Source organism: Dromiciops gliroides, chromosome 2 (genome assembly GCF_019393635.1).
Source record: "Dromiciops gliroides isolate mDroGli1 chromosome 2, mDroGli1.pri, whole genome shotgun sequence".
Taxonomy (NCBI): Eukaryota; Metazoa; Chordata; class Mammalia; order Microbiotheria; family Microbiotheriidae; genus Dromiciops; species Dromiciops gliroides.
The window spans coordinates 78,108,752-78,171,611 of NC_057862.1; the positions used below are offsets into that span (position 1 = coordinate 78,108,752).

General features: G+C 38.0%; 1 protein-coding gene across 4 annotated transcripts; it reads right to left on the reverse strand.

The window, feature by feature from the left end:
• Positions 1-34,313: 34,313 nt before the first annotated feature.
• On the reverse strand, positions 34,314-57,203 carry CCNJ (cyclin J). Of its 4 annotated transcripts, none has more exons than XM_043981356.1 (6): positions 57,074-57,203; positions 55,518-55,627; positions 51,990-52,200; positions 45,254-45,553; positions 45,008-45,134; positions 34,314-36,097 (listed from the first exon to the last, which is right to left on the reverse strand). In XM_043981356.1, the coding sequence occupies exons 2-6, from the start codon at positions 55,584-55,586 to the stop codon at positions 35,683-35,685; spliced, it is 1,122 nt and encodes a 373-aa protein (XP_043837291.1). In that variant the 5' UTR covers positions 55,587-55,627; positions 57,074-57,203; the 3' UTR covers positions 34,314-35,682. The 4 variants fall into 4 exon arrangements, with proteins under 4 accessions (XP_043837291.1, XP_043837288.1, XP_043837289.1 ...); XM_043981353.1 differs by having other exon boundaries at positions 45,008-45,167; XM_043981354.1 differs by having other exon boundaries at positions 45,008-45,167; positions 57,065-57,193.
• Between the last annotated feature and the right edge of the window lie 5,657 nt (positions 57,204-62,860).

Sequence of the window (62,860 nt, forward strand, 5' to 3'; positions counted from 1 at the left end):
TATTGTTGTCTTGGTTCTGCTTACTTCACTATGTATCAGTTCATATAGATATTTCCATGTTTTTTATTTGTCACACACATCAGTTTTTATATAGCAGTAATATTGGTTTACCACATTTCTTTAGCCATTTCCCAATTGATGAGCATCGACTTTGTTTTTAATTCCTAGCTATCACAAAAAAGTGATGCTAGAAATATTTTGGTAGATATAGGGACTTTCTTCTTATTGATGTATTTGTGTGTTTGTGTACATATAAGTATATGTATGTGTGTATGTATGGAATGTATATGTGTATGTGTATATGTATGTATATGTGTATATGTGTGTGTTTATGGAACGAAACTAACTCCATGTTGTGAACAGTATCCATTTTGTGATTTAAAGTTTTCTATTCCTGTAAAAGCTTTATTCATGGAATTTCAGTGAAATACAGCAAAATGTTTCTCGGACAACTTGTGGTTAGTAACCTCTGGTTTTGTCATGCTTTGGCCAATCAGAAGAAGAAATGCTCTTGTTGCTCAAGATTGTTTGATTTAGTCCTCATTATACAGTATAAGAAAGCTTGGTTATCTATTATTCCATGTCCTTGTGCCTACTGAGGGGCATTGGATTCAATTTGTTATGCAACTCTATGCCTTGTTAATAAATCCATTTGCTCAGATAATATTTCCTCTTGTTTGTTTTTGTTTGTTTCATCATTTCAGTCATGTCCAATTCCTCATGATGCCATTTGGGGTTATCTTGGCAAATATACTGGGGTGGTTTGCCATTTCCTTCTTCAGCTCATTTTATGGATGAAGAAATTGATGCAAAAAGGCTAAAGTGACTTGCCCAGAGTCACACAGCTAGTAAATGCCTGAGGTCAGATTTGAATTCAAGAAGATTAAGTCTTCCTGACCCAGGTTAAGAACTCTATTCATGGTACCACATAGGTGCTCATCAGATTGGTTAGAATGACAAAAGGAAAATGACAAATGCTGTAGAGGATATGAAAAAATTGGGTGAATTAGTTCAAACATTCTGGAGAATAATTTGGAATTATCCCCCAAGGGCTATAAAACTCTGCATACCCCTTGACCTAGCAATACCACTACATCTATATCCCAAAGAGATGAAAGAAAAGGGGAAAGGACCCATTTGTACAAAAATATTTATATCACCTCTTTTTGTTGCAACAAAGAATTAGAAATCAAGGGGATTCCCATCAACTGGGAAATGGTCGAACAAATTGTAGGATATGATTGTGATGGAATACTATTGTAATATAAGAAAATGACAAACAGTATGATTTCAGAAAAACCTGGGAAGACATATATGAACTCATGCAAAGTGAACTAGGCAGAAACAGGAGAACGTTGAATATAGTAACAGGAATATTGTGATGATGTTCAACTGTGAAAGACTTAACTATTCTGTTTAAGAAAATGATCCAAAACAATTCAAAAGGACCCTTGATGAAAAATGCCAAAAACCTCCAAAGAGAGAACCAATGAACTCTGAATGCAGGTTGAAGTATACTTTAAAAAATTTTTTTCTTGGGGCAGTTAGGTGGCGCTGTGGATAGAGCACTGGCCCTGGATTCAGGAGACCTGAATTCAAATCCAGCCTCAGACATTTGACACTTACTTGACTCCAATTGCCTCACCAAAAAAAAGAAAAGTAATTAGATTACTTTTTTCATTACTTTTTTGTTTTATTTTTTGGCTGTGCTTTCTTTTGCAACATGGCTAATATAGAAATATATTTTGCATGACTTTACATGTATAATTGATATGAAATTGTTTACTTTCTCAAGGAGGGAATAGGGTTGGGAGGGAGAGACATTGGAACTCAAAATTAAAAAAAAATCATTGTTAAAGATTTTTATAGGTAGTTGGGAAATATTTAATGAAATAAATAAAACTAAAGAATAAAAGGATTATATTAAGTTGCTTTCTTTCTCAATTTCGGAGACTAATTTGTGAAGTATGGGTAATAACTGTTCTTTAAATATTTGATAGAATTCTCCTGTGAATTCATAGGGACTAGGAATTTTTTTCTTTGGTAGTTTCTTTATAACTAGATCTATTTCCTCTTCTGAGGTTGGGTTATTTAAGATCTCTATCTGATCTTCTGACAGTGTGGGTATTTTATATTTTTAAGGCATTTCTCTATTTCTTTGTTTTCTCAGTTTTGTTAGCATACAACTGTGTATAATATGTTCTGATTATTCTTTTTATTTCTTCTGGCTTTGTTGTGATTTCACCTTGTTTATTTACTTTTACTGAGCTGAATTTCTGATCTCTTATTTTTCATCAGATGAGCTAAGGGTTTGTTAATTTTATTGGTCATTTCAAAACACCAGCTGTTTTATTTGTCATTTTAATACTTAATAGTATATATTATATTATTATTTTATATTTTATTATATATTATATATTTAATATTATCAAAGCCATTAACCTTTTTCCAATTTATTTCCCCTACAATTTGTAATATTTTCTTTTTTGTTCTATTTTAGGTTTATTTGTAGACTTTCTAATTTTAGAAAATGCATCTTCAGTTCATTAAACCTCTAATTTATTTTATTAATTTATTTTCACAGGGATGTGATTTTCCCCCTGAGAAATGCTTTAGTTAAATACCAGAAATTTTGATATGTTGTTTCATTATTATAATTTTCTTTTACCTATTTATTGTTTTTATGATTTTTTTCCTTTGATCCATTCATAATTTAGGATGTAGTTAAGTCTTCATTTGGGTCTTTATCTTTTGTTTATTATCCCTGAAGCAATTAGTGTTCTTATTGCATTATAGTTTATAAAGGGCTAGGTGGCACAGTAGATAAAGCACTGGCCCTGGATTCAGGAGGACCTGAGTTCAAATCTGGCCTCAGACACTTGACACTAGCTGTTTGACCCTGGACAAGTCACTTAACCCTCATTTCTCTGCAAAAAAAAAGTTCTATTTTCTTTTACATGCTTATTGCTTTTATCAATTTTTGTTTGATCCATTCATTATTTAGGATATTGTTGTTAAGTCTTCAGTTGGGTCTTTATCTTTTGTTTATGATCCCTGAACCAATCACCATTTTTGTTGCATTATATTTTATAAAGGCTATATATAATATAAAGTATGTGGTTTATTATCCATGTATATATGTATATATGCACATATGTGCATATATATATATATACATGTGTGTGTGTATATATAAAAGTATGTGGATTAAAAGTACATGGTCACATTTTGTAAAAGTTCTATGTGGTACTAAGTAATACATATATTCTTTTTGTTATTTTTGTGGGGGGTTTTGGTGAGGCAGTTGGGGTTAAGTGACTTGCTCAGGGTCACATAGCTAGTAAATGTCAAGTGTCTGAGGCCGGATTTGAACTCAGGTCCTCCTGACTCCAGGGCCGGTGCTTTATCCACTGCACCACCCAGCCGCCCCATTCATATATTCTTTTGCACATGTATTCAGAAGACACTGTAAGTCTTTTAACTCTATTTTCTCCAGCAATCTGTTGTTTCCATATTTTTGTTCAGTTCCATATTTATTTATCTTTCTATTAGACTTTTCCAAGACCATGAGAGGGATATTGAAGTCTTCTGTCACTATCATGTTATTGTTTGTCTTCTTGTAGCTCAGTTAATATTCTTTTATAAATTTGAATGGTAAAGCATTTGGTACATATAAGTTTATTGTTAATATTCCTGAATGGATCATATGTTTCCTTTCAGCATTCTTTCTTCAATGTTTGTTTTTGCTTTGTCAGATATCATAATTGCAATTTCTGCTTTTTTTGGTTTGCTTAATGCATAGTAACTTCCCCCCATCCTCAGTTTTATTTTATGTATGCCTTTGTTTCTTAAATGTTTTTGTTGAAAGCATCAGATTGTAGGGTTTTGTTTTCTTATACAATCTGTTACCCTTTTTTGTTTTATTGAATTGTTTAATTCATTCATATTTAAAGTTATGGGTTAGGTTTATAATTTCCTTCATCTGTCTAATATTGTTTACTTTCAAGTCTGCTATAAACCTATATTCCTTCAGTTACTTTATCTTGATCTTTTTTATGATGCCTCTCTTCCTACTGACTCTTTTCTCCTTGCCCCTTAATATCTCCTCTTTTTACCCCATTTCCCTTTGAAGTTTTGCTTATTAGTTCCTATTTCTCTCATCCTTTCAAATAGATAAATACTCCCCACCTTTTATACTCCATTAGTCAAGTTGATTCCCTCTTCCTCTTTTTTCCTTTCAACTGGTTCTGTTCAACTGATATTACATTTGCATCCTTTTCCAAAAAGATTTTTCTCATTCTTCATTATCCATCCTCTCTTTCTTCTGCTCTAGACCCCCCACTCTCTCATTTATGACCCCTATAACTATCTGGTCTCTCTTTTTCTCTGTATTCCTCATACAAACAAAACTTCCAAGATATCCCTTCTAGGTTCTCCCCTCCAGGCAATTTCTGCCACTGCTTTGTAAAGCTTGTACACAGGTTTCCTTTTTTCATTGAGCCTCATTCCCAGAAAAATGCTTATTATTTCAGGTGTTAGAGAGGTCGGGCCCCTCCCATATCACTTTCCTGATTATGGTACCCACCACTGATCTATGCCCTCTCCTACTTGCCTTCCCCCCTCCCCCATACACACACACACACACACACACACACACAAATGCTTAAAAATCTCTTTCCTGAGTCCATGCTCTCCCACTCCCTTGGGTGCTAGTTGGCCCAAGAGTTCCATCCCTCCTCCCCACCTAAGGTTGAATGAGTGGATTTTTCAAATACCAAATCCTTCTGATTACACCCAGTTCAAGGTCCCCATCTCTCTTCACAGACTTTCTCTCTTTTACTCATAGCAGTATGCATCAGTGGAACTCCCTCTCATCACTGAAGCAATACCTCCTTTCTTTGCCTCCTCTTTTCAATCCTTCTCTTCTCTTCCTCACCCCCTTGCACAGAGGCTTTTCTTTCTGAGACCACAGGGGTCCTCTTCATTGCTATCCTGAGATTTGACCTCAGCACATCGCCCATTCCTCTCTATCCCCTTGCTCCCCTTCCCCCTTTCAAAATACCCTTCTGTGTTGTAATATAGTCCAATGACAAAAGTTTTAATTCACTTGCAGTCAGGGTGTCACCAAGTTGTCCCAGGTCTGCCTTCTCACTGTTACCTCCACCAGATGTCACCTTTACCCCTATCTCCTTGTATACATCTAGAAAAAGATCTCTTACAGGTCTCTCTTCTGTCACTGTTGCTCTTGCAGTTTCTGGTTGCTACATTTATTCACTTCTATGTTACTGTTGCTTAGGATGTTAGAGAAGTGAATAATCTCTTTAGTTCTCATTTTCTTTCTAAACATTTCATAAGCTTTTTTATCATTGAAATACATCTTTTTTCATGTATAAGCTCAAACTTGCAGGATAAGTCATCCTGGGCTGCATTTTGAGCTCCATTGCTCTTCTTAATACATTACTCCATCTCTTCCAACATTTTCTGGTGTATATTGAATAGTCTTGCATTCTTCACATTTCTTTTCCTTTGTAGTTGAAGGTCTTTCTCCTGTGGCTTATAGAACTTTTTTCTAATTGAATTGTTAAATTTAACCACTATGTGTCTTAAGGTTTTTAGGCTTTTTTCCCCCTTTGGAAGCAATTTATGAATTCTTTCAATTGGTATTTTATTTTCTATGTTCAGAAGTTTGAGGAAGTTCTCTTCTATTATTTCCTGCATTACAGTGTTAAGGTGTTTTGTCCTTTTGTGTTCTTTGGGGTGATCTATGATCATTAGGTTGTCTCCATATCTTGTATCTTGTTTGCTTGGTCAGCATCATGGTGTGAGGAAGATTTCCCCCATCCCTTAGATATGTGATTTAACAGTAGTACTAATCAGTTTATAGACTACAAATTGTGATTTTAAATATTTAGGTATTCTTTAGTAGTTAAAGCAAATGATAATGAAGTAAGTGATATAAATATTGTAAGAGCAAATGCAAATGTTATATTGTCAACTTGTCTACTCTACTACTTACCTAGAATCCATCTATCTGACTTTCAATTGTGGTTAGGTATAGCTACCAATCAGTTTAAAGGTCAGATACCTAAAATAGTAACTTCTGAACTATAAGGGACCAATGTGGCTGGATAGAAGTTGGAAAGTGACGCTTAAACCAATATGGTGGAAATCCTTGATAGTAGGAAACAACTCAGAGGAATAGAAGTAAGAGAGGTATCACTGGAGATGGCAAAGACACATTCAGATAGATGGCTTCCTATGTTATGAGCCTGTTACTTAGTAACAGGGCTATTTTAAGTAGAGTATATAGAATGGCAAGTGATTATGTTATCTGACTAATGGTTTCTCTCTTTCTATATTATACTTATTGTATTTGTACCACTTGGATTGTGGGAGGAGACATAGTATTTAAATATTCCCAGACCCTGAGGCTCCTGAGGCCTCCTTGAGTCCCAGACCTGAGACCATCTTTATTGTAAGACAGGATCTCTTTTTCAATAAACCTATTTTCTTTTGGCTTGCAGACTTTGTTTTTGTCCTTAGTCTAATGCTGCAACTCAGAAACTCTCACCACAATAGTAAGTATTTGGGGGGGGGGGCAGGGCAATGAGGATTAAATGACTTGCCCAGTGTCACACAGCTAGTAAGTGTCAAGTGTCTGAGATCAAATTTGAACTCAGGTTCTCCTGAATCCAGGGCCGGTGCTTTATTCACTGCGCCACCTAGCTGCCTCAGTGTATTTTTTTAATATGTTTTTTTGCTTCTCTTCTTCTAGATTGTCCTTCACTTCTGTATATTTGCATGCCTAATCTATCATTCTCTCTTTTCTTTCTTTAGTGAAATTTGCCATTGAAGATTCCAGTTTTTCTATTCTGCCCATTATTTTTTTTTACTCTGTAGGCCATAAAATCTGCTCTCATAATTCTCATTTCTCTTTTGACCCACTCAAGAACAGGGTGTTGTGATGCCATGTTCCCCTCACATCCCACAGGATCCTCTGTCTCAACAAGATTGTCTTGTTTTGTTTTGTGCTATTCATAGATGCCTAAATTCATTTACTAGATCTAGACGCCTTATTTTCTTCTGTTGTTTATATTTTCCCTGTTGATTTATCTGCTTAGAGTTCAAGGTCTTTGAGTTTTCTTTCCTGATATCTTTGACAATTTTAGTCATTTTAGTCCTGCCCCCCCCCCTGCCATTTTCCCCTATCATTCATTTTTTGACTTATTTCCTTGGGGGCTAGATCTCAAAACATCTCAGTCTCTTCCCATGATGGGTAATTCTGTTTTCCAGTCTAGGTTTCTGCCCCCAGGGATTTTTGAGTAGACAGAACTGACCCCAGCTGGATGTTGTCAGTTTTCCCTCAGCTTTAGTGGAAAGCCAGACAGCTCTGTCACTCCCTAACACAGTATGTCTTGTTCTACTCTCTCTATCCTTCAGTTCTCTGGCTGGAGACTGATCCTTCAGAGCTTAGCAGGGCTGGTGCTATAACTTTGTTTCCTACAGCAATGATTCTTGCAACCCCCAGCAGGCTTTTGCTCCTGAATGGCTCCCACTGAGTTAGCTGTCTGTTGGGGGCCTGAACAAAGTATTGAAGTCTGGAGCTGGGGTCTCCATAGCACTGGAACTAGAGAGGGAGTTCTGAGGTTGGATTTTGTTGCAAGCCCTTGTGTGTGGAGGTTCCTTGTGTCTGCTGGTTTATGGGAGGTGAGGGTGAGGGTGTTGAGTAAACTCAGGGTCAGTGAATGTCATGTTTTATTGAGATTTTTTTAAACCTTCTTTTGAATTCTAGGTGTTTGAAACCATGGAGACTGCTGAAGTTACTTTATCTTTGATACATAATTTCTTCTTTGGAGAGGTTTAAGAGTTATGGTGATCAGAGAAAATGACTGTAAGAGATTTCTTTCTAAAAAATCACAAGGGAGTAAAGATGAAAACGTAAAAGAGTAATGATAGAGCAATAAGCTTAAAACCACATGAACTAAATCCTGCAACACCCTTTATAGATAAATCAATATATTTTGTGGGATTACATTACAGAAGGGGAGGGTGAGCAAAAGGGGTGAGAGGAGATGAAGTAATAGATGGGATCCTGTCATGTGCCCCAATGAAGTCAACTAAACAAACAATGAAGGGAGAAGAATTCATATTGTTTCTCTGCAAAAAGAGAGACCACCAAAGAATAGGTGAGTTGGCAAAGGGAAGGATTTAAATGGGGAAATTTCCTTGTCAACATCAGCAATATATTTAAGCAATTCCAAACTCATTTCATATATATAAAGTAAGGTAGTTTTTGTCACTTAGTCCTCCAAAGCCAAAACCTTTAAGAGACTGCATAGGTATTTTCTTTGGATATTCTTCATAGATGAAGAGAACATAATGGTCATTAAGAATTCAAAGACTATGTGTTTCTTCCTTCACAACATCTCTTATATATATGTCCCCTTCTTTCCATTCACAAAGCCACCAGCCAGGCAGGCCTTCATCATGTAAACTACTACTAGCCTACTAGCCTTCTGGGTGGTCATTGCCTGAAGGCTCTCCTCACTTTATTTTTTTTGTTTGTTTGTTTTGGTTTTCTAGTTTTTTGCAGGGCAATGGGGGTTAAGTGACTTGCCCAGGGTCACACAGCTAGTAAGTGTCAAGTGTCTGAGGCCAGATTTGAACTCAGGTCCTCCTAAACCCAGGGCTGGTGCTTTATCCACTGCGCCATCTAGCTGCCCCCCCCTCCCCCGGCTCTCCTCACTTTAATCCATCCTCCACTCAGTTATTTAATAAAGTCCAGTTGCTCCCTATTACCTCTAGGATCAAATATAAAATGCGGATTGGCATTTCAAGTCTAGCCCCTTCCTGTTTTTTCTAGTCCCCTTCAGATTCTCCATGATCCAGTAATGCTGGCCTTCCCCTTTCTTGCACACAGCATTTGATCTTTGGAATCCACGCCATTTCACTGGCTGTCTCCCAATGCTTGGAATGCTCTCCCTCCTCACCTTTGATTCCTGTCTTTTCTGATATACTTCAAGTCAGCCCAAATGCCACGTTCTGCAGGAGGCTTTCCCTGCTCCTACCACCCCCATTCTCTACTACTGGTGCCTTCCTTTTGAGATTACCTTTCATTTATTTAACCTGTATATATCTTGTATACAAATATATCTGATATGTCTCCCCCTGCCTTGAGGGCAGGGACTGTCTTTTGACTCTTTTGTATCTACAGTGCTTAGCACAGTGGCTGGCTGGCTGAAAATAGGCACTTAATAATTTTTTTTTTTTTGGTGAGGCAATTGGGGTTAAGTGACTTGCCCAGGGTCAATATAAATGTTTATTTTGATTGATTGCACCTGGGATGCTAGGTTATCATCCTTTCTATTAAGTGTTAATGCTATGCTCTATAATTCCAGATTTCAAGTGTAGAATAGCCAGTTTTTCAAGGGACTACAAAATTCTAGATGCTGGGGAAGGAATGTCATATAGCTTTGAAAACTCACTGGGATCATGAGATTTATAGTTCAGAGGGATGTGTTTCCTCTTAACCTCCTAAGACTCATTTGGATCTACTGTGATCCTTCAGTCAGAAGTCAGACTTGAGCTATGCATAGGAGTTTTTAAAGAGACACATGAAATCTGTGAGAGAGCTAATTATTAATGGAGGAAGAAGTAGGGAATATATGAGATGAGGAGCTGCAGCATGGGCATCTAGCATGCTCAGAACTGAAAAGAATCAGCAGCATAGGGGAAACATGTAAAAGGAGAAACAGAAGAGAGATGAGCAGTGGAAGAGAAGGAAGAGTGAACCATTGAGTCTTTGCAGGCATCTTGGAACACAAAACTTGGACTGAAATTTCTGGCTTTTCAAGGCCTGCGGGGAAATTCCAAAATGTCTATTCTTTTCTGAATTTCCCTTCCATGTGCTTGCTCAGTATCAGACACTGTAATATACTCTTCTCACTTTTACCCAAGTACTTCTTGTATCCTGATTTTGCCTTGAAAATAAAAAACCATGGGTTGCTAGAAATACACAAAATTTACATTTAGAGTAGAGAACCAAATTTCTACCTGAAAGTTAGGAATTTTCCTAACTATAGGCTCTGGGCTATTGTGATTCTAGTAATCATTTTTCATCTGATATTAACTTAATAAATAGTAGAGAAAGTGACCTCATGGACCTGAGGGCCCATTATATTGCTCCTGGGCTAAAAGTGAATTTACTATTTTATTAGGGTGAGACTGTTTAAATTTCCAACCTCCAAAGTGAGAAAAAAAGGAATGGGGAGGGTGGAAATAGGTAAGGCATGGATGAGGTTCACCTCCACCCCCTCCAGAAAGAAGAGAGCACCTTCCCTTGGACCACCAATCAGGCATTATTAATGTAGGCTGTTATTTCTGATTTAACATCTACATGGAAAATGTTACTCTTCTGAATGGAAATGTTACCTCAAGAAAGCAAACTCAAAAGATTTTTTTGGAAATGTTAAAAGGACAAAACATAGCATATAATTTCAAGGACCCTCAGATATTGCAAATTTCTAAACAAATGGCCTTAGTTTACTGTAGTTGCATTTTCAGAACAAACAGCTTTTAGTTCCTGTTTAACAATTCTATTTTTTCCTTTTTACTAGCACAAGTCAACTGATGACAAATTGAAAGTTGAACTAATCAACTCCCTACTTTACTCCTGTTTATCCAAGAAGGACATTGATCTTCCAGATGGAAAGTTAGGACAACCACTAAAAGAAACTGAAGCCCAAGAAAGGAAAGCTGAGAAGGGAAGAGCATTTTTATGAGTTTTAGTCTCTCAGTCTAGACAAATTCTACCCTAGGATAGTGAAAGAACTTTAATCTTAAGGGGGCAGCTAGGTGGCACAGTGGATAAAGCACCAGCCCTGGATTCAGGAGGACCTGAGTTCAAATCTGGCCTCAGACACTTGACACTTACTAGCTGTGTGACCCTGGGCAAGTCACTTAACCCCAATTGCCCTGCAAAAACAAATAAAACAAGACAAAATATAATCTTAAGATCAATATCTGTAAAATTTGAAAAATCAAAGAATGAGAAAAGTACTAGAAGATAGAAGGTAGGCAAAGATTCTATTTTTTTAAAAGTATGTTCATGTACTTAATCCTTTTCCATTTTATTCATGTATGTTTTTAGGGATGTATTTCTTCTCCTAAGGACTTTTTTGGCTGCATGACAGAGATTATGGCCAAGTTGTTTCATTATTATAACTGAATTTCACATAATTGTTGTTTCAATGATGTTATTTATTCTTTTTTTTTTTTTTTTTTTAGTGAGGCAATTGGGGTTAAGTGACTTGCCCAGGGTCACACAGCTAGTAAGTGTTGAGTGTCTGAGGCCGGATTTGAACTCAGGTACTCCTGACTCCAGGGCCGGTGCTCTATCCACTGCGCCACCTAGCTGCCCCGTGTTATTTATTCTTGTTTGTAATGTCTTTGTGCCCTAATATATGATCATTTTTTTATAAAAGTTCCATGTGGTAGCAAGAAATACATATATTCAGGGGTGGCTAGGTGGCACAGTGGTTAAAGTGCTGGCCCTGGATTCAGGAGTACCTGAGTTCAAATCCAGCCTCAGACACTTGACACTTAGCAGCTGTGTGACCCTGGGCAAGTCACTTAACCCCCATTGCCCCGCAAAACAAAAAAAAGAAAGAAAGAAAGAAAGAAATACATATATTCTTTAGCAGCCTCTGTTTAGAAGATATTATGAGTCTTTGGACTCTAATTTCTCTAGTAATTTGTTCAGTTTTATATTTTCACCTTTAAAAAAACCTTTTCTGTTAGATTACTTCAAAACTGAAAGAGGGACAGAGAAATCTCCTACCACTATTGTATTATGGCCTATATCATTTATGAATTTGATGCTAAGCCATTTGGAACACATAGGTTTAATTTTAATATAGTTTTGTTGTCTATAGTTCTTTTTTCCTAGCATAATGCAGTTTCTTTGTTCATGATTTTTTCTGTTGTGTGTTTTTTGATTTTGCTTTGTCAGATGGCATGACTGCAACTCTTGCTTTTTTTGGATTCACCAGTAAAATTTTCTCCAGCCCCTAATTTTTATTCTGTGGATATCTTTGCTTTAAAAATTTTTTTTGTAAGCAAAATTATGGAGTTTTGTTTTCTTATTCAACGTCACCCTTTTTCATTTTATAGGATTATTTAATCCATTTGCATTTAAAGATATGAGTTGGGTTTATATTTTCCTCTATCAATTTTTTTTTCTGAATTAGGATCTTTTATTTTTGTTCTCCTTCCTCTGTAAAAGACAGTACTTTGTCTCTTCAGTTATTTTTGCTTAATTTAATTTAAGACAATCTTATTTTCATAGTCTTGTTTTTATCACCCTCAATTACCCCCCCCCATCCCATTTGTCACCCTTTTCCCTAATTTTGGTGCTTAACTTCTTAATTCATTTTTCTTTATCCCCTTTTAGGTGGTTATCTAATTTCCCTTTTATTTTTCTAATTTAGATAGTCAACCTGTTTTGTTATTAGTTTTTATTTAATTTTTGGTCTTTCTAAAAAGGATTTCTTTCCCCCATTATAATCTCTCTTCCCTTTTTGTCTAGTACAGATTTATGTTCTTTGATCAATGGCTCTTTTACTAACTTATTCCTTCTTCAGCTTTGTATTTCTCATGAAATTTAATCTTCTAAATTACCTATTCTTGGTTCCTTCTAAACAGTTTCTGTGTTATTGCTTTGTAGATCTTGCTGACTGACTTTTTTTTCTATTGTGTTTCACCCTTATAAATATCTATTCCTTCCAGAGATAAAGAGTACCAAAGGTAGCAATTTTCTGCATACCTGATTGTGCAGTTCATTACTAATCTTTGCCTTTTCCATGATAATTTTTTCCTATTTGCTATGAAATCTCCTCTGTGACATCATACCTTCCCATTCTCCTGGGTGTCAGTTGCTCTGATTCCTTTTTTCTTGAGGCAGAATGTTGTCCACTCTTTCAAAGGTAGTGGTTTCTCTGTGGACCAAATTCCTACAGATTATACCCATGATAAAATCCCAATCTCCCATTACAAAATATTCCTCTCCATGGGAGCATCCTTTAGTAAGGCCTGTTTCCATTGCTAATAGATATTTTGCCTTCTTTCTTCCTGTTTTAATCCTTCCTTTTTTTTTTTTTTACCCTATTTAACTGTAAGAAGGTTGTTGTAAGGCTTACTCCATGGTGTCTAAGGTCTGTTCCTCTGCTATCAATTCTTCCATTTAACTTCAATTTTGTTTCTTTTCTCCTTGGGTACCTTTAGGAATATATCTCTTAGTGGTCCCTCTGTTGTTAATTCATTGCTGTTCTTGTGCTTGTTGTTGTTGAAAAGTGATGAACTGCAGGTCATAAATTAAAAAATAGGAAGGGTATGACATTAAGGAAGGAAAAGTAATGGGGGAAAGGCTATGAATAGGATTGGGTCTCAAGATTTTGGTAAGAAAACAATCCCCACTGTATGGTTTCTATTGCACCTCCTCCCCTCTTTCTAGGCTACATTTCCAATCTATACTCAAAGGATAGGGCCCCAGGAGATTGATATGCCCTGCTCAAGTTATTCTGTGGTTATGCACTTTGAAAACTAGCTCAAAAGTACCCAACAGTGTATTTACCTTTAATAGTTAGCTAGTTGACGCAATTAGCTCAAAGCAAAAGCATTTATTAACATGGCTTAGCACAAACAATAGTAACAAAATGTATCCTCCTCCCCGATGAAACTGGAGCATATTTTCACACACAGTGTCAGTGAGAAGAGTGGGCACACAGTATTAGGGAGGCACACCCATTATTAGTCTATGTCAGACAGCTAAATGTTGGGGATACAAATTGAAGCCAAAAGAGAGTCCTTGTTCTCTAGGGGTTTTCATTGTAATGGGGGACAACAACATATAATGTAGAGCCGAAAAGCCAGGGTATGAGGTGAGAAAGCACCCACATGGGGTAAAGTGAGGAAGTCCACAGAATAAAAAGTAGAGATAGGAAGGAGAAGACAGAAGGATGCCCTGCCTGGGCACCTCTCCAAAATGGAAACCTAAGAAAAATTCACCAATGGGAGAAGTATCCAAGGCAACACACCTCCAGAACAAGACCACTCCAGTATTTTTTCTCTTCTCTTAGCATCTCCATGCTTCTCTCCCTAAGTGGAGCACATCTACTAGGCATGTTATTTCATTAAAATTCATAGTTTTGTTCCTCCTTATTGATCAAATTGTCTCTGTAGCTGGACAGCATCTCAATTGCTAGAACTCATCCAATTGACTCCTTAGAGAATGAGAGCTGCATTTGCAGAGCAGGCTTCTGCCTCAGCTGACCAAAGGCTAGGAATCCCATCCTATATTTCATCAAATTGATGAAGGAACTGAATATCTCCTAAGGGAGAAACAACATGTCAACATTTATCTATGCTTCCTTTATCAGTTGTGAATTACCACTCTGTTTTGCACCCATTGTGATCCTTAGGTAGGTATAAGGGTGTTCTGGAGCCAGTTTGAACTGAGAGCTGATTGTTGAAATTTTCATTGTGAACATTTAGACCTCAGAAATCAGCAAATGCTTCACATTAGGAGTTGATTTATTGTTGATTTCTACACCAGAATTCAAAAAACTACATTCTGATCTGAAAAAAAAAACCCACCATATTTTCTACTGTAAACATTCTTTTTCAAAATAATAAAAATTTTTATTTATAATTTTGAGTTCCAATTTTTATCCCTCCTTCCCTTCCCCCATCCCTGAGAGGGTAAGCAATCAGATATGGGTTATACATGTGCAATTTTGTAAAACATTACCATATTAGTCATTTTGTAGAAAAACTTCAATAAAAGAAAAAAAAATGAAAGAAAATGAAAATAGCATGCTTCAGTCTTTGTTCCATCAATATCAGTTCTTTCTTTGGAGTTGGATAGTATGTTTTGTCAATAGTCCATTGGGATTGTCTAGGATCATTGTATTGCTGAGAATAGTTAAGTCATTCACAGGTCTTCATCAAACAATATTGCTGTCCCTGTGCACAATGTTCTCCTGGTTCTGCTCACTTCACTATACATCATTTCATACAAGTCTTTCCGGGCCTTTCTGAAGTCATCCTGCTTGTCATTTCTTATGGCACAATAATATTCTATCACCATCACATAGCAGTTTGTTTAGCCATTCCATAATTGATGGGCATTCCTTTGATTTCCAAGTCTTAGCCACCACAAAAATTGCTGCTATAAAATTTTTTTGTAGAAATGGATCTTTTTCTCTTTTTGGGGATGTCTTTGAGATGGGCCACACCTGGCCCACCCCGAGGTTACGAAGGCAGCTTTTTGAAAGACCTCCCCTTTTGGGAGAGGGGAGATTAAATGCTCCCAGAAGGGAGGTGGGCTACTTCCAGTATAAGAGCTCGCTCTCTTTCTTTCTGCTTGGCCTTGTGTGGTGGTGATGCTCGGCACCTGTTTGTGCTCTGTTTTAGGCGACTGCTGTCTCTGGTTAGAAACTGTAAACTTTCAGGTTTGGTGAGTTATTTACGGAAAACCCTAAATTCCTTTGAATTAGCTAAATTGGAAAGGGTCTAGGTTAAGCTTAGAGTTTAGAATATCTATCTGTATTTCTATTTTCCTATTTCCTTATCTTTGATTTTTATTAGTATCACCTTTGCCGTTTAATTAATTCTCAAGTACTAAAATCTGATCCTTTTGTGAACTAAAGTTTAGAGGCTCCTTGCTTATTGGTCTGGGAGAAATATCTAAAAAGGGCTGGTCAGCGGGGAGGGTTAAACCTTAAAGGTCCCTCATATTTCCAGGACCTCAATATTAAGGCGAGTCACCCAAATAATGCTCAGTATATCAAATTTTCGCCCTCACAGTTCTTATTATATAGATATTATATACATAGAAAACATTAATTATATAGATAATTAAGAAATGAGACTTTAATCAGAGATATTTGTGTAAACATCATTCTTAGCTCACAATCTGTACAAAAACATGCAGCAGACTTGATTTGATCTATGAGCCATAGTTTGCCAACCCTTAGTCTAGACAAGAGAATGATGGAGATAGTATGAGTAATGCATATTAAACTTTAAAATGTGTCATGCATACTTTTTTTTTTTTGGAAGAGCTAGTTTTAAACATTTAGCAGCACACTGTGTAGGGCACTAGGGAGATGAGTCACTCAAGATCTGAAATGGGAAAAGTAAAAAATTAGCTTTATCCTACATACTTACTTTTGATATCTTTTCTAGTTAGAAAACATGTATAAAGCACTTTGCAAACCTTAAAGTGCTATAAAATTCTAGTTGTTATTATTAATTTGATCTACTCATTATTCAGAGTTGTGTTTGTCTACATTATGGTCTGTATCTTTTGCTTCTTGTGTTAATTATTATATTATTATCTATAAAGGATGTATTTAATAGTTTCACCTTTTTATATTTACTTAAGATTTCTTTATGTCTTACTACATGATTAACTTTTTCGGAAGGACCATTGATACCACATAATATGTATCATTTTTAATATAATTCAGTAGGTCTCATAGGTTTTTTAAGCTTAATTTTTCCAATAGTCTATTCAATTTCATGGTTTCCTTTTTTTATAGCTTTCTTTAAAAGCTCTGAAAGGGGAGCATCAACATCAGCAATTATTTTTTCCTAATCTATGCCTTTTTTTTTTTTAGTGAGGCAATTGGGGTTAAGTGACTTGCCCAGGGTCACACAGCTAGTAAGTGTTAAGTGTCTGAGGCCGGATTTGAACTCAGGTACTCCTGACTCCAGGGCCTGTGCTCTATCCACTGCATCACCTAGCTGCCCTTAATGTATGCCTTTTTACAATTTGGTTAGCTTTGAATAATTTGGATACTACCATTTGGTACACACACACACACACACATCTAAAAATATCATTTCCCTGGTGCGTTTAAGCCTAATGTCTTGGTTTTCCTGTTTATCTCTCTGGACATTGCATACTTTTATTGCTTATTTTTCCAAAACATTGAATACAACTCTTGGGTGTTTTTTGGAATCACATACTAAAATTTTTCGAGCCCCTTATTTTAACTTCATATATATTTCTAATTTTAAATGTTTCCTGTTTACACAAATGTTTGTATCTTGTTTCCTTACCCATTTTGCCATTCTCATTTATTTTATTGGGAGAAGTCATCCATCTAAGGTTCTAACAGTTAGCTTTTTATTTTCCTTCATTTAATTATTTAGTATGGCTTTTCCCATTTCCTCATTTAAGTCATTACTTGATGTGCATCATTAGTTTTGCTGACTAGTTCTTTTGTCTCATTATTTCTTTCCCCTTCTATTCTATCCTAAAACCTGGCCTTTAGATCATGCTCTTTAGACTTACATGTTCTTGGGGGCAGCTAGGTGGCACAGTGGATAAAGTTTTGGCCCTGGATTCAGGAGTACCTGAGTTCAAATCTGACCTCAGACACTTGACGCTTACTAGCTGTGTGACCTTGGGCAAGTCACTTAATCCTCATTGCCCCACAAAAAAAAAAAAGACTTATATGTTCTTTAACCTATGTATTTCAAATAAAGTAAGACTTCAAGGAGACATAAGCTTTATTTCCTCCTCTATCCTATTAATAGACCCAGGACTGGAAGGGGGTTGTAGAGGAAACTCTGATGGACATAGGTTAAGTGAATTTTCCAGAGTCATACAGTTATTTTATTCTTTTTTTTTGAGGCAATTGGGGTTAAGTGACTTGCCCAGGGTCACACAGCTAGTAAGTGTCATGTGTCTGAGGCCGGATTTGAACTCAGGTCCTCCTGACTCCAGGGCTGGTGCTCTATCCACTGCACCACCTAGCTGCCCCCCCTCCCCCAGTTATTATATTCTATACATATCATGCTGTATCATCTCATCTCATCTCACATCCTGGTTTTTCTGACTCCAAATCCAACTTATATTCTATGTTGAACTGCCTCCCCTATTCTTGTGATCACAGATAATTATTATTTCTCCTTTCATCAGATATAGATATTAATATAAATGACATAAATGTGTGTATATTTTGTTTTTGAAAAACTAACTTTTTCTGATGGACTTCACTTCTTGAGACCAAAGTTTCTGAAAGAAGCAGTATGTTATAGTGGAAGCCAATGTTTCTCACAATTAACAAGAGTTAGTCATATATTTACCAAATGCTCATCTTGAAGCCAAAATTTCCTACATAAGGGCTAATGCCCCTCTGCCCAACATGGATGCTACTAGTTACCCTCTGCAGGCTCATACACCTCTTTTCCTATGGTGGTATACATCCTGGGAAGCATTCCCCCAAAATGAAATCCACACTACTATACCACTACTTTGCATGAATGGCTTTTTACATACTCCTATCATATCCCTACCTAGAATGAGATTTCTTTCTTGCTTTCCTAGGTCTTTTCCTTTCACTGCTCTCATTCAATTCTCCCCTAGTCCCAATGATGACTAGAGACCAAAGAAATCACTTTCCCCTCTTCTTTCACATCCAAGTTAGGCAGGAATGCATTTCTGGCTCCTCCCTATAAATAAGTAGCTTCCCTTCTTATCTGAATGACTTTCAAATTACTTTAACACTCCCAATATATACAGAATAAATACATACACACACACACACACACACACACACACACACAACCTCTCAATTGCCAAATTTAATAGCCCTTTCTCAATCCTCATTCTCCTTAATCTCTCTGCAGCCTTTAACCCTTTTGATCAGCCTCTTCTTGATAATCTCTTCTCTTTTGGTTTTCAGGACACTACTCTCTCCTGGTTCCCCTCCTACCTATCTGACCATGCCTTCTCTGTCTCTTTTGCTGGGTCTCCTCCAAATCATTTCCTCTTACCATAGATCGTTGTACTTCAGGGTTCTGTCCTGGGCTTTCTCCTCTTCTTCCTTTATACTATCACTTGGTGATCTCATAAGCTCTCATGAATTTAATTACCATCTCTATGCTAATGATTCTTAAATCTGTTTGACCTGTCCTAATCTCTCTACTGATTTTTAATCTTGCTTCTCTAACTGCCTTTCAGACATCTTAAACAGGATATCCACCAGACATTTAAACAGAAATCATTATCTTTGCTGCTAAATCCTCTTCCTTCCTCCTTTCCCTATTACTATAGAGGGAAGCACCACCCTCCCTAGTGCTCAGGTTCACAACCTAGGAATCATCCTTGATTCTTCACTATCTCCAACCTTGGTCTTCCACCCCCTCATATCCAATCTGTTCCCAAGACCTGTTGCTTTCAACTTTGCAACATCTCTTCAATATGCTCCCTTCTCTCCTTTGGCACTACCACCACTATAATGCAAGACCTCAGCCCCTCACACCTGGATTGGTGCATTAGTCTGTTACTGGGTCTGCCTGCTTCAAGTCTCTCCCTACTCCAAAGCATCCTCCATTCAGCCACCAAAGTGCTTTTCCTAAAATGCAGGTCCAATCATGCCACCCCACCCCCCTACTCAATAAACTCCAGTGGGTTCTTATTACTTCCAGGAGCAAATACAAAATGTTCTGTTTGGCATTCAAAACCCTTCCTAACCAAGCCTCTTCCTACCTTTCTAGTCCTCCTACACCTTACTCCCCAAATGTACTCTTTGATCCAGTGACAGTGGCCTCCTGACTGTTCCATGAACAAAACATGCCTTCTGTTGGCTCCAGACATTCTCTCTGGCTGTCCCACATGTCTAGAATGGTCTCCCTCTTTCACTCCAACTACTGATCTTTAAGTCCCAACTAAAATTCTACCTTCTACAGGAAGATTTCCCCAACTCTTCTTGATTCCAAAGCCTTCTTTCTGTTAATTATTTCTTATTTATTCTGTATATAGCTTGCTTTGTTTATATTTGCTTGCATGTTGTTTCCTCCATTAGACTGTAAGTGCCTTGAGGGCAGGGACTGTCTTGACTTTTTTTTTTGTATCCCCTGCATTTAGCACATTGCCTGGCACATAGTAGATTCTTAATAAATGTTCATTGATTGATTGACATAGAATTTGGATAGATGTGTTATTCTGAGGGTGCATTCTGATATCCTGTCATATTTTTCATCATTTTATAATCTCTTTGATTTGTTATTATAGGGGCCAAATTTAATACGTGGAGAGTTACTTGGGTGGCTCACTGTAATATTGGGGCTCAGAAAATAATGAGGGACCTCTAGGTCCAAAACTTCCTCCCCTCCGAACTGCCTTTTTAGTTATTTCTCCCAGGTCAATAAGAAAGGAGCTTAACAGCCTCTTTTCCACAAATGAATCAGGTTTTATTAATGGGAATAAAATACACAGCAAAGGTGAAATTAATAAAGCCAAGGACAAGGGAATGGGGAAAAAAGGAAAATGGGCAATCTCCCTGGCTCTAGCAAGGGCTGTCTCAAACCCAAACTCACTTTCAGCTCAGCTAATTCAAAGGGCTGGATTTAACTTAGCACCAGGGGTCCGTAATTTCTATGGGAGTCAGCAGCCAGTCTCTAGTCTGCTCCGAATGCTCCTCCAAGGCCAGATAGAGAGACTGAGTGTATGTGCTACTTCCTGTTGGGTTTCCTTTTTCTACCTTTTTCTCCCTCCCCCAAAGAGAAGGTCCTTCAAGTAGTGTGGCTGAGACTGGTTCCCTGTTGATGACACAGTCCACAGCCTCTGAGGATACTCCTTCTCAGGGTTGGCCAAGTTTAAACTAGGTGGCTAAAAATCTAATCATCTTGGGGGCGGCTAGGTGGTGCAGTGGATAAAGCACTGGCTCTGGATTCAAGAGGACCAGGGTTCAAATCCGGCCTCAGACACTTGACACTTATTAGCTGTGTGACCCTGGACAAGTCACTTAACCCCCATTGCCCAGCAAAAAACAATAAACAACAAAAAAAAAATCTAATCATCTTAAGTGAGTGCTTAGTAGTTTCTCATTCACACCCAATTTAAACACCTACTAAATCAATCAAGTCGGACCCCTGGGTATCTGCCAAGTTCCATTATTTTACCACATTATAGAAAAGGTATAATCCTGAGCTTTTAAAATGATTTTTTTCTTAGTAGGTAAGGCCTTTCTCTTGGTTGCCTTGCCTGCAATATCTATTGTTTGATATTGAAATTTCAAAGTGTTACCATTATGTTGGTGACTTAAATTTGGAGTTTTTCTTTGTTGGTGATCTGCGTTCTACCAATCAATACTATTTTCTCTTTCTTTACCACTTTTGAGAAATATTTCTGTATTAGTCTTGTTATATGGTATGAAGGCTTTCCAATTGACCATATTTTTCTGAGAGATTGATGATACTCAAATTACCTCTTCCCCTCTAGTCTTTAGGTTTTGACTTGTATGAAAATATGTTCTTTCATTGCAGCTGCCCTTTGTTTTATCATGTAATCACAACCTCTGCTCACCTCAGTTTCCTCAATTGTAAAATGGGGATAATAACAGCACCTATCTCACATAGTTGTGAGGATCAGATGAGATATTTATAAAGCATTTATCACAGTGCCTGGCACATAGCAAATAATATAGAAATGCATTATTCCCTTCCCTATCATGTTTTCTTTCTTTCTTTCTTTCTTTCTTTCTTTCTTTCTTTCTTTCTTTCTTTCTTTCTTTCTTTCTTTCTTTCTTTCTTTCTTTCTTTCTTTCTTTCTTTCTTTCTTTCTTTCTTTCTTTTTCTTTTTTTTTCCAGGGCAATGAGGGTTAAGTGAGTTGCCCAGGGTCACACAGCTAGTAAGTGTCAAGTGTCTGAGGGCAGATTTGAACTCAGGTCCTCCTGAATCCAGGGCTGGTGCTTTATCAACTCCACCACCTACCTGCCCCCCTTATCATGTTTTCTAAAGTAACTCTTTTGAAAGGAACAGATCTCCATTTGATTGACCAGAATGATGATCATTCTTCTCTGATAATATGATAAAACAATCTATGAATTGATAATCCTCAAACCTAACTATACATAGAATCAAAAAAAGTACAGAAAGAACTCAGGCTGAGTCAAACTATGTAAACTTATTCTGTAATTCCAGCTGTGACCTGGTAAGACACAATCAGTGTCACCAAAGGAGTATCCTTTTCACTTCTCATAGCAGGCACTTTGGAGTGCATAGTAATTTTCTAATGAAGGATAGGTGGCTATATATGTGCCTGACACAGGTAATTGGGAAGTATGCTATGTCCATGGAAAATGCTTCTGGGATGTGATAGAGAGACTCCTGAGATTTATCAGGCTTGATGATCACTACAAAGTTCTGGTGATGAAAGTAGAATGAATACCAGAAGGAACCAGGAAAGAATCTCTAGAAATTGCAAAGTCCTGGGTAGGAAACTAAATGATTTGAGGGCACAGGATTTAATGAAAAACTAATTACTGGCTGAAAAGATAGTATCTGAAGATGGGATTTTTATTTATGGAGCATAGTTTAAGTTACAAGAGGGATGATAAATTCTTGGCCTGGGTGGAAGAGCTTCTAATGAGGTCCATGTAGAATCACTAAGATCTAAAGATCTTATCAAGAAGCCGTTAAATTGAAAATGAACATCAGTGGAGAGGGGAAAAAAAAAACAAAAAACAAAAAACTTCTCCCATACAATTGGTAAGCTGAACAATATAAAGAATAGCTAGTAGCAGGGGCAGCTAGGTGGTCCAGTGGATAAAGCAGCGGCCCTGGATTCAGGAGGACCTGAGTTCAAATCTGGCCTCAGACACTTGACACTTAACTAGCTGTGTGACCCTGGGCAAGTCACTTAACCCCCATTGCCACTCCTTCCCCCCCCCCAAAAAAAAGAATAGCTAGTAGGACATAGAAGATTAGAGAGACTGACAAATAATTCATAGGCAAAATGACTGAAAGGAGAAGCAGGAATGTTATTCTTCACCTTAGATCTTTATATGCCAATGCAGAGAGTGTGAATAATAAATCAAGTGAGACTGAGACTTTAAGGCAAAGCGCTGTGTCTTCATGTTTGGGATCCTCAAACATACCCCTAAGCAGTTGGGGCAGAGGCTCAGATCAAAGATTATATCAGACATACAGTCTGAACTGTGTCTGAATGACCTTATCACCAACAGATTAGACAGACTCTTTTAACCCCAGAGAAGATACCAAACACAACCACTATAGATAAGGTGCCAAGGGGAGGAAAATGTAGATATCACATATTTGCTCCCCTGGCTATTTTCCTATTAGTTTTGTTTGTTTGGTTTTGGTTTTTTGGTGAGGCAATTGGGGTTAAGTGACTTGTCCAGGGTCACACAGCTAGTAAATGTTAAGTGTCTGAGGTCGGATTTGAACTCAGGTCCTCCTGACTCCAGGGCTGGTGCTCTATCTACTGCCTATTAGGTTTTTGTTGTTGTTGTTTTTTTGGTTTTTTGGTTTTTGGTGAGGCAATTGGGGTTAAGTGACTTGCCCAGGGTCACACAGCTAGTACGTGTCAAATGTCTGAGGCCGGATTTGAACTCAGGTCCTCCCGAATTCAGGGCCGGTGCTCTATCCACTGCGCCACCTAGCTGCCCCTGACTATTAGTTTTTATACCAGAGAAACACACAGAAAAGATAACATAAAGTCTGCCAGGAGACTAGACTATGTGACTATGTTCTTCCCAAAGTCCAGAAGCTTATCTAGGTCTGATACTTGCTCTATACATGGCCAAATCTGTTTAAAGACAATAGACTCACTAGTCTAATAATCTATAAGCTTTTCCTTCTGAAACAACTTCAGCTGTCGTTACATACATATAATTCACCTAGTTCCATCTCTGTTGCTAACTTTCCCTATGGTTTCTCCTCACACCTCAGAGAAGATAATTCCTTTAATAAAACCTCCTAATCCTAGAGGGATAGTTTCTTCTCTTTTTTTTTTTTTTTTTTTTGGTGGGCAGTGAGAGTTAAGTGAATTGCCCTGGCTCACACACCTAGTAAGTGTCAAGTGTCTGAGGTCAGATTTGAACTCAGGTCCTCCTGAATCCAGGGCCAGTGTTTTATCCCACTGGGCCACTTAGCTACCCCATATAGAGGGATATTTTCAACTAATTCTCTATTGTCATTGTTTGATCCATATCTTTTCCATGCAGATAATACCATTGCCTATGTATCTGCCATCAACCAGAATGAATCTTTTCTTGACGTTACTCACCTAGCAGTGGGTTATTCTCATTGTTGCTATGGCTATTTGGGAGAATATAATGGTTAAAGATATGAGACATGGAAAACTGGATGAATCTGTCAGATTTCTTCTAACTCATTCCTCACAGGGTTCAGTAGTCAATTGGTGGCAAACGTGTCCAAATACCTATTATATGAAATTCAGGAGAATCTATGAATTGGTGATATATGTCATCTAATCTGACCTGACCTCCCTGTTCTAATTATGAAACCTTGTTCCCATGGCTACCTCAATGTTTGTTGTATGACCCAGATTCCCTTCTGTAGGAGCTGTTGCCAAGTCATCAGTACTGATAACGACTGAATGTCTGGTACGTTCTCCAAGACAATACATGAGAGAAAAAAGACTACCTGAAAAGGTGAGCTTCCAAGGACAGAATGCATACTACTTTTTAAACAATGAATTCTGTCCTTGGAAGAATTCCGCTCTTTTTATAGGTGTGGAGTATAGCAAGATAAAAAATGTCCAATGCCTTTGTTTGTATCCCCCATTTTCCCATCAGCCATTGGGCATTAGGGGATAGTAGGCAATAGAGGGACCTCTAATCTTTTGTGAAATGCTCTCCAAAGTTTGGCTAGAAACTATGGGCCTCATCAGAGAAACTTTCTATTTAAAACCCATATAGGTGAATAATTTCAGGAAAAAAATGCCACCTTCCATAGAGCAGATGGTTACATGACGATGGGAGATCAAAGGGCACATTCTACAGAAGTGACCCACTGCCATAGGGATGTGCACCTGTAAAGATGGTAGATGAATTCTAATATTAAACCTTACTCTTACCATGGTTTTTTGGGGGCTACCAATACCTTTAACAGGTCCTATGGGTCCACTTGGTGATGTTTAATGTGCTAGCACTCATCACTTGCCTTTGACATAGTGATGGAAGTCCTTTGCTCAATTAGGATACTAATAATATAGAGGATTAAAATTTTTGATCATCCCTCTGCCTGTGAATCTTGCTAACAGAGCTTGATCTAGGATCTCTTCCTGACAGTTCTCTAGCATTATGATCCACCCCTGGGAAGAGCCAGTTAAGGTTGCACTGTTTATGGACCATTCTTATATATACTCTGGGGAAATAGTTCTCAAAATGTTTGGTCTCAGGACCTTTTTACACTCTTAAAAATTAGAGAGGACCCTAAAGAAGTTTTGTTGATGTGGGGTTATACCTATCAATACTTACTGGTGTGATAAAACCAGCATTTTCCTGACATAGCTTCCTTCCCCATGCTACCTTCCTTCAGCCTACACCCCAAGCCAACATGGAGTAGGCCCAGGACAACGCTATCTCTAGGACTCGACTTCCCTGGTACAGCTTCCTGGTCATCTAAAGGCATAAAGTCTCAGACTTACAGAGTCTAGGCATCTCAGACTTGGTGGGTGTTTAAGACCATGTGAGTTGCCACACTCTGATTACTTACTGATCAGGCGTGTTTCTGTAGGAGGCCAAGTATACCAAAACCGAACTTTGCCACTGTGTCCTTGTTGCATATCCTTGATGTGTTCAGACAAGGCAAATTCCCTTTTGTTAAGTGTTCAGTTTGCCTCCTTTTGTCTTAAAATCGACCCTGAATTAAGGGAATGATGGCATTAGAGCCACATCTCTGACAACTTTATTTTATTTATTTGTTTTTGTTTTGTTTTTTTTTTTGTGGGGCAATGCGGGTTAAGTGACTTGCCTAGGGTCACAGAGCTAGTGTCAAGTGTCTGAGGTCAGATTTGAACTCAGGTCTTCCTGAATCCAGGGTCAGTGCTCTCACCACTGTGCCATCTAGCTGCCCCCTCTGACAACTTTATTAGAAATTAAAACATCTTGTTATTTTTATGAAAATAGTTTTGAATTAAAGGACTGCCTGAAAGGGCATGAGGGGTCCTCCAGGGGTCTCCAGACCATATTTCGAGAGTGCTCTTCCTCAGATTTCCAACTTTGAGACAGCACATTGGTTGAATTGTGTCTCATTGCAGAGACAGATCACCTGGAGGAAAAAAAACCAAACAAACCACTTTACCAAGAACAATGTCCAAATAAGATCTGGATCTCCTTCAAATAAAGCAAATTTTTGTTATCAGGATAATAAATGGGTGCTTCTGGCCCTTTAAGTGATGATCCAATTTCCAGAACAGCATTTCTCAAACCATTATAATATCGTTTCTTTCCACAGATATTAACTGGTTGGATTCATATATTAATGGAAGGCATATGGCATTGGGCTTTTACCCTTCTTCCTTTTTTTTTTTTTTAACAATTATTATGTCAATACTACCCTAATAGTCAAACTAGTAAGTATATGTATCTGCACCCAAAAAAAGCAGCAGGAGTTTGAATGTTATAAATTTTCAGCCATAAAGGATCTCTTTAAGACCAGGAAATCTGCCTAACGGCAGCTAGGTGGTACAGGGTCTAGGTGGATAGAGGTCTGGACTTGAAGTCAGCAAGACTTGAGTTCAAATATAGCCTTAGATACTTAGTAGTTGCATGACTTTGGGTGTTACTTTGCCTCAGTTTCCTCATCTGTAAAATGCTAAAGGTGCTAAAAATAGCATCTACCTCTCAGAGTTGTTATGAGGATCAAATGAAATATTTAACATAGTAAGCATTTAATAACATAGTAAATGTTTAATAAGTGCTTGTTATATATCTAATAAAAGCTCTCCTGACCAATGTCCAACTTGCATAATAATGAGCAATTGAAGAGAGAGACAGACAGAGAGAAACAGAAAAAGACAGAGAGAGATTGAGATTGCCAGAAGGAGGAAAAAGATGAGTTCCTGATGGATCACAAAACTGGCATGGAAGGATAGTTATGTAAGTTGGAGGACTTCAAGGATATGAACTAAAACAGAGTATCTAACAAATTTTTGCTTTGCTGATCATTTCATCTTTCATGAAGAAGAAGCAATGAGGGTAACTACTGCTCTGAATCAGATGCTGACAGGAGGAACTGGTGAAATTAGGGAATTTCCAGAATAGATGAGGTGGGGAATTCTGAGGACAGTCTGATATATCTCCTTGATTTTAGGAAATAGGATTGTAGAAGTTTCAGAGGTAATATAGGTTTGATTTATTACATGCTATGAGACTTAACATTTTAATTGGTTTAAAAGGGATGGGAGCATCTTAAAAGCTAGCATGAAAAAATGCCATCTCAAAAATATTCTGATGTTTAAAAGGCAAAGTGCCTAAAAATATAATTGTGTATGGTTATATAGGGTGTGCTTGGCAGACCTCAGATTTTAAAAATGCATGGAAATATATGAGAGAGGTAAGAATGAAGACAAATAATTTAGAATAAAGGGATGAACCTAGAGTAAGGTGAACTGTCTCATTAAAGCCCTTTTCTTAAGTAGTTAATGATTAAAAGGGAAAGGGTTTTTGTTTTGTTTTGTTTTGCTTGTGTAAAGGAATAAATTCGTATTAGTTGTGTGGAATATTGCCACTGTAGAAAAATAACTTTGTTTTAATATCAACTGTTAAAATACACATGAAAAGAAAAAAAGTTTTCACAAGGAATTTGGACAGTTTCTGCAAGAAAATTAAAGGAATGTAGAGGAACTAGTTCTGATATGTATTTGTTAAATGGTTTTTTTCCTTTTTTTTTTTTATAAAATGAGTGGAGAGGGAAAGAAAATGTGTTAATTGAAAAAAAAAATACCCCAGAGACAGCTAAGTGGCACAGTGGATAAAGCACCAGCCCTGGATTCAGGAATACTCACCAGTCCACTATTCCATTAAAGATCCATTTTCCTAATCTGTAGCACTATACTCACCTTTGCAGAAATTATTCTTGGATGTAAGTCTTTCTCTTTTGCAATAATACAATCTAAGATCTCTTCTGGTTTTTAGTGGAAGCTACCGAGTGTTTATTTGTTTTTTAAATAATATTACCACCCCCCCACACACACTTGTTTTTAACATGTAGAGTTCCAAATACTCTCCCCTCCTCTGACCCCTCCCACATCCATTAATGTAAGCAGCCAAGCAACCTGATAAATAATTATACTCTTTTCTTTTCTTTCTTTTTTCTTTCTTTCTTTTTTCGGTATACTCTTTTCTACTACCATTGAGTATTCTCTAGAGGCTTAACAAATCTAATTTTTCTAAAATTCTATTCATCTCCTAAACTTCATTTTGTTTATTTTATGGTTAGGTTTATCTGGTTCTGAAAGGGATAAATTGAGATTTCTCACTAGTTTAGTTTTACTGTATTTCCTCCTATAATTAATTTAATTTTTCCTTTAAGAACTTAGATCCTATGCCATTTGGTGCATATATGATTAATAATGATTGATAGTGCTTCATTGTCTATGGTACCCTTTAGCAAAATGTAGTTTCCCTGATTATCTTAATTAGGGTTGTTTTTGCTTTTGCTTTGTCTGAGATTATGATTGCTACCCCTGATTACTTCAGCTCAAGCAAAATAGATTTTGCTCCAGCCCCTTATTTTAACTTTGTCTTCCTGGTTTTTTGTTTGTTTGTTTGTTTTTTACGGGGCAATGGGGTTAAGTGACTTGCCCAGGGTCACACAGCTAGTAAGTGTTAAGTGTCTGAGGCCGGATTTGAACTCAGGAACTCCTGAATCCAGGGCTGGTGCTTTATCCACTGCGACACCTAGCCGCCCCTTCCTGATTTTTTTAAAAATAAAATTATTTTATTATTTTCCAGTTACATGTAGAAATAATTTTCAACATTTGTTTATATAAGATTTTTAGTTCCATATTTTTCTCTCTCCTTCCCTTCCCTCCCCCCTCCCCAAGTTGGAAAGCAATCTGATACAGGTTACAAATGTACAATCACATTAAACTTATTTCTGCATTAATCATATTGTGAAAGAAGAAGCAGAACACAAGAGAAAAACCTCAAAAAAGAAGAAAAAAACAGCCAAAAAGTAGAATCAGTATGGTTCAATCTGCATTCAGAATCCACAGTTCTTTTCTTCTGGATATGGAGAATATTTTCTATTGTGAATTCTTTGAAATTGTTTTGCATCATTGCACTGCTGAAAAGAGCCAAGTCTATCACAGTTGATCATCACATAATGTTGCTGTTACTGTGTTCTCCTGGTTTTGCTCCTTTGAGTCAGCATCAGTTCATGTAAGTCCTTCCAGGTTTCTCTGAACTTCTCCTGTTCATCATTTCTTATAGCACAGTAGTATTCCATTCCATTCATATACCACAACTTGTTTAGTCATTCCCCAATTGATGGGCATTCCTTCAATTTCCAATTCTTTGCCACCATAGAGCAGCTATAAATATTTTTGTACATGTGGGTCCTTTTCCCTCTTCTATGATCTCTTTGGGATACAGACCTAATAGTGGTATTACTGGGTCGAAGGGTATGCTCTCTGTTCTTTTCATAATAGACCTGGGCAATTTTCTTTATGATTTAATAGTGTGTAGGCTTCTTTTATATATAAAGAGAGACACACATCTATCTATCTATCTATCTATCTATCTATCTATCTATCTATCTATCTATCTATCTATCTATCTATCTCTCTCTCTCTCTCTCTCTCTCTCTCTCTCTATCTATCTCTCTATCTATCTATCTTAGTTTTCAAAGAGTCCAATGATTCTTTTTTTTTTTTTCTTTCTTTTTTTTTTTTAGTGAGGCAATTGGGGTTAAGTGACTTGCCCAGGGTCACACAGCTAGTAAGTGTTAGGTGTCTGAGGCCAGATTTGAACTCAAGTACTCCTGACTCCAGGGCCAGTGCTCTATCCACTGCACCACCTAGCTGCCCTGAGTCCAATGATTCTTAAATTTTCTTTCCTTATTTTCCAGGCCACACTTGCTTTTGATATCAGTTTTCTTTAAATTTTCATGTTTTCCAATTATTTTATTTTATTCTAATTTTTCCTGTCTCATTATAGTCATTGACTTTTGTTTGCTTTATTCTAGTTTTGGGGGAGTCCATTTCTTGAGGAGAATTTGCCATTTTCTTTTCCACACTATTCTCCTATCCTTTCCTCCAGAGCTTTTATTTCATTTTCCCCCTCATTTCTTCTAGGTATTCATGCAGTTGTTATAGAAAATCCAGTTTTGCCTTCAAGTTTCTGCTTGGAGTTATGAAATTAGATTTACAATTTTTAAAACTGGTCAATAATTTGATTTACTCCTTTCAGGTATATAGTTCCTAGATTAGGGCTTTGTGCCAGACTCCACCTCTTGCTGCACTTCTGGGTGGGGTGTTCAGTCCTATTTGGCTCCAGATCTCCTGGACTCTTGCAAAGACCTCCATCTCTTGGGTTTAGGTTCCCCTGGATCTTTGAGGTTCAGAACAATGGATCTTCATGGTTCTCACTGAAGTCGCAAGAGATACTAGGAATTTCAGAGCCTATGTGACTAGGCTATACTGTCTAAGTGTAATGATTGGAATGACGCCACCTGCTGGAGACTTACTGTAGAAGAGTTCCGCCCAGGAGTCTTTTCTTTGGCGTGAGGAAGTGACGTTGGGTAGTGGGAGGAAGAAGGAAGAGACTAGGGCTCTGTCTCGGGCTTTTTCCTTTGGACTCTGGTGGAGAGCGGAGCTAGAAATGTGCTCTCCTTTTAATAGATAGGAATCTAGGCCTCTCTCTCTCTTTACCAAATTCTTATTCTCCTTAATAAACGCTTAAAATTCTAACTCTTGCTAAAGCTTATAATTTATTGGTGACCACTCATTAGATATTTTAGACAGAATAGCTAGAATTTTAGCCCTTAACATAAGTGACATATCACATCCTAGCTACTGCATGTTACACATTGGTTGCTGTCCCCTGCCACAGCCCAGGACTTCCAAGTTCCCTTTGTGCGGGGAACCTTCTGCTGTATCCAGGCACAGAACTTTATTACATGTGTTCTCTCTAGCTGCCCTGGTATTTATTGTGCCAGAGAGGCCCTCTTTCCTATTGCCAATTGACTGCTTGACTGACTTCTTACTTAGTGCTGGGGTGGAAGAGGTCACTGTAGTTTCTCAATAGATTTCTTGAGCATTATTCTGTCTGGTGAGAACTGGGTTTTGTTGAAGTAGGTATGTGAGAGCTGAGTAGTCTGTCTCCCATTGAGGCAGTCACTGGGCAGGAAGTCCCCTGGGAATTTGAATCCTAATTAGGGGAAAACGACACAAAAAGGGGGCTGGAAGAAGTGGGGTATATGTGCACAGTGGTTTGGTGTGGAGGCTTGGGCCCTTAAAGGAAAGATAAGGCAATATCTCACTTATAAAAGCCAAGGGAACCAGAATTGAAATTGTTACTGGTGGGAGGCAAAGGTGATAGAGAAGGCATAGGATTGCAACAGCCACAGAAAATAATTTATCCTTGAGATCTGGTTGGATCAGGAAACTAAGGCTCAATCTATTGATATGACTTAAGTCACCAATGGCAAAAAAAAAAAAAAAGCCAACCCATAAGGAGTCAACACTTTCCAAACTTGGTGAATATTCCACTGTTATGCTAGTTGCCGCATCCATCTGACCCAATACAACCTGCTGACCAGGTGATCCAGCTAGATGGCTATTTTCCTATGAGCAGGGACATCTGTTTTTCTCATATTCATCCACAGGCTAAAAACTTTGTGTTCGAAAAATATCCATGGAATGATCTACTTTTGCACCATGTTGAGCTCCAGACCCCTGATTAAGATGGGTTGTCCAATGTGGGATCGGGTATGCTTTTTGTGATTTTTTTCTCCCCTCTCCATTGCTTCTGTTTCTTATAGGCTGAAATTTTAGGGGCATACTACCACCACCCTAATGCTTTTTGCTCAAGTACAGTATTACTCTTTGCCATGAAGAAATGCAGTATACCATAGGAAAACTAAAGAGTAACTCATTCATTTACAAGTGTAAGCTCCATACAATTCATAGGAAACTTGCACATGTTGCACACCTAGCCCAGCCTCATGACTGCTAAGGTCTATATACCCTTTGATAACAACTGTTCTACTAATCATATAAGGTATTTAATAAATGTCTATTTACTGACTATAAAAATACTACACTTAAAATGGCCAAGCAAGGCCATGAACATCATGGACTATTAACATTTTAAAAGTGAAATTGTTCTTGAAAAACTAAGTTATACAAGATAGCCTAATTTCCACTTGAAAAAAAAAGTTAAAAGAAACAAACCCAACAACAAAATTTCCTTTGCTGGCTAGTAAAAGCCTTCACTAAAGTGCTCCTGTGATACCACATCATAGTGTGGAGGTGGCCCTGGGTTCTTTAAGGCTGTGTCCATGGAACACACATTGGGGCAGGTCCTACTAAGCTGGAAAGGTCAAATATGGGCCTAGTGATAAGCCAGGCCCATTGTTTAAGGACCAGCCTAACTCAATTCAGAGAGACCTGTTACCGGATTGGTCATAGCGATTTCTTCTTCAGCCCCAGGGACTCCTGAAAACCATCAAAGACATAATGGGGTTAGGATCTCCACAGGTAAAGGGAATGCCAACATGGAGGAAGCCAGATCCTTGATCTATCTTGTATATAAGTTTGAGGGAAAGAAGTGAAATTAAGACACCAAAGGAATCTGAGATGTAAAGTGTGACAGTCACGTGTTAAACTTGCTCCCTCCCCCCCCCCCATTTTCTGCCTCATTCCCGCCCTTCCTACCCCACTCCTTGATTCCCTGTCCTGTCCTTGGTCTTTTGTTTTTCAATTCCCTACTTGCTTTCTTTTCACTTTTGGAAAGCAAAGACTTCATAATCATAATATCATTAAAGATGCATTCATTGTCCTCTGTTTCTTAGCACTGAAGATGAGACCGTAACAAATTTAATGAACTGAACCGAGTAAGACAAATGTGTTCAATTACTGCAACATAATACCATTTCTGGGCCGATTTCTTTTTATTATTTGTGAATATAACTAAGTAAACAAGTCCGACTTATAGTTGAACATGGTTAAATGAAATCACAAGTATAAACCAAGAACTCATATTTAAACGAATACCAAAGCCATAGTACTCAAAACTAGTTTTATTTTAAAATTTCAAGTGCATAGCACTCATCTAGATTCCATAGTTGTGGACTTTTGCATTAGAAGCACTATTTGGATTTAATGCCATAACACATACATTTTGGTTTGCAGTCTGACCTTTAGTAGTGTGTCCACTGGACTTTGGTAAAGCCCTCTTCTATATAAAATTAATTTGTTCACAGTACATGCTTTTGATGGTCTTGTACTTAGAGAAACTCAGACTAAGCAATAAGTTAAAACAAAACAAAACAACAAAACCACAGACAGCAATAATGAATTGCTTTTAAACTGAAACCTGAAGCTTTAAAATAGCCAAATAAAAAGGGGTATGCAGCAATAATAACCAATTATTTAATCCTGTCCCTAAAATCAATCCATTGTTAATTGGCTGTTTGAACATAGACTAGAAATTATTGATTTTTTTTTTTAAAAAGTACTCTTCTGCAACAAGAATGACATTTAAACCAATAAAAGCATTTAACGAGACATTAAGTTATCAGAGGCACCAGCTGTTGTTTCAAGTTGGGATCTCAATCCCAATACTTTACATTCATCACATATCGAGGTAGTTAAAATATTGAAAGCTTGAATCAAGGTTGCAGTACTGTGAAATGTGAATATGACAGAAGTTTCCTTTTGCATCAACTTCCCCCAAGTAATTCAAGTTTTCTCAAGGCAAGAAACTTACAAAGAAGCAAATACAAAGAAGCAATGTTTTGGAGGAAAGCTAATTTTTAAAATGGCACTTTAAGAAAGTGAGCCTTCCATACTGAGCATTTTAAAAGTCTCACCTGAGTGTCACTCTCTACCAAACTTAAGGATAGGATGAAGAAAGTGTGTTAAGCACAATTTATTCTTTTAAAAAAAAAAGCAAATTGTCTCATAAACACTATAATTCACATATATAGAACTACCACCTGCATCAAGTATTGAAGCTTTCCTGGGAGAGTTTCCCTTCCTATGCCGAGTCCCTTCTCTGTCCAGAGTAATATCATAACCACTTTGACTCCTGCTGCATACCCATATCTTGGCAAGAATACTGACATTTGACTTCAGCATATAAAATGGCAGTCAAATATCAGTCATGCAAATTCCTTTCTACTGAAGTGCTACTTAAAAATTTTTTTTCTTGAAAGAACTTACTCATTTTTAAGCCAGGAAGACTCCCTCCACCATACCCCTCTCTCCACCCACAAAGAACATAATATATAGCTAACCGCTTAGTTATTGTAATATATTTATTTACCCCCCTTTTAACTTACTACTACCCCCATCCCCCAACATTCCTTGTCCCCCAAATTGCTCTTGTGGTCATGAGTACTACTGCATCCACTGACTAACAAGGCAGTGGCATTTCAGAGAATAAGCCGATCCTGGTACTGTACAAACCAGCTGCCATTAAAGCAATTTTGTAGAAGCACCCTTAAATAACATTTATTTGTTGGACCCAAAAGTTGGTCATAAATCTGTCTCTTGTGAAACAGAAAGTGCCATCCTGGCACAACCTGAGAGAACCTTTCCTCACAAATACATTTTTTAGGCTCTGCATTTTATAACTGTGCTACCTTTTAAGAAAATAAAAGGAAATCGAACTATCAAATTGGGGATAAGTCACGGATTGCAATAAGAAATACAAAACCTACACAGACATATAAAAATGAACCACAGGTACAACCACTTTATCGGTCTTGTGCTATGATCCTATATTCTCATTTGAAAGCGCATGGAAATATTTTGGCCTAATTACAGTTTATAAGCATTTATAAATTCCCATCTGTCAATCTCCTCAATGTCTCAAAAGCATGCTGCATTACAGTTAAATGTTTCCAAGTAGTGCAAATTCCCTGAGTTCATATGTGTTTTCATCTAAACTTCAGGCAAATATGTATGTATATTAAAAACCATGATTTTGTAAACGGAGACAAATTTTGCCCTTAACATCAATATGCATATGCAAATACACATACTATTTGTAAGAGAAAGTTATATAGGATAATTTCTACTAATGAACTTAGTATTATTCTACAGCACAGACCGATACTGCAGCACAGCACTCAGTGAATTTGAATGTAGTCAAAGTTAATCTATGAATCAAGTATATTATTCAAAAACATTAGAATATACAAAAATGACCTCTTCAAAAAAGTAATACTGCAAATTTCCTTCATACAAAAACTGTTTGGCAAGTCCACAGAAAGTGGTTTTCCTTGAGATAAATGTCAGCATAAAGTTTATCATAACCCCATTACAATGAACTAGGAACTGTCCAAATTATTTTTCTTTTTTGGTAATGAATAATGCTTGAAACAACTGGACCTTCAAGTGGGGTTTGGGAATTTTTACTATTCAGAAATTCTTGTGGAAATTACACGCAATAGATTTGACACGTACATAATTATTAGTTCAGTTTTCCCATGTGTACATGATACAATGAAAGGGATATTTTGAATTCAATTTTAGTGGGTTCAGTGTTTGAAATCTTGCTAGCATTCAGCTCTGCTTTTCTTCTGAATAGAACTTTCTTTTTAATCCATATTCTTAGAGGTTATATGAGAACAAAGTCTGGATCGATGCTTACTTTGACAAATCATCACCTCTCAAAGCAGGGAGTGATACAAGGATAATGTTCATTTATCTGATAACTCCTGTTGTAAGAAACACTAAGACAGGGCTTAACTTCTACTGGTATTGCCAGGGACATACCAACACCAGTCTGCATGTGCCCAAGGCCCTGAACGCTGGTTTGTAAGCCAGTAGGACAAGTCTGTAACGTGTAGCTTGACGTGTGAGTGCTGGTAGATACTATCTGTTGACAGTTTTGTTGTTCTGACACTGGATGACGATACTGCAGTGAGGTCTGATGTGCTTGATGGAGATACTGAGGCTGCTGAATGTGGACTGGTCTTGTAGTCTGGGATGTAGAATTAAACACATTCAGCTGACCTTGCTGGGGGCCAGGTTGTCCTTTCTGTTTGTTTGCTTCTTTTACATCGTTATCATGGGCACTAAAACACAAAGAGACAATAAATTAATTATCTTACATACTTAAGTATTCATTTTTTGGTACAATCTTACTCTAATATTCAAAAACTTTAAGAAAGATAAATTTGGCAAAAGATTTCTTTTTTTTTTTTGGTTGGGCAATAAGGGTTAAGTGACTTGCCCAAGGTCACATAGCTGGTAAGTGTCAAGTGTCTGAGGTCAAATTTGAACTCAGGTCCTCTTGATTCCTGGGCTGGTGCTCTATCCACTGCACCACCTAGCTGCCCTGGCAAAACATTTCTTAAAGCAATAGCTGACCTCAAATAACTGATACTACCAGTGTTCTCTTCAGAAAATTACGATGCTGTCTTAAAGTTTGTGACAGCCAGGAGAGTAGAATGTAGTATGTGGATAATATTAGATTTAGATTTTTTTTCCTAGATTTGGGAAAGCAAATTTTAAAAAATTCTGAAGAAAAAGATCAGTGTGATTTTACAGCTTGACACTGTAGAATGAAGTCAGCTCAAGAGGGACTAAAGATTCTAAGGAATGGGTTACTCTACTGAGAAAGAACAGGAAGAGACACCTATAGAGAACAACAAAGCCGCACCACAGGAGCTCCTTGATGCATTTTCTAAATGTACAAAAAACAGATACAGAACCAATCATGTACACAATCAATGTGCCAAAGGGCTATAAACACAATAGGGAAACACAATAGCATTCCTTTTATGTTCCTGTAACATTTGTTTAGCTCTTCTCCAACCAATGAGCACCTGTTTTACATTAAGGTCTTTGCTACCACAAAAAGTGCTGATGTAAACATTTTGGCATACACGGTGTTTTTCTGTCAATGAAGGACACAGACATTTTAGTCACTTTGTTGGCAAAATTCCAAATTGCTTTCCAGAATGGGTGTGTTATTTTGTAGCTCTACAAACAATGCATGAAAACAAAAACATGGAAAGACTTCTATGAAATGATGTGGAGTTAGAAGTAAGGAAAACAATATGCAATAATGACTACAATAATGCAAATGGAAAGAACTACCACAAAAGTCACGAAAATTGAATGTTCCAAAATTAAAACAAAAATAAAAATTTCGTATTTTTTAAAAGAAAGAATAACAGGAAGCCAGTGTAGTACAATGGAAACAATCAGGAAATTTGGGTCCAAATCCCACACACTGTGTTTCAAGTAATTTATGCAATAATTTGGTTTCCTTGTTTATAAAGAGAAGGTAAGTAAGAATTGGACCTTGTGACCTCACTGGCATAGGGAACTTCCAAATAAGAAAACTGCTTCTAAGAATATAGGTCAGCATCTTTTTTTGTAACTTATAATAATAATAATAGTTACCATTTCTACGGGGTTTACTATGTGACACACTATATTAAGTGCTTTAGAATTATTGTTTTATTTGATTTGCACAACAACCCTTGGAGGTAGGTGCTATTATTAACCTCATTTTACAGCTGAGGAAATCGAGGCAGGCAGCAGTGAAGTGACTTGCACAGGACAACAAAATTAGTTAAGTATCTGGGGCTGGATTTGAACTCAGGTCTTGACTCCAGGACCACTGTACCAACTACTTTCCCCTAATTTGTATTGTATTACAGAGTTGCCTGGGACCCTGAGAGGTTAAGTGACTCGTCCAGCATCACAGAAGCAGTATGTATCAGAGGTGGGACTTGAACTGAGAGCTTTCCTCTATTTGCTCTTCTATGCTGATTTTTTCTTCTATAAAATGAGGATGATGCTAACGTTATCCATTTCATAGATCTGTTGTAAGGGAAGCTCTTTATAACTCTCAAAGCACTACCTAAATGAGAGTATCCTTTGTGACACAAAAATCATAATGCTTAAAGATCAGAATATCCAAACACTATGTCCAATATAAGCATTTGCATATCTTAAGAAAACAAATCTACACTGGGTTAATAGTCACTTCATGTAACTGGTAGCTTGATGAATGACTGAAAAGAAGCAGAATTACTGACTTTCTCTATCAAGGGGAACAATCTTCAGACTGAAAGGGATAGAACAGCAATGGTGAAGATAAATGAGCTGATAGTAAGAGTACCTGCTAGCCCTTAGCCTATTTAAATGACCTGACCTGATTGTAGAGCATAACCTAACACCCTGAAAGAACTTGCAGACATGATTGCTAAATGGTTCTCTCAGATAATGATACAGCTGTTGAAGGTGCCATACTGAAGACCAATGGTATCTCAATTTTTTAAAGGCTATGAAGGTTGATTCTGAAAGACTACAGACTTTGATATCCCCTCTAGTAAATTCCTAAAACAGAGTGCCTTCTGAATATTTAGAAAAGGAAGCAGTGATCAATAAGACTAGCCCTGTGGTCACCAGACTTGTAGACTAGGGGAATGCTGAAGACAGAGTAGACACTCGGCTTTCAGCAAGGTATCAGACAAGGATTTTCCTAACATCCTTGTGGTCGAGATAAAGAAATGCAGGTTGGGTCATAGAGCAGTAAAACAGAGAGGTACAGGGGAAAGAACACTGGCTGCAGATTGAGGTCTAGGGTTTTTTTTGTCAGATCTACTCTTAACTTGTTTGAACTTCGAATCTTTTGGAGTGATTGTGTCATGAGTTCGAGAGCTCACTCTTAAATAAAGCCAAGCTTCTCCTAGAAACAAAGGCCCATCTTTCTTTTTTTGGGGGGGGGAGGAGGCAATTGGGGTTAAGTGACTTGCCCAAGGTCACACACCTAGTTAAGTGTCACGTGTCTGAGGCTGGATTTGAACTTAGGTCCTCCTGAATCCAGGGCCAGTGCTCTATCCACTGTGCCACCTAGCTGCCCCACTTCGAGTCTTTTCAGACTGCCAATTTGGAGTTGTGGAAAGACAGGTATAATATTACAGTGGTGGAGCTGTGAAATGGTCCAGCAATTCTGAAAAACAATGTGGAATCGCAGTATGCAAAGTAAATAACTAAATATCCATACCCTTTGACCCAGAGATTCCACTGCACTTTATAATCCAAATAGGTCAGTGACAAAAAGAAAGGCCCCCACAGACACCAAAATATTTATGACTGCACTTTTTGGAGCACCAAAGAATGAGAAACCAAATACAGACCCATAAATTGGAGAAAGGTCAAACAAGTTGTAGGATATGGAGTAAAAGGAATACTACTATTCTATAAGAAATAAAGTCTATGGTGAATTCAGGGAAGCATGGAAAGACATCTAGGAACTGATGTAAAGTGAAGAACAAAAAGTGGCATAAACAATGCCAACAACAATGGTAAATGGAAAAAATAACAACAACAAAGAAAATGTAACCAAATATTGTGTAAATTTATTAACCAATCTTGGCCCCAATCAAGAAAGATGAGAAAACATCTGCTCCCACTTCTTTGCAGAGGTGGGGGACTATTGGTGTATTGTTTTAATAGCTTTAAAAGAGGAGAGATGAAGGAAAAAGGAACGTACTGATAAAGAAAGGCGAAAGGGAATAGAACTTATCATTTCTCATAATTGGGATACATAAAAAGAAATATAATCATGAGCTAAGAAATGGTTCTAATATGAAACACATGAATCATATTCTTATCTTAATTGAATGGAGGAGTACTGAACACAGTGTTTGAAGTGGGTGATACAATAAACTCAACAAACAATCAGAAAGGGCAGAATCAGGGAAGAAATAATAACCCAAATTTCAACTTCTAAGGGAATATTGTAATCATCTTCTTTGTAAAGTGAATGGGATAGGGCAAAGGAGGAAAAGCCTAGGAGAATATGAGAAAAGTATGCTATTAACAATCACAACTGTGAACTTAATGGGATGAAACTGACCCATAAGAGTGAAAAGAATTAGACCAGAAAGAAAAACCCAACAACATATTGTTTACAAGAAAGAAGCTTGAAAGATTCACATAGAATGAAGGACTAGAAGAGTATCCTGCTTGAGGCAACTTCAAGAAAGCAAGAGTAGCAATCATGATCTTAGAAGATGCAACAGTAAAAATAGACATGGTTACATGAGATAAAAACGAAAACTATATTATCCAATGAAATTGTATCAATAGTTATGATAAAGTCACTAAATGGCACACCATCAAAATACTTAAAAGAAAACTTAAATTAGTTTCACGGAGAAATCGTAAAGTTATAATAGCTGGGGCTCTCAATATTACCCCCTCTTAGACAAATCTAATGAAAAGATGAACAAGAAAGAAGGTAAGGACTTGAATAAAATTTTATTAAAGTCTGACATAATATATATCTGATGATTACCGAATGGGAACAACATAAAGGAATATGTATGTGTGCACGTGTGTATGTACACACACATACACATGCACACACACACACCCTCAGTTGTGCATAGTACTTTTATGAAAAAGTGACCATATTCTAGGGCATAAAAACTTCATTAACAAATGTAAAAAAGTAAAAATAGTAAGCACACACTTTATTGACCACAATGCAGCAAAAATTATAATAAAGAATCTTTGAAGAAAGCATTCAGTCTTAAATGGGAGAGAAAACAGTTTAATCTTTAAGAGTTGGTGTGTCAAAGAACAAATCATAGAAACAGAATTTCATCAAAGAAAATTACAATAAGACATATGTCGAAACTATGGGATGTAAAATGGAGAGGAAAATTTCTATCTAAACACTTTCATCAATGAAAGAGATAAAGAACAGATGAACCACTATAACTAAAGAAAATAAAATCTCAACAATCCCAAAACTCCAACTGAATAGAAAAGAGATGAATCAAATGCAAAGAAAAAACAACACTGACTCCATAAATAGAACTAGAAAGCTTTTTTTAAAAGACTAGTTTCAAAAATGTAAATAATTCACAACTAAAAAAGGAAGAAACTATTTTTCCCAATATGCCAACAAAACTGATAACTTAGATGAAATGAATGTTTATGAAAACATAAAATACTCAGATTAAGAGGAGAAATAGAGTATCTGAACAAAACAATTTCCCCCCAAAACCACATAAGGAACACTAAGTTTAGTACTGAGAGGGAGGTGTGGTGGTGAAGAGAAACAGTACTAGATGGATTTAAAAGTGAATTCTATCAAATACTATAAGAACAATTAACTACAATTTAAGAGAAGCTATTGGGGAAAAAAAAAACAAACAGGAAAAGAAGGGATCCTACCAGATTCCTTCTGATACAAATATGGTCTTGATACCTAAACCAGGGAGAAACAAAAAGGAGAAAGAAAACTAGAGAACAATATCCCTAATGAATACTGACACAAAAATATTAAGTGAAATATTAGCCAAGTGTCTATAACAATATATTAAAGATTCTACACTACAATCAGGTTGTATTTATATTAGGAATACAATGTTGCTTCAATACGTAAGAAAACTATAAATAGACCATATTAATGATGAAAGAAATTTTAAAAATCACAGAATCATTAGATGTAAAAAAAAAAAAACCTTTGAGAACAGAAAACATCTTTTATGTAAAAAAAAATTTAAAAATACCAGAAAGCATAGGAATAAATGAATATTTCTTTGGTATGGTAATCACTATCTCTCTAAAACCAAGACCTAATATACATAATGGAAAAACTCTAGAAGTCTTTTAATTAAGATCAGGGGTCAATCAAGGATAACCACTGTCACTGCTACTATTTGGCATAATCCTAGAAATGATAGGTATAGAAATAACATAAGAAAAAGAAAATGAGGGAAAAGGAATAGGCAAAGATGAAACACAATAATGATATGATGGTTTATGCAGAGAATACCAGAGATTCAACTGAAGATTAATTTAAGGGGCAGCTAGGTGGCGCAGTAGATAGAGCACCAGTCCTGGATTCAGGAGGACCTGAGTTCAAATCCAACCTCAGACCCTTAACACTTAGTAGCTGTGTGACCCTGGGCAAGTCACTTAACCCCAATTGCCTCCCCCCTCCCCCCAAAAAAATTAAACAATAACTTTAGTAAAGTAGCAGGGTAAAATAAAAATAAAATAAAAATCACAAAAATACTCTTTTCTGTATATTACCAACAAAACCCAACAGGAAGAAATAAAGAAATTCTATTTTAAAAAACACTACAGAATATACAAAGTATTTAGACATATACCAAGTAAGACCAAGTACAACAAAAAATACTCTTTCTAGAAACAGAGACCTAATTAATTGGAGAAACATTCGTTGCTTGTAGATGGACTACAATGTAATAAAAATGATAATTCTACCTATATTAATATTTTAAATTTAGTATTTGGTTCCATATTAAGGCAACTACCAAAAGTTTATTCTATCAAGCTAGGAAAAAAAACCAACAAAATTAATTTTCAAGGAATAAGAGTTAATAATGGGGAGGTAAGGAAGAGGATGGGAAGAAAGGGAGAGTAGCATTACCCTATCTGTACTAGAAAGTAGTAGTCAACAAAACTATTTCATAGAGGTTCAAAAATAGAAAAGGCGATCAGCAAAACAAATTAAGAACCTAAGATCCAGAAGGCAATGGTGTTTGATAAACTAAAGAACCCCAACTATTAACGTAAGGACTTACTATTTAATTAGAACTGCTAGGAAAACTGGAAATCAGTTTAGCAAAAATTAAATTTAGTCCAACATCTTATACCATATATCAAAGTAAGCTCCAAATGGATATATGACCTAGATACATTTTATATGGATGGCAAAGTATATATAGTTCAGTAGCAGTTGATGTTCTTGACTGCTTTTTCTTGGTATTAAGCTAAATTTTCTTCATCTTCCTCTTCCCTTCCTTTGAATGTCTTACAAATCAATCTTTGAATGGCTTCACAATTTTATCATCTCTAGCCAATACTGACACTCTATATAGTCAACCTAATCTGATTGGTTTTCCAATCTTTGTTCTCTTTAATACTATTTCTATCTCTTCTAGAAGAACACTAGAAACTGTGTGGTTAAAATCTAAGTTCCACCATCCTTCTCTGTAAGAGTTTACTAACAAGTTTACATTCTAAATTAGTTATGCTCAGCTGTAATTTCTTTCATCTTGGCAAATTAATGAAATATCTGATATACAGTGCTCCGCTGTCAGAGTACTTGCAGTCTGTGTCTATGTCTTTGTCCATCTATATCCCATTTTTCATCATCATGAACTTGTTTAAATAGGTCACAAGTAAGTTGCTTTAATTGTATGGCATATCTTTCTCACTCATTTTTTTTTCACCTAGCTTTTTATTGTTTATCTTTGTTTTAACAAGTCAGTGGTCTGTCTGTACAGAAACAGACAATCTATTTGGGTTAAAGAATAAACCAACTCTACAAGTACAATGGATATAGTTAAATAACAGTTCATGTACAAAGACATGGGAATGTTAGTGAAGTGCAAACTCAATGAGTTGGTAGTGATTTGACAGTCAAAAAATCTAGACAAAAGGAGAATACCCCTAAAAAAACGGTTGGTATTCCCACTGTACTCTTCCCCATTCAGACCACTTTTAGAATACAATGTTCAATCCCGGGTGCCACCTTCTAAAATAAAACCTGACAAATCAGACAGTGTCCATAAAGGCACCAGAATGGTGTAAAGATTCAAATATCACACCATATGAGGACCATTTAAAAAACCTGGGTACATTTAGGCTGCAGAGAACTCAGAGGAGGCCTGAAAGAACTCTTATAAAATTTGCTGAGATGTCATAAGAAAGGATTAGTACATAGTCTGTCTCCTGAGGACAGAACTGTGACATTTTTTTTTTAATTACAGGGAGAGGTCAATAGTGGGTTTTTTGTTGTTGTTGTTTTTTGCCTTTTTTTTTTTTTTTTTTGCAGGGCAATTAGGGATAAGTGACTTGCCCAGGGTCACACAGCTAGTACGTGTCAAGTGTCTGCGGCCGCATTTGAACTCAGGTCCTCCTGAATCCAGGGCTGGTGCTTTATCCAAATGCACCACCTAGCTGCCCCTGGTCAATAATGTTTTAAAGCAAAAGTTTCCTTATAAATTACATTAGTCCAAAATAGAATAGACTCACTTTTGTAACCATACATGTTTAAATAGATGTCCATTTTATATGGAATGTTGTAAAGGGTATTCATCCAACTGAACAAGATGTTGGACTAGATTATCTCTAAGGCCACTTCTTTTTTTTTTGCAGGGCAATTAGGGTTAAGTGACTTGCCCAGGGTCACACAGCTAGTACGGGTCAAGTGTCTGAGGCTGGATTTGAACTCAGGTCTTCCTGAATCCAGGGCTGGTACTCTATCTACTGAGCCACCTAGCTGCCCCCTAAGGTCACTTCTAACTCCAGTATCTTATGCTTCCAATTGCTGCTCAGACTGAAGTCACTGTACTATTATATAAGATTTAGAGCAGTTTCAAAAGGAGAATCCCCTCCTTGTTGCCTTTCATAGGATGTCTCCCTTATGTCTTAACCCTGGGGACTGTCAGACTACCCTCACACACAGGCATATAACTACTAGAAGCTAGTGTAAAAATTTCCAGAAAGTCCCTAGGAATCCCAAGGTGCTACTGCCACTGTGGGTGTGGTGTGGCAGCCCCCCCAAATGATCTTGGAACAGGAGTGAAACAAAATCTCCTCAATGAAGGTCAGAGAAAACAAGGATGTATGGAGGAAAACAAGGATGTAAAATTTATTCTCTGTTTCTGTCATTCACCTATTATTCAAATCATGCTAATGACTTTTATTTGAGTCTCTGCCTGATCACAGGCCTGGATCCCCTCTTGCAATTTTATGGCCTTAACATTATGTTCACAGAACTTAGCTGGCTGCTAGGGGCAAGGTTTTTCCAAAGCCCTTCATGAAAATCCACTTGTAACAACCATAACTTGAACTGGTCATTTCTAAAGCAACTTGTACATTAGGAAAAATATTAGAAAACATTATGATTTAAAATACTATTTAATTCAAGGAATTACAATTAAAACCATAAAATCTGTAAATAGAAAGAAGCTTACATCAATAGTCGTTCAATGCATTGCACCAGGAAATCCCAAGAGTAGGCAGTTAGGCGATGTAGTCTAGTAGGCCATGTTGGCGAAAGACGAAGAATAATTCTCGACGAAGCTACACAAGCAGCAGCTACTAGAGAAGGTGCATAATTTAGAAAGGCATAATCTGTGAAGACATCAAGAACAAATTTAAGCAAGAGTACAAACAGTCACCAACTAACAAATCTTTCTTCAGGAGAAACAGAAGTATACCTTGCAGTGACACTTCCAAAAAATAATCAGCATATTTTGCCATGTACAACTTGGTTTTTTCTAGACAAACCATTGGCCAGCCATCATGCAGATCTGTTTCATGGACTGCTTCAGAAAGATAATACTCAATAAAATGGGCAGCTGTTGGAAGGCAGAGGTTCCACTGAAATGTTTCTAACAGCAATAGCTCCATGTGTAGTAAATTTTGTTTTGTTAATACTAGATTCATGTTAGTCATACAGCCAAGGCTGTTCAGCTGCTCTAGTTTGGGCACGCTATCTTCCTTTTCTTCAAATTTACCTTATAGAACAAAAACACAAAAGGAAATGATTAAGCAATAGGAAATTTTAACCAGTCAATGAAATATTATTTATCTGCCATCAAAATGTGACACACTTGATCCAAAGAAAATGTACCTTCCTCCTAAAGCATATAAAACATGGAATTATCCATTTTTCCCTCTACTGGTTCTATAGATTAATGTAGGTAGTTCAACATTTTCCCCCCAGAATTCAGAGCTATGGAATGTAGTAAACATTCATATGTATATTTTAATGCATAATGAAAATAGAGCTTACCATGTCAAAGAAAAACAAATTATCTTACCAGCTAAATCTCAGTTTGATTTAAGGTCTAAAATAATAGGTTAATGAGCCTTTTAAAGCCTTTTTTTTTTTTTAAAAAGAAGCAAAAAATGCCCTTTTCTACTTTCTTCCCCCCAAGGTAGGATGTCATTCTGTGTTTTTATTTAAACTTCAAAAGTACTTCAATTAAAAAAAAATAAACACTTCATCACTGGAAATAGATTGAAAGTCTTGTACAACACAATTATTTGAATAGATCTGAAGAAATTGGATTCTGCATCCTTTCTCCACTCTGAAAAAATATAAATAAAGAATGTTTGAAGTGGAAGGGAATTGAGGAACTATTCTGTTGAACCCTCTCCTTTCAGATATTAAAACCCAGAGAAAAGTGATTTGCCCAAATCAGAGGTTCTCAACTTTTTGGGGGATCATGGAACTCTTTGGCAATCCAGTGAAGCCTATGGACCCCTTACCAGAATTGTGTTTAAGTACATAAATAAAACATACAGGATGAGAAAGGAAACCTATTCTAGTTATAAAATTGTTTTTACCAAGTTAAAGAGATCCTCTAAAACCTATCCACAAACCCCTAGGTTAAGAGCCCTGGCTAAAGGCATATAGCTAAAGTTATCTATACCTCATTAAAAGTGGAACCAGTACTCAGATCCAGGTTTCCTGACCTGTAGGTCCTGTACTCTTCCTAACTATGCCAATTATCATGCTCTTGCTCCTTTACTAGGTAAATTAAAATAAGATTTATTTTTAAAATTTTTAATTTTTTTCAGGCAATGAGGGTTAAGTGACTTGCCCAGGGTCACACAGCTAGTAAGTGTCAAGGGTCTGAGGCTGGATTTGAACTCAGGTCCTCCTGAATCCAGGGCCAGTGCTTTATCCACTGTGCCACCTAGCTGCCCCTAAAATAAGATTTAAAAGACAAAAATGACAATTGCATAGAACCAACAAAATCTCAGGGGTTCTAACTTCTTCTTGAGAAAAAATGCTTTAAATCCACGTGCAAAGATTAACATTAATTCTATTCTTTCTCCTAGCTAATTCCTCATCACCCAGCAATCACTCTTCTCTAGGAGACAGTTACACCTTCTACTTCAGCTTTCAATCATTCAAGGCATTACCTTTATATAACCATAAAATTTTGGGAACAATCTCCTGAACTCACAAGGTCCAAACCTAACTATATCCCAGTAAGACCATCCCCCCATTTTAGGGATGAGGCAACTGAGCCTGACTTGCTCAAGACCATCTAGCAAGTGGTAGACAAGGAACCAGTCCTCCCGTTTCAGTGAACCAGGCCTTTTACCTCCTGATGAAGCTCATTTACTACCACAAAATGTGACTTTATGTCTAGGTGAAAACACTGTAACAACACCAGTTTCAATAGCCACTCTGCGGCTGTCACAATAGCATACGCCATTCACATTTATGAAAATTTCTCTGTCCATCAGCTTGCTTCCGTGCTCATAATAAGCCAGCTGGTGAAACCTAATGGCCATAAACAAGTCATGGACTCATTTTAGGTAAAATTCATGTGTGTGTGTGTGTGTATATATATATATATATATATATATATATATATATATATCATTGGTGGTAGGAAATCTGAGACAAATTGTCTATAATCCAGAATTTTCATACATATTTTATAAATAATTAGCCCAAATGAGCATGCTTAAATGTTCCAAGCCTCAAACTATCAACACCTATTTATGTCCAGGGAGCTGCTCTAAAATTGCCTTAACCTATGAGATAATTATTCCAAATTATTATAATGTGCAGATATAGGAGATAAGTTTATTGGTCTGACACTAACAAAATGAAATTCTTCAGAATGAGTAAGGAATTAGAAATGCAAACCAAAACTTTGCTTTGCCAATTACAAAGTGGCAATAATACTTGCCATGTACTTCAAAGGATGGTTGTACACATTAATTAATGAGAGGTTTGTGTTTGAAGTTGCTTAGAAGAAAGATATTCATTATTACCAGACAGTGTTAACTAAAATTCTGGTACTCCCCTGCATAATTCAAAGAGCAAGAATGCTTTATATTGCCTCATTGAAACTTCGACCACCTCAACAAATGACAAGGTTACAACTTTTACGGATGAAGCAGAGAAGGCTGGAGCTTCGCCCAAGGTCACAAAAGCTGAGTATCACTGAGAACAGAAGCTGGAAGAACTGATCTTTCCAACCCCACATCTGGACTTGTAGATCAAAGCATAACAACTCCACTTTGTGTGCAAGACTATATTATCCGAGTAGGCAGGGGCATGTTATGAAACCTGCATTAATGAGCATTTATATGAACTTTGTATTTACTAAGTAGTTATTAAATAAGTGAATATTTCAAAACTTACTGACTTTAGAAAGGCAGTATATTTAAGTAACCACATTTGGGATTTTTGCTTTGTTTCAGATGAAATTCTTGGGGAATTTTTTTTTTTAACTGGTGATATATCACAGCTACCTCACCACTTCAGGACGCCAGCTAGCTTTTAAAAAATTCATGTGCAAAATAAATAAATACAAACTCCAGGCCAAGAATTAGCATTGTGTTTCCTTGAGGCTCCACATCAAGTACAATGTCACTGAATAATGTTAAGATAATACTCTGCAAGGTAATGGGCTTTGAAAGACAATGACTTCAATTACTTCATAAAGCCGAACAGAGCCATATAAATAAGGGGCATCTACATAGTAATATACTTCCAAAGGCCTTTCTTGACTTTTGGCTTCATTTAGATTCTGAGGAACATAAAAATGGCATATAAATATGAACAGAAGTGACTTTTGGGGCAAATGAGAGAAAAGAAAGACAAGAACTAATTAAATTTCTGGCCAAAAACCAAAACAATTCCACTTTTCTGCAATACTCAAATGCCTGTCATGACAGAGCAAGTTATAGATGGTAAACCACTTTATCTACAGGAGACCAGGTCCATGCTAAGACTAAACAAGGATTTGGCTATGTTCTATTTTAAGTCAAGAGGTATATGACTGAACCTAGAATCACCTAGAACTACCCTAGAACGTATCAGAACCATTTTCAATGCTCCATGGCTGTCCAACTGGAAAGAGAGACATCAAATAGTAGAATTTATTGAGCATCCACATGCTAGGTACAGAGGCCACAAAGATGGATGTAATGGATCACACAAACAAGGAGCAGACACTAACAATAAGAGGATCAGGAGAGACTTATGGAATTGAAGCACAACACAGGGACCCATCTTACAGCTGGCACAGTATGTTGATAGGTTCCAGGGTCTTCCTACCAACTATACCTGGCCAGATAAGGACAGCTCAGTAGCGCAATAGACAGAGCACTGGCCCTGGATTCAGCAAGACCTGAGTTCAAATCTAGCCTTAGACACTTGACACTTACTAGTTGTGTGACCCTGGGCAAGTCACTTCACCAGTTTTCCTCAAAACATTCAGGGCCATCTCCAGTCATCCTGATGCATATCTTGTCCCTGGACCCAGAATGTTCTGGAGGAGAGAGTGAGGCTGATGACTCTGCACAGCCCTCCCTTCACTGCAAGTCATCACATCACCTCCCAATGTCATGGTCCTCTTCAAGAATGAAGAGGAGGTAACACCTAGCCAGTCACTCCTCTAGCTGATGCTGTACTTCAGCAGCCCAAAGTGCCATATCTTGGATTGCCTTTTGCAGACTCGGGAGAGTCAAGGTCTCAATATCATCTTCTAAGGCAACAATTCTTCTCTCTTTTTTTTTCAAGGCAATGAAGATTAAGTGACTTGCCCAGGGTCACACAGCTAGTAAGTGTCAAGTGTTTGAGCCCGCATTTGAACTCAGGTCCTCCTGAATCCAGGGCTGCTTTATCCACTGCGCCACCTAGCTGCCCCTAGGGCAATGATTCTTAACATGGGGTCCATGGATGCCAAGATCCATGGAAAGACTTCAAGAGATGCTTGAACTTGGATGGGAAAAAATATTGATAACTTTGTCAGTAGAACTGATTTCCTAATTCTATAGATTTTATTGAATTTTTAAAAAAATATCATGGGTCCATGGGCTTCAGCCTGTCATAAGAATCCATGACACAAAACGTGAATCTCTGCCCTAGGGCTACACCCCAAGACTGGACGCTTCTACTCTATGCATACTTTCTAAAAGCATGAGACAAAGATGCAGCGAGGGAGGCGGGTGGGGGGAGTGTAGATCTTGATCAACTAATAGGCCAAAATTGAGGATTTTATATGCACAATGGTTGGGGCCTCTGTCACTTATTACCTAAGACACCCACAAGGAACCGAGATTCCAGGCATGGAGAAACACTGGTTCCCAGGGTCATCGTTTCAAGATCTGTAATCCCCATCTTTCCCCAGCCAAGAGAAGGGTGCCAGGATTATTTGAGGGAGGGAAAGGGACTTTGGCACGTGAACAGCACCAATTCTGTTTCAATCTGGTAATAACAATTCACATCGAGAAAAGTGATCTAAGTGAAATGCCGATGGTCTACAAGGCTAACAACAACAAAAAGTATCCTGTTTTGCAAATACTTAATGTGTGTGACCTGATAAGTACAACTTTAATCATTTGTAAACTATTAACCCATGGCAGTTTACCAACCCACAAAGCTACCAGGTTAGCTGAAGTTCCTAGAAAAGCAAGTGGTAGCTCTGGACATCAAAAAAAGGGTTTACCTTAAAGAATGTTCTCTCTCTATAAAATACTTGTTTTAATACTGCCTAGGTTGCCAGAAAACCTAGGGCCAGCCCTGGGGCTTGTGAAAAAGCGCTTTCCCCTCCTATGAAAGCATATACCCGAGATAATCTCTTTTATATACAGATGTCCAAGTTAAGTAATTATAACTTATTTGAAGATGAATTGTTAGTAGATAAATGAGAGCTTTTTCTTTGGCTCCTCCGAGAGACACAAAGACTCTGGGAACAACAGATTAAAGGTGTCGGGTAAGTGACAGAAAGCAGTTTTGTGTTTGGGATGGGAAAATGGGGGAAGAGTTTAATTTGACAGAAGCTAGATCTCAGAAGAAACCTATCGATTTCATGGGTATCACAGCATGAGAGAGCAGAGAAGGATGGGTTCCAGAAGAGTCATGCATAGAGCTCTTGGGTGGCTGGAAAGAGGAATTCAATAAAAGGATCAGGAATATAAACATGGGATAAGAAAGATCAGAGTCTAAATGGGCTAAACAGAGGATCTGGGTGGCTTGAGAGAAGTACCTAGCCTGGTTTCAGAGCAGATTTTGTCTCATAATTTAGGAGGCAACAAGAGATTCTGTCAGAAGTGGAAGTTCAATCACAGTGACGGGAAAATAAGGCCCAAGTCCTAAATTGGACACCACTGGACTTGATGCAAAAAAGTAATTACAGTGCTGCTATAAAGCTCACACCCCTACTTATTCTCACCACCCATATTTAAGTAGTTTTGGTAGCACTAAAAATGCTGGGCCTGAGATTATGTTGTTGTCATCACACTTACTAAGAGAAAAAGACAGGCAGAACATGATGGCTCCAAGATCTCAGGCCCCAGAAGAAGGCAAGTCCTCCATCAGGTGCTGGTGGTAAGAAAAGGCTATACAACTATACTCTGCCATGGTGACAATGAGAATGTGGATAGTAGAAATCTAGGCTGTTTAAAAGCCTCAATTTATGCTTCCGACCCAACCTTCTAAGACAAAATTAAATAAAAATTAAATAAAACTTTCCTTGTCCTTATGTCTTTTGGTGTGAGTGCTGACAAGCATTGAAACAGTTCAGGGACAGGCATTAAGACAAAGATATAGCCAGCATGCAACGGTATGTATTATCTATTGGTAACATAAAACTGATAAGGCCACCTGTCATCCACCTACCACATAACTATGCAATGCTGAGGTTACTGGGAGACTTGAACATCTACACTGTTTAATTTTCTACAGAGACACAACTGTAGGCACATTCGTCCTTCCATGAAAGGGCATCACACAAGGTTCTTGATCACAGTGGTTCATAACAAGATTCTATAATACTCATCTAAATTAATCTTCTTATAAAACAAATCTGAAGGCACATTTCCTAGGTCTGCTTTGTTTAAATTGACAAAACATCAAAACTGGTCTTTACACCAACAGTAAACGGTTTCCAATTTTGTCAGAGAGTACAAACTTACTTGCTAGAAGCAAACAAGAAAGTGCAACTAAATGCAGCTGCTGGATGGAGATGTCATATCGATCCATAAAGAGGTCGAGCAAATAGACAGCGAGATGTCGTGCTGCTGGGCAAAGAGTGAATCGATTGCTCACAATAGCAATCAGGTCTGCAAAATACCGCCTGAGATTTAGCTGAGGAGACTGGCCTTTATAGGTGGGCAACTTCAGCTCCTAAAATAAAAGCAAGAATATTTAGCATTAAACAAAACCCAATAATGAACCATTTCAGTCATTGCAAATATTTTATATCCATTTGCTTTTACCTGTTGTTATTTCTAATGACTGAAACACTCTGAGTAAAATAAAAGGAAATTGAGAACATGTTTAATAAATGGCCTAAGAATAAAATTTAATTATAAAAATTATTCTTTTCTAATTTTTTACTGTTCCCTTCTACTGTCTAGTGCTACTTCTGCTGTGACCTAATAAGTGCCTTGGTGGCACAGGCAATTCAAACTAGAGGGATGAAAAGGATGCTCTAGACATTTGTTCTCATTAAATCTTATCCAAATAAAGATCTCTCATGCTTTATGAAAAGTCTGCATTCTAGTAAGATTTTTTTAAACACAAAGATGAATCTTATTTTCTTTTTTATGGTTTCTATCATAAAATCAGTGACATCTCAAAAAGAAAAAAATTCTCATAAGAGCCTAAATACTTTCAGATAGGAAGGAATTAGAGGCACACCCATCTGAAGTCACTGTTCTTTAAAAACACGAGTTTGGGTAAAACAATGTTTAAGGGGCAATTAGTTTTATATAGTAACCCTATTATAAACATGCAATCAATCAAAAGATGTTATATCAAGATTATAATATATTTTAAACCATTATATAAAATGACATTGGTTAGAACAACATTAGGTTGAATACATGTCTGTTGATGGTAGCCAGGTTCAATAAGTTGGCTACTATAATATACTAATAACTGCATGATTTCTAGAAGTCTAGTCCACATTAGTAGTCTTTCCCCCCTTTTTATCTCTCCTTTGTTATTAGATGAACAGATACATGGACAAAAGTTTACTTGAGTTGTATTGATAACATCTGGCCCCTTGGACACCAAGTAGGGAGAAAACATGAACAATTCTCCTAAGAGCACAGGCCACTTGACTACATACTTGAGCATTTCTAACATGTGGCACAACTATATTGTAATAGAATGTACTATGTCTATCACTATCTACCAGCAAGATATTCTTGCCTGAAAGTATGCTAAGTAAGTACTTTTAGGCTCTGCAAAGTGAACAAGTTTCTTATTTTACTAATTTTCTAAGATCTAGAGGTTATATTTACTTAAGACAAGGAAGATTTGTGTTAACCACCCAACACTCAAGTATTATGGATGCAAAAACAATAATACAGAAGATTTTAACACTTTATCAGAAATACATTAAGATTGTAGACTACTTTTTTAAAAAAGGGAAATGCACAGTAGCACAGGTTATGTCAGATAACCTTCAGACCAATAAAAAATAAGAGAATATAACAAACTATATTTCTTCAAGCTTGTAAGCTTCTCCTCCCCTACCACTCAGTAATAAATTTCTTTCTCAATTCCCTACAGAATCCATGTTACAGGAAAGACTTGATCACATCAGCACCCTCCATCCTATTTATCAATTCCCCATCAGATAATCCCAAACTCCATTCTCCTTAAGTGGTTTAATTATTTGAACAAGATTAAAGTGCAGGCAGGTGAATCCTTAAGCACAGGAACAGCTGAAGAATCTTGCAAACTAAGAATTTTCTTAAACATCACTAAAAAAGCTGGCCCTTTGGAGTTTCTCCAAAAATTACTTAGAAGTTCCTGAAAAGCCTTCGATATCCTTCTAGGACCCAAGGATGAGGGCTAACAAAAGAAGAAGGAAAGGCAGAAAAGCACCAACTGTCACACAGTTTTGATCTTAAGACATTTATATCCACACACCCCACTCACTGGGGAAATAAACTGGATAAAGTAAGCCAACTTCTTGGAACTCTCTCAAAAAAGTTTAACTTCAGTTTAGCATAAAAAGTATTTAAGGACCTCTTATGTGCAAGATGCTCAGGATACAAAGATAAAAATAAAATCAATAAACTGCAAATCCATTCAACTCAAACTGGGAAATTGCAAAAATATCTTGATTGATTTGTACTCTGAGAAAAAAATCTATCAAAGTTTATATGAAATAAGGAAACTTGCATTCACTGGCACTCATTATTTTGCACACGGTAGGAGCAATGTATTTCTGAAGGGAAGAAAAAGTTTAAACTGTAAATGAAATTTGCATAAAAAAGTATTCCATAAAAATTGTTAGTTTTCAAAGTGGGGTTAGCAGCTCTGTTCACAACTTTCTTGAAACATAGAATAGGTATTATTATAACAAAGCTCTTAAAGGAAAAAAAAAACTCAGCTAAAATGTTTTACTAAGTATACCTCTTTTCCCTGATTAAGTCTATTTAGATTAACTAGTCCTTCAGAAATATTAAATCTGCTAATAAACTACTTGGCCGAGATAAATGAAGAAATATAGCAACTTGATACTTTCAAACCAAGCATAGCTGATCTGATATTCTAAATCAAAATTAAGTATCACAGTTTAGTCAGCTCATTCTTCTGAGACATTACCTTCTTCCTAAGTTCAAGAGCCTTCCTGCAGAGGATTCAACTGTAGTGTTTTCCCTTGTTCTTTCATTTAAGTAAGGAACCAGACCTAAAACTGAGTGGGATTTAAAAGCTTGTAGATCAGAAACCTTTAATAGTTATGGAGAAAATGGAGAGATGGCTCAAGGACTTTTTATTTTAAAATATACCCCCAAAACCTCTACTTCTGACCACACAACTAAATACATATTATTGAAAAGATGATAACAATAACTATAACAGGTCTACTTTTGCACTTCCTGCGATACATTTATGTATTCAGAATTCAATTGTTAGCAGAATTCTCAAGACCTGAATGAAGCGTTTGCCCTTTCCACCCTTTAAGGCTGCCTTTATAATGGTATTCAGTCTCCAAGGAGCAAAGCAAAAACAATATATGCTGTTAAGGAATTCTTTTATGTACTAAAGCCTCTAAAATTATACATACCTAACAAAAGTGAAAGGGAACTGGTTAATAAAGAAAAATTAAGATCTCTTCCCTACCCCCACCCACAAGAGTTAATTTAATTATTCTTCCTACAGTTGACTGCTTAACCCATGGGGGGGGGGCGGGGGACAGGGCAAGAAGGGTCTTGCCCTTTTTGGTAAAGGTTTTTTCTTATGGACATGTTTTGTATTTTTGAAATACAGCCCAGGAAACAAAAAAAGGAAAAACAAAACAAAACAAAAAAAAGGAGCTGACCAGAGAAGGAGGCAAACTCAGCCATTTCCCCTTTCCTGTTCTACAACTACAATGAACTGAGATGTGAGAATGTTGGTTCTCAGGCATGAGCAGATTCCTTGTGATTATTAGATTATCTGATTTAGGCCACCTGAGGGGGTGAAGAAAAATTCGGGATTACCTTGTATCTTAGTGCTTGATGAATATCAGCAGCCAGCTGTCCTTTCCACCACTGCCCCTCCAGCTCCATGGGATGGGATGGGAAGCTTAGCCAGATCCAACAGCTTCAGTCTATATGCAAATATATATAATATATATACAGATATACGGGACAGTTTAATGAGAGGAAAGCTGGGATGCAGTTGATCTCCACAAATCTGCACAAAAATCGAGATCGTCTGTTCTCTCAAAGCTTTACCTTAAAAACCTGATCGACCCAACCCAATATTTATGAAGGACATAGCTTCTGAGGATTCAAGGACAAAGCAGTCCCTGCCCTTGAGAAACTTACAGTCCGTGGGAGTGAGGGTGGGGGGATATTAGAGGAAGGAGACATCGATAACAACTAAGGGATCAAGAAAGGTTTCCTAAGGGAGAGTAGTGGAAGTAAGGTTTAAGAAGCTAAGGACTTTAGGAGGTAGAGGTAAAGAGAATATATGTGTGTGTGTATGTATATGTATATATGTACATATATATATATACATATATATATACATGTATATATGTGTGTGTGTATACACACACACACACACACACACATACATATATTTTGGAGGCAGGGAGGGCGAGGAAGGCGAGGAAGGGGAGGAAGGCGAGGAAGGGGAGGAAGGGAGCCCGCACAAAGGCATCTAAGTGAGAGACGGGACGCTGAACTGGGCCTCGGCACGTATGACCCGGACCAGGAGCTGGAGCAGGTTTAAGGTTGTGGGCTCTGGGACCCACTCTCAGAACCACCAGCCCTAGGATGAGGACAGATACCGGCATCTAGGGCAGCGGCCGTCACTCCACCCCGCCCCGCCCCCCGGGGGCTTGCCTCCCTCCCACCCAATCAATAAGCATTGACCTATCTAGGTGTCTACGAGGCAGCAGGTGCTACGAAGGGCTGGGGGCCCGAAGGAGTAGGAGGCAGAGAGAGAACTGCCCCCTCCCGTCAAGGGGCTTCCGTTCTATGGGCAATACAACCCTTGCTCAACAAAGTGAGATACACACACACTCTCCCTCTCTCTCCCCCTCTCCCCCTCTCCCCCTCTCCCCCTCTCCCCCTCTCCCCCTCTCCCCCTCTCTCCCTCTCTCCCTCTCTCTCTCTCTCTCTCTCTCTCTCTCGGTGCGAGGCTTTCCCTGCTCTCATGGGGCTTACATTCTATCGGGAGAAACACCCCCTGGCACACACGAATTCTTAGCCCTATACTACATGCCCAGCACGAATTGGGCGCGGGACAGCCAAAGCCCGGAAAGAAACCGTCCTTGCCCTCACTGGGCTTCCGTTCTACTGGAAAACCCAAGCTGGCCCAAGTTAAGTACGATATGCAGGCGTGCGCTCCCGCACACCCTCAGGATGCTCTCCGGGACAGCCGGGGGGCCGGACCTGGCGGCAGGGAGCGGCTGGGCGGCGGCTGAGGGCCCAGAGCCGGAGCCGGACAAAGGGCCCTCCCGCCCGCCGGGGCCTCCGCCCTCAAGCCGACAGCTCCCGCACCCTCCTCGCCCCGCCCCCTTCCCCCGGTCACTCACCCAGAATACCTGCGCTCAGTGTTCGGGTCAGAGCCCGGCTCATCATGCGCGGGCGTTCCCGGGCCCCAGGCTCGGCTTCAGCCCCGGGAGAAGCCGCTCTCGCCACTCATTGTTAAAGGGCCAGGGAAGCGGCCGTGTGTACAAAGCCAGCGCTGGGGCACATGCCGGACCCGCCTCCGCCAATCCCGTGTCGCCTTACAGCGGGGTCGCCCGGGCCTGTCCAATCAAGAGCCGCAGCTTGGAGATCCAGGTACTCCTCCTCAAGCGTCTACTTGGTAACTCTGAGAGAGCTGTAAGTACTAGGCATGCTCAGTTGGGTTGCACGAGCTGGGCCAGGGCAAAGGACTTCTCCTGCGAGGGCCTCCTCCTCCTCCACCACTGCCACCGCCTCTGCCACCCAGGCCGACTTTTTGATTTGGTCCAGGAGGGCAGGGCAGGGCGGGGCGTGGCGGCGCGGGGAGGGGCGGGGCGTGAGGAAGGTGGGTCAGACTACCACTCGCAAGACTGCTGGCAACCTGTGCGAGTTGTTCGGCCGTACCAGTAACCCGGTGAAGGGATTTTTTTCTTACCTTTTCACGCTTTTCGGACGTGTGTGTGTATGTATTTTGCACACGTATACACACAAATTGGTTTATATAGATAAAAATATAAAATGAGGGATGTTAAACATCCAAATAAATGTTCTTAATCACCTTAGGACTTTAGTTCAAACTTAGTGAGCATCTAATGTTATGGTGAAAAAATAATAATTATAAAGTAAAAAAGAAAACATCGATTGTGAGCAAGGCACTGTGCTTCGTGCTGGGGAACGCAAAGACAAGAAGGAAACTGTGATGTACAGATAAGTATAATAGGAAGCTGAAACAGTTGGGAGCAAAGTGGAGACTTATGACTAAAGGGAGAGAATTTTTTTAGCTGGGAAGATCAGGTAAAGCTACTTCAGGGAGATGTACCAACCTGAACCCTGAAGGAGGGTTGATTGTAAAAAGCAGAAACTAGAACAGTAATAAAAATCTGACATTTATATAGTATTGTGTGGTTTTCTTTAATTTTTTTTTTTTTTTACATTTTGAGTTTCAAATTCTCTGCTTTCCTATAGTCCTTCCACCACCCGCTAAGGAGGCAAGCAATACAATATCAATTAGACAGGTGAAGTCATTCTTTTTTTTTTTAATTTTTTTTTTTACTTCTGACTCTCCTCTCCCTAGCTCTGCACTCCCTTTTTTCACCCTTCCTTCTTTGTCCTCTTCCCCTCCTATTTTCCTGCAGGGTTAAATAGATTGCTCCTCCCAACTGGGTATGAAAGCTTTTCCCTCCATGAGGCCACTCCAGATCAGGGTCCCTGAGCTAATTCTGTGTTCTAAATTTTTCTTCCTGCCTCCCTCCCTCCTCAACCCTCCCTATGAGATGAAGCAATTCAATGTGTCCTACTGGTGCAGTAATGCAGAACATCTTCATCTTCCTTGAAAGTGTTTTGCTTTTTACTGCTCTCTCCCCCAATCTGCCCTTTCCTCCTTCCCTTCTCCCTCCCCCCACTCAGGGCAAAAGTATATTACTATACCTACTTGAGTATGTATGTTAGTCCTTCTTTGAGCCAATTCTGATGATATTAAGGTTCACTCACTCCCCAACTCCTTCCCCCTCTTCTACTCTCATCCATAAGCTTTAGGTGAAGTCATTCTAAACAGGGCTTTATGGTTTTCAAAGGACCTTACATTTGATTCTCAAGACACCTCTTCCAGGTAAGTACTACAGGTATCATACCCATTTTCCAGATGAGGAAACTCAAATTAAGTGAAGTGTCAGTGATGGGATTCAAAGTGATAAATCTCCTAATTCCAAGGTGACTGACTTTAGAGATAAATGGGTGCCTCCTAGCCATGAGGGACAGCCTGAATGAATAAACCAAAGCAGGAGAGAACTTCTTGAGTTATTGGACACGAAGGAGCTTGAAGGGGAGTAATGAGAAATAAAGTTGGAAAGATGAGAGCCAGATCATTGAAGGCAATAAATGCCAGTCTGAGAATTTGTATTTCATCTTGGACATATTTTGAGTAGGGGAGAGACGTGGACAGTCTTAGCAAAATAATTTTGGTAGATTGGGAAGGGAAGAGACCAAAAGCAAGACATCAGTGAAGAGGCTGTTGCAATTGCCCAAGCTAGTGGTGATGAGAGCCAGACCCACAATGAGACAGGAAGAAGTGGGGAGGAGACTGAGGTGAAATGTGGAGATACAATTGATGGGACTTAGTATCTTATATGATGGGGGAAGAGAGTCAAAGAGAACTCAGTTTTGTGTTTACAACATGGATGATTGGGAAGATGGCACTGCCATCTGCGGAAATGAGGCAGTTTGAGGTAGTGTTGAGGAGAATAAAAGTCCTCTCATTCTGATGAGTCTTCCCTTGCTCAAGGTATTTTTAGAACACCTCTGGGAATTGCTTTCAAGAGCCTATGGCACCTTCTTAAAATCAAGAATTTAGGACAAGGCCTTAAAAGTCATGAATACAACCCCACCCCCTTTTATAGATGAACAGACTAAGAGAGGGAAATGATTTTCTTAAGGTCACAGAAGTGGTAAACAGAAAAGCTGGAGGTCGAATCCAGGTCCTGTAATTGTAAACCCAGTCAATGCACTTTCCATTTCACTACACTTCACTCTTCTCATCTCCTTCCTTGGTGACGAAGCATCATCCTTTGATTATAGTTCCAAATTCTGAAAATAACTAAGAGTTATTTGGGGCCAACTGTGATAAGTAAACTGAGTGATCAGGTTGAGTAATATCATTTTTGGTTACAGATAAGGTGTGATTCTAAGGTGGCAAGCTGTCCTGTTTAACTTGTAAACTCTATAAAAGCATTTCCCCAAAATGAATTCTGGAAATGTTTTTACTAGTGGAATAAGTGTTTAGTTTCCCAAGGTAACTACTTTGAAGGATAACACTCACTTGGATATATGAATTGTATGTGAGAGAGACAAAGGCTGAGAAAAGTTACTCATTACACCTTTACATGACTTGTACTATCTGTATATTCTGTGTGGATGTCTCCCCTAGTGCATTTTAGACTAACTCCTGGATTAAAAGGGTTAGAGGGCTTGGTCACTGGGAAACAAGTATATGCATTTCCCCTTGTTTAACCCCTGGCAAAACATTAATCACAACTAGGGAAATTCTTTTTGACATTAACAAGAAATGATGAGGCAACTGTACCCATAGGTTTTTTTCCTGGCAATATTAGAAGTTTGAGAATTTTGTATCAATTTACCTAAAATACAATAACCATTCAGAATGAAAGAGAATTTCAATTCCTACTTATGTGCAAAGCATTGTACTAGCTACTGAAACAAGTCTTCACTTGAAAATAAATTACATTCTACCAGGGCATACCAGATAATGCACAAAATAAATACAAGGTTGTTATCAGAGGGAGAGGATACTCACCATCATTGCTGGCATCAGGAGAGGCTTTGCAAAGGAGAGTATGTGCATGCAGGGGTGTTTTGTGGGAGGAAGAGGGTGGAGGAAGTGTGTGCAGTAGACATCTCAGTATTTTTTTATTCTTGAGGGCATATATACATCTGCCAATAGTGAATGAATAACTATGAGAGTATACAAAATTTTACCTTATATTCCATTTCCCACTATTTTCCTACCCAGGATATGATCAGAGAGAAAAAAAGAGGTGCAGGAATTATTGTATTTTTTAATAATAGCAGTTGAGCAACCTTAGTGTTAACACCATCATCTTTGAAATGGTAAAAGAACCAGAGGAGGGCCTCCTTCTTTCTTCTTTGTTTCTTTGTTTCTTTTTTGGTGAGGCAATTGGGGTTAAGTGACTTGCCCAGGGTCACACAGCTAGTGTCAAGTGTCTGAGGTAGGATTTGAACTCAGGTCCTCCTGAATCCAGGGCCAGTGCTTTATCCACTGTGCCACCCAGCTGCCCCTGTGATTTTTATTTTCTTATTCTTTCATTATAGACAATAGACCAAAGATCAAACTCTAAAGTATTTCTAAGTTTACCAGGCTTATTGTTTTTTGTTTTGTTTTGTTTTGTTTCGGGGCCATGAAGGTTAAGTGACTTGCCCAGGGTCACACAGCTAGTAACTATCAAGTGTTTGAGTCTGAATTTGAACTCAGGTCCTCCTGAATCCAGGGTGGGTACTTTATCCACTGCACCACCTAACTGCCCCCAGAATGTTATTTTTAAAAAGACAAAAGTATCAAGGGGGAGAAGGAGTAATCAGAGCTAAAATGAGCAATTCTGATCCCCTAGTTGTCTTTCTCCCACCCTAGTTTGTACTTTATAAATGTATTGATTTATGTGTGCATTCTGTTCTCTACCCCCACTCCCCCTGCCCCAGGAGAATGTAAATTCCTTGAGGGAAGTGTTTTGCCTTGGTCTTGGTATCCTTAGCACCTAATACAGTACCTTACACATGGTAGGTGCTTAATGCTTGTTGAATGAAGGAATTAATGAATGAATGCATAAAATATCTTTCATAGTGAAACAGGATCCAAACTGTTGTTTTTGGTTACACCTATTACAATTAAAACCAGAATGCCTTGACTTGACCTTGCCATCTCATTAAAGACCATCCTTTACATCTTCTCCTTTTGGGGAGTCAAAACCCTATAAAAGAGTCACTATACTCATTGCTACCAATTTCATACCTCCCACCAGGGCTTTGCTGCTAAATAGTTCTCCAGGGGAAAAAAGTACACACTTTTAAATTTAATCTGCATTACTGACATGTGCTCTATCAATTTATTAGTCTAGAAATAAATAAAACAATAAGCCATAATTTTTAGCATTTGTCAGTTTCCAAGGTATAAATGATCATACTAAAAATTTAACAATTAGTTTCCTGGAGGAGCTATGACGTGAGCTGGCTCCAGCACCCTTCAGCCTAGTTTCTGACCCTTTCCCTCACCTGAAACTTCTCTTCAAGATTACCTTAATTGCTAAACTCAGGGTTTTTTTGTTGTTTTTTCCCATTTCTCCTCTCTACAGCTTTTGGCCATGTTGGCCATCTCCTCTTGGGCACACTTTGGATCCTAAGGCTTGCACCGGTTTTTTCCTGGTTTGACTAGTTCTTTTTGTCTCCATTACTATATCAGCTTCCATTTCTTATCCCTTTAGGCTTCTTCTTGGGCCCTCTTCTCTTTTCTGTATTTTCATTGGTGATTTCATATGTTCTAATGGGTTCAAGTATCATCACTCTTCTTTCCGTATGCTTTCCATTGGTGATCTTATGTACTCTACCAGGTCCAAGTGTTTATCTTGACTATATCCAGTCTGAATCATCCTTTTGAAGTCTAGCCCCACATCACCAACTATATGTTGGGATATTGTTATATGAAAACCAATTGCTATCTCAAATTCAACATATTCGAAACAGTGGATAAATTGCCAGGCCTGGAATCAAGGAGACCCAAGTTAAAATCTAGCCTCACTAGCTGTGTGACCCTGGTCAAATAGTTCCATCTCTGTTTGCCTTGGTTTCCTTAACTATAAAATGGGAATCATAATAGCTAGCACCTACATTCTATGGTTGTGAGAAATAATATCGTTGATAATGAAATATTTGTAAGGTACTTAGCACAGTGCCAGACACATAAATAGGCATTTAATGCTTATTCTCTTCTCTTCTTGTTTCTCCCTTATGCTTCCCCATCCCTCCTCTAAACTTTCCTACAGCTTTCAAAAATCTTTTGTTTTTAAATCATCTAAATTTCCCACTGTATCCCTCCCCCCTCCTCCCAGAGAGCCATCCCCTATTACAAAGAATAAAAC

Excerpts from the sequence above, each read along its gene's own strand:
- CCNJ (XM_043981353.1), bottom strand. The coding sequence starts at position 55,586 with ATGGAGCTGGAGGGGCAGTGGTGGAAAGGACAGCTGGCTGCTGATATT. Across the intron at positions 52,201-55,517 it reads ATCAAGCACTAAGATACAAG|GAGCTGAAGTTGCCCACCTA; the intron begins GTAATCCCGAAT and ends CTTTTATTTTAG. Across the intron at positions 36,098-45,007 it reads TGCATTGAACGACTATTGAT|TGCCCATGATAACGATGTAA; the intron begins GTAAGCTTCTTT and ends TTTGTGTTTTAG.